The 72,089-nt window shown below is 36.2% G+C and overlaps 3 protein-coding genes and 1 non-coding gene across 5 annotated transcripts; 3 read left to right on the top strand and 1 right to left on the bottom strand.

Annotated features, from left to right (window-relative positions):
• The first annotated feature begins 6,103 nt into the window (after positions 1 to 6,103).
• Positions 6,104 to 9,667, top strand: LOC125650042 (uncharacterized). The gene is made up of 2 exons (XM_048877979.2): positions 6,104 to 6,238; positions 6,937 to 9,667. The coding sequence occupies exon 2, from the start codon at positions 7,029 to 7,031 to the stop codon at positions 7,725 to 7,727; it is 699 nt and encodes a 232-aa protein (XP_048733936.1). The 5' UTR covers positions 6,104 to 6,238; positions 6,937 to 7,028; the 3' UTR covers positions 7,728 to 9,667.
• A 7,852-nt stretch (positions 9,668 to 17,519) lies between these two features.
• LOC125650090 (phosphatidylinositol N-acetylglucosaminyltransferase subunit P-like) lies at positions 17,520 to 25,353 on the top strand. 2 transcript variants are annotated; one of them, XM_056153968.1, is made up of 4 exons: positions 17,520 to 17,680; positions 20,534 to 20,606; positions 22,250 to 22,368; positions 24,059 to 24,211. In XM_056153968.1, the coding sequence occupies exons 1-4, from the start codon at positions 17,587 to 17,589 to the stop codon at positions 24,169 to 24,171; spliced, it is 399 nt and encodes a 132-aa protein (XP_056009943.1). In that variant the 5' UTR covers positions 17,520 to 17,586; the 3' UTR covers positions 24,172 to 24,211. The 2 variants fall into 2 exon arrangements, with proteins under 2 accessions (XP_056009943.1, XP_048734011.1); XM_048878054.2 differs by lacking the exon at positions 24,059 to 24,211 and adding an exon at positions 24,903 to 25,353 and having other exon boundaries at positions 17,526 to 17,680.
• Positions 19,175 to 19,246, top strand: Trnal-aag (transfer RNA leucine (anticodon AAG)). Its single transcript has one exon. It is a non-coding gene; the product is annotated as a tRNA-Leu (tRNA).
• Positions 25,354 to 39,778: 14,425 nt separating the features above from the next.
• On the bottom strand, positions 39,779 to 41,397 carry LOC125645727 (proton-coupled folate transporter-like). Its single transcript, XM_048871556.2, has one exon. The coding sequence runs from the start codon at positions 41,395 to 41,397 to the stop codon at positions 39,907 to 39,909; it is 1,491 nt and encodes a 496-aa protein (XP_048727513.1). The 3' UTR covers positions 39,779 to 39,906.
• Between the last annotated feature and the right edge of the window lie 30,692 nt (positions 41,398 to 72,089).

Consider the following 72,089-nt stretch of genomic DNA (forward strand, 5'->3'; position numbering starts at 1 on the left):
AATGGCAAAACACAAACATTAATGTTTTCCTAAATCATCGAGGGCGATATGTCATAGGTAAAGTAGGAAGATCCTTTGAATTGAAATACAAATTCTCAACTGGATAGGTTTGAGTAATTAGTGTATAATATTTTTAGGCCACCTGAGTAAACCTATTGTAATTGATCTGCGTCCGTCGCCGTGCGTCGTCCTTTAACAACTTTTGCCCAGAAACTACTGGGCCAATCTTGACCAAATTTGGTATGTAGCATCTGTAGGTGAAGGAGACCGGAAATTGTAATTTTCATGACACCCCCCCCCCACACCCCCCTAAGGAGCCTTAAAGGGGCATGGACACGGTTGAACTGAAAATTTTATTTCCCATATTTATTGTTTACAGTGCTTAACTAACGTATTTTTAATGGTCAACCAAAACTTGAATATCAGTTGTTGAGTTACAAGTGAGATACAGCACTCTCAATTCTTTGTTATGTAAACAGCGCTCTTGTCCCGTTTTGTTTACATATAGATTGCTTGATTAAAAAATAACATGTTTAAAAGAAAATGAGATGTGCTAAACACTAGAAACTATCAAATTATGTTCAGAATTAACTTATAAATTGAAAAATCTGCTTTAAACGAACATGTACTGGTATATCTAGCTTATATGTAAACAAAACAGGACACGAGCCTTGTTTACATAACAAAGAATTGTGAGCTCTGTATCTACCATGTACCTCAACAACTGACATTTAAATTTTTGCTGACCATTAAGAATACCTTAGTTAAGCATTTTAAACATTTTCAGCTCAAATCGTGTCCATGTCCCTTTAATTTGGGGGTCAAACTGTAAAATTGATGTATTTCTTTAAAAATCTTCTGTACTCCTGAGCATCTAGCAGAGAAAGTGAGTATATAATAATGATGAACAAGAAAGCTTCTACCAAAACTGTAAATTTCATGATTCCCGGGGTATGGGGTTCTGACCCCAGGTGGGGGCCAACCTTGGTATATAGTGTTTATGTGTAAAACACTTAAATAACATCTTCTTTAATACTATTGAAACTAAATGGATATTTAGAAGAAACAGGTAGCCCTCCACAAAAATTGTAAATTTACTGATCCCAGGGGTAGGGGTTTTGGTATTAGGGTGGGGCCAAAATGGTCAGTTATTAAATGTGTGAACAATAGAAACTTTTAACGTCTTGATAACTATCATTGCAATTCTCTTCAAATTTGGTTTGAAGCATCTTTGGAACAAGGGGGACATAAAATTGTAAAATTTCAGGATTCCTGGGGCCCTAGGTGCGGGAGAAAAACTGCCCAAAATTGACCAATTCTCACAAATCTTCTTCTCTAGAACCTCACATCTTTCATTAAAAATAAATGCATAGTGATGTAGAGCAGGAAGTTGTAAATTTCATGATTCCCGGGGTAAGGGTTGAGACCCCTGGGCGAGGCCAAACTTACTACTAGTATATAGTGTTTATGTGTAAAACACTTAAATAACATCTTCTTAGCTTTAATACTATTGATACTAAATTGGAACTAAATGGATATTTAGGAAAAGCAGGTAGTCCTTCACTGAAATTGTATATTTGCTGATCCCAGGGGTAGGGGTTTTGGTATTAGGGTGGGGTTAAAATGGTTATTGAATGTGTGAATAACAGAATTTTTTAACTTCTTCCTGATAACTATCATTCCAATTCTTTTTAAATTTGGTATGAATCATCTTTAGAACAAGGGGGACATAAATTGTAAATTTCAGGATTTCTGCACCCCTAGGGGTGGGGGGGGGGGAACTTTTCAGTTATCTGGTGGCGTCCAATTTTCATTTGTGGAAGAGAGAATTCAGATACAATGTACCTGGGAAGAGACCACCGACCTTCCGAAAGTTCTCACTTTCGGAATTTGAACCCGCGCCAACCGGAGGTGAGAGGCCGTGTGATTTTGAGCGCGATACTCTAACCACTTGGCCACGGAGGCCCACACGTGTAAGAAAAATTACTAACCCCCCGCCCCCTGGGGGGGGGGCAAACTTACTATATAGTGTTTAGGTGTAAAACACTTAAGTAACATCTTCGGTGTTATAGATACTAAATTGAAAATAAATGGATATTTAGAAAGATCCCCGGGATAGGGGTTCTGACTCCAAGTGGGGTCAAACTTAGTATATTATATTTATGTGTAAGTTTGCTGCTATTGTATAAAATCTAAATGCATACTTAAGAATAGCAGAAAAGTTTGTACAAAAATGATGAATTTCACAACCCAGAGTTTGGACTCTAGAATGGGTCCAAATTAGTCATATCTTTAATTTAATGTTAATACACCTATTATATTATGTAAAGCCTTTCACCAGTGTATGTACTTTAGAGGGCACTGAAGTTTATTATTGCTGAACATTAGAATTTATCTTAGATATTCAGAACAGGAAATTTTTTCTAGATTTCATAGCCCTTGGGAGTAGTGATACTTTTTCACTTGTACTCAGGTGACCGATAAAGCCTGTGGGCCTCTTGTTAGACCAATGATTTTTTTTTTATAATGAACCATTTAAACGGCTATGGCATCCCGCGCGGTTGTGTTAAACAGCTGAGGAGCTAATTTCCTCAAACCACATTTTAGTTGGAAATATTCAGCCTCCTTCCGCGTTTTCATTTTCCGCCCTCGTCCAATTAAAATTTTATGGATTGAATGGAGACTTTATTAATAGGATATAACGAATGCTATAAGAGGGTGGCACATAATTTCTTTGGAATGTGGTTTGGTAGGATCAACTGAGGACTCGAGGTTTAGTTGAAGTCAATGCCTCTGCTGGTGCCTGGCAAGACAACATCTCTCTTCACAATGCGTAGTAAAACGTGCATTTTCTTTAACGTTGCTAATGTAAACAAGGTTACCGTATAGAGAAAGTACAATTTAAGCTAAAGATTTAGGAAGTGAAGGTGATCATATACACTATACAAATATCAAAGGATACCATAAACGACTATGTTCAGTTTCTTTAACAAAATTCAGTGAATAAGTAAATCATATGAATGTTGAATGAACAATGTACGCGTTACATCACGTTTGTATCCATTTGGAAATTTTGTTTTTAAGTTCCATTTGAGAATGTTTCACACATAGAGACGGCACCAGTTTTAGATCGATCTCTGCTTGTCTGTATGTAATGTTTCACACATAGAGACGGCACCAGTTTTAGATCGATCTCTGCTTGTCTGTATGTATTATAAAAAGGATCTCTATTGCCCCCCCCCCACACACACACACATCATAAACGTAACTCCCTATATAGCAAAACACAAACAAAAGTGTGAAACATAGGATTAAAATGTTTACTCACTGTCCAAAGTTGTACATATAGCTAAGTGCGTCTGAAATAACGCCGCTGTCCGAAGCCTGGATATTACTGTTTTTGGCTTGATTACATGTACATGCGGGATAATAATAACACCCCCCAAACAAATAATAAAAATAAAAATCCGCAAACTTATAAAAGATTGTTAAAAGAAGTGATCAATATGCAACATAAACTACATGTAATATTGAAACGCACACACATAGGTCAATAGATCTTATTCGTAAGTCAACGGTTGGATCCACCGTATTTTCGTGTACATTTTAAGACACACCCCCCCAAAAAAAAAATATCGGTATGTGCAATAAATGGTTATACAGTTAAAATATTGGGATTGGGTTTATCTTTATGTCATACTTAAATAACAAAGCTAAGTAAAGAGGTACTGAATTAATATTACTTTAAAACTGTTGAATGGTTTCATATATAAAAATTAAAAAATATAAAGAGAGGGAAGGAGACAAACAGAGAGAGGAGAAAGAGATGTACGAGTATACTATATAGGTGTGTGTTTTAATATAGAATTAACATAGACAGATTTAAATATTTACAATATCATAATTAAATTGCACTGAATAGTGTTTTTGTTTCACTTTTATACCTAGAGAACTTTCACGTAAAAGTACATGAAACGTTGTAAAATTGTGACGTTACGTTACAAAATTGCGACGTCAATAACAATCTGGCCAAAACAATGGGTACTTTGAAGGTAATAACTAAAAAAAATGAAAAGATATCGGAAAAAGGATAACATATTTGAAAAATAGATATTCTTGGTTTCTGTCCCCGAGAATAATATCATGTTCTGACTAAGGGTCATTTTTGGCTATTCATGGCTCTGGTTCTTTGTGAGACTTTCACATAGTAAAACATGCACATGTAAACCAGTATTTATGAAGATTAATAAGCCATGTATTTTAAAGACCTGTACCTAGTATAATTCCCCAAAATAAGATTTAAATAACATTTATAAGGAGATTATGTATTAGTGGCTTTTCGTTTTTATTTAGAATGAATGTGGATTTGGTAAATTTTATTGATAATTAGTTCAAATACCAAGTCATGCATGACATCCTTCAAACTTTACGCTGAAGTACAGTGACATGATATAAAAGAAAAATATGAAAACGCTACCATAAACTTTACTGACGATAATTTGACACTGTCGGAATATACCATTAGTGTATGGAGTCTGTTAAAATGAGGTTGATACCAAGGAACATTTGAGTAGCCTTTATTCTTCAGGTAATTCACATTTTTTGTAATATGTAATGGTGTATTAAAAGAACGGTCTAGGCATTGCTTACGGTTGTTGTTTTTTAACTTGCTATTGTACATGTCATATCTAAAGATACATGTTACTTGCTAATACCATATTAAAAAATTTTCCTTTGATATCTTTACCTTTTGTAATGATAGCCATTTCTTCATGACTGCATTGCAGTTATGAGCAATGTGTGTATGAACCTTGACTAATATGGTACGGCTGTGAAATTCCGACAGCAATAAAAGCAGAATGTATTTCATGATCCCACAGGTAAGAATTTTGGTTCCAGGGTGAGAACAAAATCATAGTGATTATTGTCTTTGTTATTTGAAAATTATGAATTTCGCAACCTCCGGTTCTGACTATAGGGCAGGTCCAAAATAGTCATATAATGTTAATATATTATTATATTATGTAAAGAACAATATGGGCACTTTCGGTGGCATTTGTGTTTTTAAAATAACACATCTTGTGTTATGCTGCTGTTGAATATTAGATTTAGCTTAGATATGCAGAACAGAAAAAATAACATGTATTTATTATCCCTTGGGGCTAGTGATACTCTAACTAATACTGATAAGGCCTGTGGGCCTCTTGTTTAAGGTATCGTCTAAGACATCCGCAACTTTCACTTTTAATTGTTTTGCGAAAGAGCAGTTACTATATATTTTTACGTGTTAGGTTGGGCACACCCAAGGCAAAAGCGGGGCTCGAATCCCCCGACCTCCCTGTGACGAAGCGAACGTTCTAACCACTGGACCATTGCGACCGGTTCCATGTTATATGACAAGTCTATAACTTCATGTTTCTTTCATTAACAGTAGATCTAATCGTAAACAAGATATGATTATAATCTACCGATTATAAAGTCTCCCAAACGAAGTACTAGCTGTATAAAAGTGGCCTTTTCTGAATACAGTAACTACTACTTTTCCCCCTTCACAAAATCCATGCCAATTTTAACATCATTTAAAAAATCTAGATCACGAAGACTTTGATTTTGAAATTTTTCAAAAAATCCCCTTTTTCCTTCAGTAAAACTGGTGTCACTTGACATACAATCTAGGACCAAGTGACACCAGTTTTACTGAAGGAAAAAGGGGGGTTTTTTGAAAGAAAAAAAAAGTTTTCATGATCTAGATTTTTAAATGAAGTTTATTTGATTTCTTTTTTAATTTGGCATGGGTTTTGTCAAGGGATGGAAATAGTAGTACTCAGAAAAAGCCACATTTATACAACCAGTACTTTGTGTGGAAGACTTTATCATCGGTAGATTATGATCATATCTTGTCTCATTATAACGACTTTCTGAAGTCGCAATTACGACTTTTTATCTCGTTATTACGACTTGTCTCGTAATTATGACTTTAAATGTTTTTTGTCACGCTCCTAATTTAACCTCACTCGGCTTTCGTACTTATATAAAGGATCCTCAATCGATTATCTTGGTATTTAAATATCTATTGTCAGAGTATTATGGTACCATACGATATTGTCAACAAAGAAGCGCATTGATAAGTATCCAGTGGGAACATGTTTGTCACTATCTGGGATCATATATACATTGTTTGCCCGAAAAGTGAATAGAGTCGTCAAAATAAAATCTAAGGATGATTCCGCCATGACAGGTAAAAGTAAATAGAATATGTAGTCTCATTGAAGTCAGAGGAAATTCTGTAAAGAGTAGACATTTGAATTTGTTTTTGACAGATGCCATACAGACGGACAGAAGGGACGACGAAAAATCTATCATCAAATCAGCTCTTCTTATCTTGGATCATTAGTCAATAAAATGTTACTTCTATAATTGTAATTTCAAATGTTAAATTAATGAAAATGGGAGGGTTCTAATTTCTCGGTTTCCCTACTGCAATAACCTGATCGGGTTATAGCGATCGCCTCGCAACCTTGTTAAGTTAATTGTTCTATGGTTTGATTTTTTGATCCGTGTCCAACCAAAAGCGATTATCATAGGCAGTGACTTCTCTTTTGCAAAGTGCCTGGCTTTAAAAATGCAAGTCTTTGGTCTTTCGGATATGACCTTAAAAATGGAGGTTTCGGGTGATGGCGTTGGCACGATAAAGAACTTCCACAGCCCATAACACCATGTATAGGTCTAAATTTGTGGTGCTTCTCCTACAGCTGGTGATCTTTCGATATAAGTGAAATAAATTCTCACTGGGACAACAAAAAACCCGCAAACAACAGCTATTACAATAACCATGCAACGAATGTTTTTGGGTTATTGTTGTTCTCCGGCGAGAATACCAGATATCAATATGAAGTTTTGGACGAAATGTGATTTATTTTCCTTTGTCTGTTTTAGGTACTTTGGTTAAGAAAATGGAGAAATGTGATTCTTTACTTCTTCCATAATGGAAAATTACCTGGATCTACCCCAAGAATGTTTTAATCATTATGCCGTTGACCATGGATAACTGCTGTAGAGTCCCCCCGCAATCTGTTGAATATTGTCATGAATGTAATACTGTATATCAAGACAAAGACCTAAATGGCAACATCCAAGATATGAAATCTGAAGAGATAGACTATGGGACGGGATTTTCTAGCCACTCCACCTCAGCAGATCCAATGAGTATGGATGACTCGGACGATCCCCACAGTGTAAATGAGGAGCTGAACTCGTCCTCATATCACTTGGATGTAAATGATGATCTGGTGCACATCAACAAAGATGAACTGATGCAGGATTCTTTTCATGACTGCGAGGCCTCACGTACATACACTGTGCCAACCCCTATTGATTTCAATCTAACGGAGGTTGTGGATCCCCTTCGGGAGTTTACTCAAGTTAGTATTATGGAAAAAAAATATTATGTTCTCCCTTCTATCACCAAAACGTCAGGTACACCATACTCCACTAGGAGTGAAAATTCTGTAGACAATGAACCTCTTGAAAAAAGTCTTCTACGAGAACTGACAAAAAATCAAATGGACTTTTCAAGGGAAAAAATGGAAAAAGAAGCAGATTTTTTTGCGGATCATCGAATTAACACAAGCACAGTAAAAGTTACTCCTAGAATCAATCCTCTTCCTCCTATTCAACCAACAAACAACCGTTCTCCTGATGAAAACAAACAACCGCTCTCCAGATGAAAACAAACAACCGCTCTCCACATGAAAACAAACAACCGTTCTCCTCATGAAAAAAACAACCGCTCTCCACATGAAAACAAACAACCGTTCTCCTCATGAAAACAAACAACCGTTCTCCAGATGAAAACAAACAACCGCTCTCCTGATGAAAACAAACAACCGCTCTCCACATGAAAACAAACAACCGTTCTCCTCATGAAAACAAACAACCGCTCTCCACATGAAAACAAACAACCGTTCTCCTCATGAAAACAAACAACCGCTCCCCACATGAAAACAAAAAACCGTTCTGCAGATGAGATGTGAACATTAAAGGAGAATTGTTTGTGCATCATTTAATAGTGTTATACGTGTATAATGAAAACCAGTCACATTAGATCCGTCGCATTTATTAAAAAACTGGCAAACGACAAATTACACTCTATCAGTGAACATCAAGCTGAACAACAAGGTCTGGAAATGGAGGTTAAAAAGTGAGGGGAAAAGAAACATTAAGTACTCGCAGAGGAAATACATCAATGCATTACTCCCAAACAAACACAAAGACACGGAACGAGTTTCATGTGACATTAGACTTGTAAATGTCGAACATTTCTAAATTCCATCTGTGTTATTTGAATTACTGTACTGAAACATTAACACTGTATTCAAAAAGTTTAAAATACATTATCAAAAATCAACAAAACTTTAGGATGTTACACACACACACACACACACACACACATTTTAGTATGGTTTAGAATTTAAAACGTCGCTGCCTACCCTAATGTTCTCTACTGTGAATTTATCATTATAATGATGCAAGTTGTACTTCAAAATACAAATGTTGAAATGCTTATATTTTACTACATACAGTAGACTGCAAGATTAAAAAAAATCTTTACGCAGATTGTAGTTTGCCAGTATATCAATCTTTTCGTGTATTTACACAGTTACAACAGCCCAAGACTGGTTCATTTACAATACACCTGTACATATTCACACGGACCTCTTGTCCATCTATTGCTCAACGTTGTTACTAAATGTATAAACATGTACTCCAATGGGTTTTTTATGACCCCGGAATCGAAGATTCGGGAACATTTAATTTTGGCCCGTCTGTCTTTCTGTTCGTCCGTCTGTCTGTCTATTGCAAAAAAAACTTTAACCTTGGTCATATCTTTTACATTATAAGGGGTAGACCTTTCATATTTAGTACGTGTATTTCTTGTGGCAAGACCTTTTCATTGACACCAAAATGTTTTAACTGGTGGTGACCTTTACATTGACCTTTGACCTACTTTTAAAACATTCTAATATAAGACATCTTTTAAATCATAAGAGGTACTGTTTTTATTTTAAGCATGTGCATTTTATTCGAGATATTTTCAACGATACCAAATTTGGTGACCTTGATATGGACCATTAACCTAGTTTTGGGAAATTTTTTCCCAAAAAAACCTTTAACCTTGGTCATATCTTTTACAACATAAGAGGCACAGCTTTTTAGAAATTTTTAAATAAGCCATATTGTTTTAACCGTAAGGCATTGCTTTCATATTTAGTATGTGCATTTCTTATGAGAAGACCTAACCATTGGTACCAAATTTGTTAATCTTGTGACCTTGAAATTGATTCTGACCTACATGTACTTTGAAAATTATTCATGAATTTGTTGTAATCCAGGGGCATCAGTGTTTCACAAACACATCTTGGTTTTTTTTAAAGAACCAATTCATTCATCAATTTAAATGCAACTGACAACAATTTATCTTGTTTGTTACATGTATGAAGAAACAACATAAATGTACAGTGTAATCATTAACATCAACATAACTCATATACATGTCAATGTAGTGCAAATTTTCTTTGTTAATCGATTTTCATTCATATCAATGTATTTAGTTTTCGAAGATGCAATTGTTATTTACATAAATATAATAGATTACTCTTAAATCTACATTATTTGTTTTTTATCTTTTTCTTCAGAATTCCATGGTTATAAAATGACTACTGTCAAATATACATTTTTTTATCAGATAAACTACAAAACAAATCATTCTTTTAATTTATATCCCTATGTGACTTCGATGACAAACTGTTGCAATATAGCTTCTTACATGTATCTGCAAATATGGTGGGTTTTCTATTTTTCGAGGTGACGTAAGTCAGCCTCGTATGTCAGACCCCAGCTTCAATGGCGCCCTGTTTTAATCACTACCATTTGCGAAATCACTTTGATTTTTAATATAAGAAATTTGTTGTCACATATGCTAATGCAACGTAAAAGCTGTCACAATTCACTTTGAGATTGATATAGGATCCATATGTTTACCCTCTACAATAAACGAGTTAAATAAGAATTTATGAAATCGCAATTTTTATCCCTTCGATATGAAACAAAGTCCACACATCAAAAGGAATCGCGAATTAGTGTTTAGGTTTGTAAACAAGATCAAAATTATTTGTCGTTTGCCAACATTTTATTCCACGATCTTAGAAAAACAGAATTGGACTGTAGGAAACGATTTGCATTGCTTCTGTATTCATTCGCATTTTCACATATAGACGGGGAAAACATGGTCTATTTTTCTCTAGGAATTCTGGGTAAACATTTTCTTATGTCTGAAAATTATGTTAATTAGCCGATTTATCGCCTATCAAAAAATAGTTCACATTGATACTATGTTCCATTTTTATTAAACTGTTATATATAAATTCTGTTTTATGTCAGATTGAAGAAGTCTTCCTTGTATGTGATCTGTTGTATTTATCAAGCAGAAATTGTGTGTAATTAGAATTTTAATATTAAGCTCTGCACTATTTCTCTGTATCCATACGCGCCACGCTATCCTGTTTATCAACAAGGAGAAAACGTCTTGCCTGAGAGAACTGATATATTCTTGCCAACGCATTAACTCAAGGTAATTATCTGAAACCCAATGTGTTAATTTCGTACAATTTTACCAAATATTTCTTTTGGACGCATTTTTTGAGATTTTAATACTAAATCTGGGTGTAAACATGTAATTTTCGATCGAAAGGGCCGAGCGCCATTTCCCGCGCTCTTTCATGGTCAAGTCAGATAACTGTAAACATTGATTAAGAAATATAAATGAACATGTTTTTGTGAATATATTTGTTATTCAAGAAAATAACTCCATTGGAAGTAATATATTGGAAATCAAGTTTACATTTCTTTGTCACGAAATATGATTTATCTCAAGAGTTGAATGAATTATCTCAAGAGTTGACACTAGTTTTCAAGAGTTGATATTTCAAGAGTGGAAATTTTCTTGGACTGGTTTAACTTTGACTCAAGAATTGAATGAGTTATTTCAAGAGTTGACAGTTGTTGTCGTCATCAGATATGAAGGATAGCAAAAAAAGAAAAAATCATGATTTTGATAGTCATCAAAGGGAGAGCCCAAAATCTGTCAAAAAAAGAAAAAGTCACAATGTAAGAAAAGATCCCATAATTTTGAAATGCGTGTCTGCCAACTTTCATCAAGGGTCAGAAACTTTCTCAGAATATAGCAGAGGTAAACAATGTGTAGCAAATTCACTTGTGTGCATTGCATTTAATGAAGTTAACCAAAAATTGTTTGGAGATTGGGATGCGAATGATATTCATTTTGTTCTCGAAAAAGGTGATGTTTTATACAAGCATGCAAGGCAGGCCTGTCCACATGAACATCTTAACCCAGAGGACTTGCCCAAAAATGTTTGCATTCAAAATCAGTTGCTTCATGTGTCTGCTTTACCAGTTTATGCAGGGGAAATACAATCCACTTTTAAAGATAACGGCCCTTTCCTCTCTCTTGCTACAGCACTGAATTTATGCTTTGCAAATACCAAAGATGGAGGTATATTTATATGCAATGGCAGTTATGTTGCTGTATTCTGCTCAGGCAATCTGTTCCATGTTTTCGATCCACATGCACGTGATGCAAACGCAAATGTTAAGGCAGACGGTTGCTCTGTTTTGTTGACAGTCAGTGGTTTTTCAAATTTACAAGCTCTTTTGAGAAAGCTCTTTAGGCGTGAAGAGGGTGCAGCTTTTGAATTGTATGTAGTTTCAATGGCAAATGTAGAAATGATGCCTCTTGTCCAAAGACATGTCCAAAGACAAGCTGAAGTCACTGCCAAACGTCACCTCGTTTCAGTACCTTCAGTACTTTGATTCTTTACTCGCAAGCAAAGAGGATGTCAAAATGTTTGAATTTGCTTGGTCTCGTTTCACTGGTCGTCCGTTATACAGACTGTATTACAGTCAAAAATTAAGATGTATATTTAAGAAATTAATTCACCAGTGTGTTTTGATGAAATATTTAGGAACACCCCGCCAAGAATGGGTGGTATTTCCATGTCGTGTCGGTGGGACAATAGATTCAAATTACGCACCTTGCTGTTCAAAATTTAGGCCTATGCTCGGCGCTTACGGCCTTTGAGCAGCGAGTGATCCTCATCGTGCCACATCTGCTGTGAAACGGGGCCTCGGTGTTTGGGATCTCATCCGAAGGACCGCCCCATTTAGTCGTCCCTTACGACAAGCAAGGGGTAGTGATAACCTATCATAACACGGATCCCCACGGGATTAGTACTTTCGATGATACCCAAGACTATTATATGGCAATTGAACCCAATGACGCTGGCCAATAAAAATTGATAGTTTTGTAAATGAAGTTGGGAATTGAAAAATAAATACATTAGATACAGAATCCATGAATTTTCAGGAAATATGTCTTTTTTATTTTCTTGTTTCCATCTCCAGTAAGGACGTCACCAGCTTTCGGTTAAGTGTCACAAATTTTGTTCAATGCATGGAACTTACACCGCTGCGGTGGTCTAGAGATAGAGCCTTCGCCCCGCATGCAGAAGGTCGGCCACGACAGACCTAAGACGTTAAAAACAGGTAGTGACAGTTCCATCGCCAAACGATCGACATCAGATGTGAATGCCTCGGGTCCTTGTAGATTACGTTAAAAGCGGATGTCCCGTGTCACAGTAGGTGAACCCTCACTGCTCAATGACCGTAAGCGCCGAGCATGGACCTAAATTTTAAGCCCTTCGCCGGTCACGATGGCGTCTCCATAAGAGTGAAAAATTCTCGAGAGGGACGTTAAACAAGATACAATAAATCAATCGTGGAACTTACGGTCGTATCGGTGAGGTTTCTCAAGGTACCAACACCTATCGTGAGATCGGACCTCCGTTTTTAAGGATACTTGATACAAAAAGAGATGGATGCATGGGTTTAGTTTGGTTGTGATAAGTACAAATATAAATTTCTCAGAAACAAGGGACTTGTAAATATTCTGATATTAAAACTTTGAAATGCATTAACCTCACTATATGAGGGAGCGGAAAGGGGGTGGGATAGGGGTAGGAGGGAGAGAAAGAGGTTTAGTGGGGAGGTTCTTATACTTCCTTTTTATAACTCTTTTCGTTTTAACTCACCTGAGCTGAAAGCTCAAGTTAGCTTTTCTGATCACCTGTTGTCCGTCGTCTGTCTGTAAACTTTTCCCATTTTCGACTTCTTTTCCAGAACCACTAGACCAATTTCAACCAAACTTGGCAAAAAGTATCCTTAGGTGAAGGACTTTTATGTTTGTTCAAATGATGAGACACGTCCCCTTCATAGGAGAGAAAATCAAAAAAAATGCAAAAATAGGGTGGGGTCATTTAAAAATCTTCTCAAGAACCACTGGGCCAGAAGAGCTGAAATTCATATGAAAGTTTCCTGACATAGTGCAGATTCAAATTTGTTAAAACCATGGCCTCCGGGGGTAGGATGGGTCACAATAGAGGATAAAAGATTTACATGTGAATGTATAGGGGAAATCTTTTAAAATCTTCTCAAGAACCACTGGGCCCGGAAAGTACAAATTTGCATGAAAGCCTCCTGACATAGTGCAGATTGAAGTTTGTTAAAACCATGCCCCCCATGGGTTCTATTTTTACCTCGGTTAATTTACTGTAATCCTTTGCATTAGAACACTTCATGAGATTTTGAAATTTTAAATACCAACAGATTATTATACATATTGTAGGTGTGCTTATCTTAACGTATTTAAAATTTGGCGCAGTCTGGTCTAATGCACTATTTAGCGTAATGATGGTTTTTAAAATAGCTTCTTTTAACACAGAATTTCAGCGCAATCATGAAATAGCGCTCTACTTCACCGCCAAATACGCTGAAATACGAATCCTGCAGAAATTGTAATCCATTTCAATCATCCAAAGTGTGGTTTACAGGAGTGGTCCATCTAGTCGTCATGCGATATTGGAAATAAGTTATTTATCCTGAAAGAGTCTACCAGTAATTACATGTATTATCAAAACTTGTATTTTCCAGACCTACGGCGTAGCACCATAACATTTTACACACCGTTTGCACATAAATGATCACTGACGTAAGATTTCTAACGCTTTCTATATATTTTTTACTTGAAAATATAAAATTCTTTCTACACGAGTGAAAAATTCTCGAAAGGGACGTAAAACAACAGAAAAAGATCAACTCTAACCTTAAGACAGAGAACAGAACAATGTAAGGAAGGACCACTGGAGTTTAACCTTAAGACAGAGAACAGAACAATGTAAGGAAGGACCACTGGAGTTTAACCTTAAGACAGAGAACAGAACAATGTAAGAAAGGACCACTGGAGTTTACGGCACCTTCACATTTGGAGACAAATTACAAGAAAACTTTTTTTGAGGCGTTTTCATCAATAAATCACCTTGTGCATGACTCCTACAGGGAATGTTATACATGTACTTTCTTATGTCAGGTTGTAAATTTTAAAAGAATTTTGTAATAATGTATTAACTCATGGTAATGCCGTCATTCCTGCCGTGGATTTTACCCATCATGCCATCGCCATTCACATGTAGTAAGTAGTAAGTATATCGCCTCTACCCATACCATACTGGTGTTATGGAGGGCCATGACACAATACTACTAATAGAGGTTGTAAACTCAAACGTAGACTAACTTTAATACTGGTGGGTTGGGTTTTTTTTGGGGGGGGGGGTGCGTTTTACTAAAAGTCGTAGCGTACGTTTACATGCAAAATTGAAAGATTAGTGCTTTGAGGCTGACGTAGATCCACGCGTAACATTTAAAACTGCCTACTTAATTGCAACGACAAAAATTGCTACCTATGTGTTACAATCTCATGGAGTAGAACTTGAAAACTCTTTTTTGTTATTAGGATAAGAAAAGTCTGTTCTATCAGAATTCTTGTGCTGTAGAGTCTCATTGTAGGGAACTTCTTTGGGGGATGATGAGTTCAGAAATTGTCATCAGAAATCGCCAGCATGGGTAACCAGAATCCCCCAATAGTTGTTCGTCATGCAGCCCTAAGAAGCAAAATGTTGATGACAAGTACATGTAAAATGTATATAATGAACCTAGTCTAATGGTTCTTGAGATGTCTCATATTCCTATGTTACATGACGTAATTTAATTTATGCAGTAGCCGGATTCCATCCGTTGCGCCATGATGAATTCCCGAAATAATCCAACGCTTTATATCATCTAGTAAATCCACCTTTGCTATGATATGATCAACGTCAATGGGACAGCAAAACACGGGAGTTAGCAGACAGATACACTAGTATGCGTTTGGAAAGCGGATCAGTCAGTCTGAAAACCAATCTACAGAACAGAAAGTTTATACTGTTACACGGGACGGAGACTTGGAGGTTGATTGAAACAAACCCCAAGAAACTATCTTCCTTCCTAATACCTGTATCCACAAACTCTGCAAGGTATTCTGGTCACAAAAAAATCGCCAATGAAGAGCAGTATACCAAGCCAAATAGCAAAAACTTGAGCTAGAAATAAAACAGAGAATATGAACTGGGCATGTGTTAAAGGAAGTGATAACATCGCAGAAGTAGCTCATACGGACATCAGATGGAAAAGGAACAAGAGGAGGGTCAATAGAAACCTAGCGAGTGAGATGAAAGAGATAGAGAAGACTTGGAGAGAACTGCAGAAGAGTGCTACTGACGGGTGCGAGTGGTGGAGAGAACTGCAGAAGAGTGCTACTGACGGGTGCGAGTGTGGTGGAGAGAACTGCAGAAGAGTGCTACTGACGGGTGCGAGTGTGGTGGGAACTGGTCAAGGACTGCGGTACGGAGAGGTTACATAAAGTAAGCATTTTATATTATGTATATTTCAGGAGGTCGTGAGTTCAACCCCGTGTAGGGGCGGAAGTGGGTGTCCATAGATGATACAGTGAATTTCTCTGTGCGATACATGTTTTACATGGGAATATATAGGGGAAATCATTAAAAATCTTCTTCTCAAGAACAAAAGGGCGATGATGAGTTATATTAATATGCAAGTATCCCCAGGTAGTGCAGAAATTGAGGCCCCTGGGGATAAGGTGGGACCACAATAGGGGATCAAAGTTTTATATGGGAATATATATGAAAAATCTTCCTAATAACAGTGCTCAGGGCCATGATTACTCATATTACTCTGCAAACATCGTCAGGTACATGTAGTTCACAAATTGTGGCCCCTGGGGGTAGGATGGGGTCACAATAGAGGATCAAAAATTTTACCAGGGAATTATCTTGAAAAATTTCTTATCGAGAACAGCTGTGTCATGAGTCATATGCTTATTAGTACTCATATTAATATGTAAGCATCTCCAGGTAGGGCAAATTCACGCCCTCCGGAGGTAGAGTGGGGCCACAATAGGGGGTCAAATTTTACTTAAGAATATATACATGTAGGAATACATCATTGAAAATCTTTTCAACAACAGCAGGACCATGATTAGTCATACAATCATCCACAGGTAGTTCAGATTCATGTTTCTTCAAATCATGAACCCTAGGGTAGAGTGGGGTCACAATAGGGGATCAAAGTTTTACATAAGAATATAAAGGGAAATATCATTTAAAATCTTTTTATCAACAGCAGGACCATGATTAGTCATACAAGCATCCACAGGTAGTTCATATTCAAGTTTGTTCAAATTGTGATCCCCCGAGGGTCGGATGGGTCACAATAGGGAATCAAAGTTTTATATGGGGGGTATTTTGGGAAACTTCTTCTCAAGAACAGCAGGGACATGGTTATTCGTATCGATATGCACTCAGATTCAAGTTTGTTCAAATTGTGGCCTCCGGGAGTAGGGTGGGGCCACAATAGGGGTTCAACGTTTTACATGGGATTATACATATAACAATGGCGGATGTACGTTTTACATGGGATTATACGTATAACAATGGCGGATGTAAGGGGTCACACTCACACACTCTAAAATTTTCAAATCAAAGGTAAATCATGGTCTCTCGTTTAGAAAAAACCGTAAAAGAAGAAATCATTTTTTCCGCTCTCAAAGAAAATATCACAAGATCTTTTGATTCATTGTTACTTTTATTGGGAGAACTTATATTTTATTCCAAACCAAACCAAAATTAAAAAATAAAATTTAAATTTAATGGATACCTCATTAAAAATAGTTTGCATAGAAGACCATATCAAGCCCTATAAAATCCACCGAGAAGCCTTCTCCCTCCCAACCATCCACAGGGGGTCTGAAGGCGGTCCTCAGTCCCCCTGCTTCATGAAGTTGGGCCCCTAACTTCAATTCCTGGATCCGCCCTTGTATAGGAAAAACATATAAACAAATATTCCATGGACCCAATCCATCTGACCGCCACATTGAGATAATTTTTTTAGCCCGTTGGCTTTCCATAGTATGGTGCCAGTGAGGCTGAGATCTAGTTGCATAACGCGCTCTCTGTTGAGAGCCCTCATTGAGATAAAAGAGTATGGGTACGAGTTGGTCAGGGTACGAGTTGACCGTGAACCCCTTGAACCTCAACGAGAAGAGAAAACATCACACATTGCATGATTGCAATGACATCCAGATCAACACCTTCTCCAGTCCCAGACAGAGCAACATATGGATTCGTCTCGTATTTGTTATGCTACATTTTATTTGGTTAGTTTACCCTTTTTAATTTTGATAGATTGACATAGAGGCCAGGTACGAACGAAAAACCGAAATCGCCCCTATGTATCTTCAAGTTCAAATGTAGATGGTTTAATTCATTTATACCTATCTTTGATTTGGATAACTCATCTAGAGATAGATAGATCTATCCTGCACCATTGATTTGAAGATAGGTGTGCAACAGGAAGGGAGAAAATGCAACGGACCAGACCGGGGTCGGCGGTAAATCTAGTACTGCCGACTCCCGACGGTCCCGGATTGCGATGTTTTATAGATAATATTAAAACCGGTGAACAGAATTACTTCATACTTCTCGGGAACAATCTTTATGTCCAAATTGACATTTTCACCTGTTAGGGGCTGGTCTACGGCACCAAATGTAACAGGAAGGGTGAAAATGCAACGGCCCAGACCGGGATTCGAACCCGGGCCCCCTGAAGCTCTACCAACTGAGCTATCTGGCCACCGGCGATCAATCCCGGCTGACCGCTACAGGTGTAATAGAAATTGAAGATGAGTACAAATACCAGGAATTAAAGTTTTAAAGATAGATAGGCCTAATATTGAATCTTTATAATTATAAGAATGCAGACAATAACAACTTGAGTCAACTTCTTGAGCTAGGCTTACTCCTAATTTCTGTGGAAACGAGGGGGCTATTTATGTTCGGTCTTTCCTATCCCCCAATAGGAAAGACCGAATATAAATAACCCCCTTGTTTCCACAGAAATTAGGCTTACTCCCAACCAGGCATGGGGTAGTCGTAATCGAGTAATCGTAATCGATTGTAATCATTACTTTTTTTCAAGTAATCAACAGTAATCTGTAATCAAAGCTATTTTCAATTACTCGTAATCGTAATTTAATCGATTACAGCTAAATTTTGTGGTGTAATTAATTATAATTACTTTTTCAATTACTCTACACTGAAATCTTGTCATTTTGTTAAGTTGGAAATACAGTTTAACTTCTTGGCAAAGCTGTTTAAATTAGTGAATCAATCTTGATGACTGTTCATCACAAATAATAGCCCTAAAGATATACACAGGTTCACTTGAGTGTACAAATAGTTTAATTCTGTTAACCAACCTTAAAGTAATCGATTATTAATCGATTACACCTCCTAGAATCGATTGCAATTGATTACAGAAGAAAAATGACTAATTGATTAATAATCAATTACACAAAACCCCTCCAAGTAATCAATTATTAATCTGTAGCGGTCAGCCGGGTTCGATCGCTGGTGGCCAGATAGCTCAGTTGGTAGAGCACCTGACTAGAGATTCAGGGGGCCCGGGTTCGAATCCCGGTCTGATCCATTGCATTTTCTCCTTTCCTGTTACATTTGGTGCCATAGACCAGCCCCTGGAACTGACAGGTGAAAATGCCTGCCAGGGGATAAAGATCCTGAGTTGATGTCTTCAGGTGTGAAGACATTTAAGGAGGGAGGAATGTAGCGGTCAGCCGGGTTCGATCGCCGGTGGCCAGATAGCTCAGTTGGTAGAGCACCTGACTAAGATTCAAGGGGCCCGGGTTCAAATCCCGGTCTGGTCCGTTGCATTTTCTCCCTTCCTGTTACAAATCAATTACAATTTTGAGTAATCGTGCCCATCCCTGCTCCCAACAAAACTTTTTATCTATTGTCCATCACAACTGTCATGAAAGTCTGGTTCATTGGCCATGAATTACAATGTATATCAAGACTGAAGTCCTCACAAGCTCACACACAAACAAGTTTTATTTTCTTCTCAAACTATGATATACCCCTGTCTTCAAATCTGACAAAAAAGTTTATGTTGTCTGTGATAACAAATTTGGCACATTCAAGCCATGAAAGTTTATGTTCAGTGTTTTTTTCCCCTTATATAACTGGTACCATTCCCAATGCCAAAACCGTTGATTTTTCACAATCTCCAGACTAAAAATTCCCAATTCAGTTGCTGAAAAATAGACAGCTGACATCGTAATTTACCTAGTTAACTAAAATGTTCTCTTCTGGCATTAAATTGAAAGTGCAAATCATGGCAGTGCGCGTGTTGTAGAGTTACGATTATTCTAAAATGAGCCTACGATGATCCTTATGTCTCACAACAGCAAATATTACCGTATAAAGTTTGTAAAGAGATGAATACATCTTGTTTTGTTCTTTTTCCCCCCTTTCTTTTAGTTTAAATCATTTGCCGATACATTGGTAGAGAATTCCCAATTTGTTCATTTTTGATACTATTTTTCCCAATCGAATTGGTACCAGTACCAGTGGGTAGAAGAACACCGCTGATGTTGTCTGTGGTAACTAATCTGGCACATTCAAGCCACAAATGTTCATGCTGTCTGTGATAACAAAATGGATATGTGGTCAAGCAATTATATTAAAGAAACCTAGCTTACTAGATATTTTTGAAGTGGCATGACAAAACGCAGAATAAACCCCATGTATTTAACAAATAGGAAACTCGGCTGTTGAAAGTAGTCATAGAAATGGCAATTCATTGGGGCAGTGATAAGGTCGGAAACTCTATGAAATTATGATCCAGTCACATGGCTGGGTTTACTCAAAAGTTGTCAGCCCTGTTCAGAATCTACCAGTCCTGATCTTCAGTTTTGTGATGTTTATTATTTTATATGAATAAATTTACTAATAAAACTTATTTGTGACCTTTGTTATTGTACATTGGCTGTTAAAACTAGCCTTACCATCAAGCTATTGTATGAATTTTCATCCTTGCCCGCCTAAAAATAGGCCATCTTAGGAGGTTGGGCAGGCTGTAATTTCCAACCCTGGCAGTAATGATTATTATATAAGTCAATCTTCTATACATGATGCCTTGAATTTATTTTCAGGTATATTTCTGATTTGGACCTATATTCCTCGCACATACTTGGAAGGGATTGGTCTTACATACTGGCCAAGCAAGTGAGTGTAAAGATACTCAACAGATAAAGTTATAAGCAAAACATGTTATGGGATTATAAAATGGTTTGGGGTGGCTTACCATTCATAAACCACAAAGTGGTTTATAGTGTATTAATCACCCCAATCATTTTATATCCACCATGGCATGCTATTAATCTTATTCCAGATAATTTTTAGGTATATTGCTATAGATGCCTTTCTGTTGTTAACTTTTGAATGGGGTTTACATTCTCTTAAGAACTGCATGGCTAATTTTCACCAAATTGCTGTGGAACATCTTTTTAGGTCAACTGAGTCACTCAGGTGACCTATTTGCCATAGGTCTGCATCCTTCGTTCTTTAACAAGTTCTTCCCAGAATTGGTATGTAGCATCTGTAGGTGACGGAGACCGGAAATTGTAAATTTCATTACCATCCACCCTAAGGGGCCTTAAAAAACTGTAAAATTTATGGGTTTTTTTTAAAAATATCTTCTTTACTCCTGGGCATCTAGCAGAAAAATTAGTATTTAGTAATGATGAGCAAGGAAGCTTTTATCAAAATTGTAAATTTCATGATCCCCAGGGTAGGGGTTCTGACCCCAGGGTGGGGCCAAACTTAATATATAGTGTTTATGTGTAAAACACTTATATAACATCTACTTTAGTGCTATTGATACTAAATTGACACTAAATGGGTATTTAGAAAGAGCAGGTAGTCCTTTACTAAAATTGTAAATTTGATGATACCAGGGGTAGGAGTTGTGGTATCAGGGAGGGGCCAAATGATCAGTTATTAAAAGTGTGAAGAAAAGAAATTTTTAACTCCTTCTTGATAAGTATCATTCCAATTCTTTTCAAATTTGGTATGAAGCATCTTTGGAACAAGGGGGACATAAATTGTAAATTTCAGGATTCCTGCACACCTAGGCCCTAGGGGTGGGGCAAAAACTGCCCAAAATTGACCAATTTTCAAAAATCATCTTCTCTACAACTGCACATGTTTAAGAAAAACTAAATGCATAGTGATGTAGAGCAGAAAGGCCTCTACCAAAATTATAAATTTCATGATCCCCGGGGTAGGGGTTCTGACCTCAGGGCAGGGCCAAGCTTACTATATAGTGTTTATATGTAAAACACTTAGATAGCATCTTCTTTAGTGTTATTGATACTAAATTGAAACTAAATGGATATTTAGAAAGAGCAGGTAGTCCTTTACCAAAATTGTAAATTTGATGATCCAAGGGATCAGGGTGGGGCCAAACTTAATATATAGCATTTATGTGTAAGTTTGCTGATACTGTATAAAATCTAAAAGCATATTTAGTAATAGTAGAAAAGGATACATGTGAATGGTGAATTTCACAAACCCAGGGTTTTGACTCCAGGATGGGTCCAAATTAGTCTGTTAATACACCTGTTATAATATGTAGAGTATTTCATCAGTGTATGCACTTATGAGGGCATTGAAGTTTTAAGAACACATCTTGTTTTATACTGTTGCTGAACATTAGAATTTAGCTTAGATATTCAGAACAGGATATATATTTTTTTAGATTTCATAGTCCTTGGGAGTAGTGATAATTTTTCACTAGTACTCAGGTAACTAATAAGGCCTTTGGGCCTCTTTTTGTAAAATTAATAACACTTTACTTTTGTTTGGAGGTTTACGGCAGTTTCCATCCCGCCTTTCCTCTGTGTATTATTCTTAGTCTATAATATACTCTATGAGGGGCTAATTTTCATCAACACAGCACCATTTCAGTCTCTCGATACTATTTCAGGTAAGGAATATTAATAGCAATGTTGAACACAATTATGCATCTGAGTGACAATTTAAACTTGTATTAGTTCACCTAAGCTGAAGACTTGCACTTATGTATATGTGAATTTATCTGATCAAAGTTTGTCCATCATCTGTCCTTTGTTAACTTCTCACATTTTCAACTTCTTCTCCAGATTTTCAACCAAACAAGTCGCAAGTATTCTTTAGTGAGGGGAATTTAACAACAATTGCTGCAAACTTTTTTCGAAAATGATAACTAAATTTATATTTTCATGAATAAATGTATACAATTTGCTATATGTTTATTTATTCCCAGGATTTCTCAATGAAGTCTGAAACAGTGGGGAAATTTTGTTATATAGGGAGGGGTGATATATTTCAACTTTTGTACATCATAGAAATTTACAAGTCCTTTATTTAGTCCCATACCAACGAAGTCGAAGGGGACTTTAGGTTTGCGCTCCGTCCATTTGTCTGTCCGTCAGTCCTGCAAATCAGTATTACAGACTTTTTAGCTCACCTGAGCTTTTCTGATCAAAATTTGTCTGTTGGCGTTGTCGGCGTCGTAAACTTTTCACATTCTCATCTTCTCAAAAACCACTAGGCCAATTATAACCAAAATTGGCCAAAAGCATCCTTGGGTAAAGGGCTTTCAAGTTTGTTCAAATAAAGGGCCATGCACCCTTCAATGGGGAGATAATCACAAAAATGCAAAAATAGGGTGGGGTCATTTAAAAATCTTCTTCTCAAGAATCAATGAGCCAGAAGAGCTGAAATTTACATGAAAGCTTCCTGACATAGTGCAGATTTAAGTTTGTTCAAATCATGGCCCCCGGGGGTAGGTTGGGGCCATAATAGGGGATCAAAGTTTTACATAGAAATATATATGGAAAATCTTCTTCTCAAGAACCAATGAGTCAGAAGAGCTGAAATTTATATGAAAACTTCCTGACATAGTGCAGATTCAAGTTTGTTCAAATCATGGCCCCCGGGGGTAGATTATGGCCACAATAGGGGATCAAAGTTTTACTTGAGAATAAATAGAGAAAATATTTAAAATTCTTCTTCTCAAGAACCAATGAGCCAGAAGAGCTGAGATTTACATGGAAGCTTCCTGACATAGTGCAAATTCAAGTTTGTAAAAATCATGGTCTCCAAGGGTAGGTTGGGGCCACAATACGGACTAAGGTTTTACATGCAAATATATATGGAAAGTCTTCAAATATGGGCCAAAGTAACTCAGGTGAGCAATGTGGCCCTTGGGCCTCTTGTTTTTAAATGTGCTTGCAGATATTCATTTGATATTTAGTACATCACTTTGCCATAACAAGTTACAGATCAAGTTCGAATTTTGTCTTGGTCCGTTGATTGTTACTAAGTTATGGCCCTTGGACTTAGTCATGTAGTTTAATGTTATACATATATTATATGATGTAAAGCCTTTCATCGGTATGGGCACTTTTGAGGGCATTGAAGTTTTAAGAATACATTTTGTTTTATACTGTTGCTGAATATTAGAAATTAGCTTAGATATTCAGAACATGAATTTTTTCTATAGTTCATAGCCCAGTTGGGACTAGCAATACTTTTAACTAGTACTCAGGTGGGCCCCTTGTATATTTTGTATATAGATTTATTATGGCAAGACTTTTAATTTAATTATCTATGTGACCTTGACTTTCTCCTAGGACAGCAAGGGCATGTGAATCATATTGGTCTTGAGACATCCCCTCATCATGTGAATTCATGTTCCGTTATTATGTTGGGATCCTTTGAAATTTTTCATGAGAAGAAAGATTGAAAAACAAAATCTTAAAAATCACAACAGCTGGGTCAAACTGACTCAGGTGAGCAATGTGGCCCATATACCTCTTGTAACTAATACCCAGGTGACCAATAAAGCCTGTGGGCCTCTAGTTTAAAAATCTCTGTTCATCATTTCATTTGTGAAAACCTTCAAATACCAATGACATAATGATCTACATCAATATTGATAAGATATTTTGGATTTACTACAATCCCGTGGGGATCCGGGTTAGAATAGGTCCTCTTGCTTGTCGTAAGAGGCGACTAAATGGGCGGCCCTTCGGATGAGACCGCAAAAACTGAGGTCCCGTGTCACAGCAGGTGTGGCACAATAAAGATCCCTCCCTGCTCAAAGGCCATAAGCTCCGAGCATAGGCCTAAATTTTGCAGCCCTTCACCGGCAATGGTGACGTCTCCATACGAGTGAAATATTCTCGAGAGGGACGTTAAACAACATTCAATCAATCAATGGATTTACTACCTTAAAATATGTTGGAAATCAAGTTAAATTCATAGAAGAGATACACTGTCTGTCCTTGGTGCCTTTAATTCATGTAATGACACCCGGTTTGACTAACTTACTTTTATTTGAAAGAATTTAGTGTTGCTATGAGTAATATTACATTGTTAAATCACAGAAAGATGAAATTATGTACTATTTTGTATATTTAAAGATTATCAGTCTGAACGTGAAAAAATCCATTTGTATACTGTACTTTTTTTCAGATTCAGAGAAAGAGAAATTTGACTATTTGCCAAGGGATGCCATTAATCCAATTGAAGATATATCAATAATTAATGTGAACATGACATTGTATAGAAGTTACTGAATCACTATACTCATCATTCAATGACCTTTTTGTGTTGCTAATGTCATTACTTTACATGCATGTTTGGAAAGGCAGCAAATTCAATATGTTAAGGAAGTACTCCATTCGCAGCATAAAGAAACGTTCCAGATTCATTTGGGCCCCACCTATAGGTAGAAGATTTATAGTGATCAGCCTGTGCACGTGTCTGAGTGTCTGTGTATCCGTGCATTGACAGTTTTCCGGATTTGTTTTGGCAATCCCTGCAGCTATTGAATTAAAAAATTCATGAACATATATTTGTACAATTCCAATGATTTTGCTTTTATATCTGTACAAATTGTAGTAATAAACATTTCATCATGAATGTGTTGCAGTTGTGCACAATGTGCAGCATATAAATATTATTAAATACATGTAGTATTCGAACAGAAATGAAAGTAATATGTAGATATAAAAAAAACTAATTTAATTTTAGAAAATACAAATTGCAACACTTCATGCTGGTGTAACATTGGACCCCGGGGGTCATTTCTTAGCATTAAAAATTGACCCTGATCAAATTAAATTTTGATCAGTAATAGGGTAATTTTTAACGGCTACGTAGATGTTACATGCATAATGCAAATGTTTAAAATGGATTGTCAAAGAGAGAGATGGGGGAGGGGAACTGAAGGAATAATTTTCCCAGGCAAACAAAACTAACAACTCAACTTTATGACAATCAGGATGATTTCAGCTTCTCCATCGTCAACTTCCCCTATTTATGTAGCAATATTCCATTATCACCTGCATATGGAGTTTATATCCCTCAACTGATTTGATACGAAAGAGCTTGTTCCGTGTATGGTCATCTTTTAAATCGAGGCAAGCTACTGACAAACTAGTTGTTGGTACAGGGGTTTCAACAGTCATTTAAAATCAGAATTTCGCAAATTCTATTGTTGTAACGATCTATTTTGCCAATACAACCTATCATTGGGTCAAATGCTGTCTGACGTGTTTCATACCGATTGTTAGACCGTTCGTGGCACACTGATTTTGACTACGGATAACTCCGTTTACCTAATCAAGATATAGGGCTCACGGCGAGTGTGACCGGTCGACAGGGGATGCTTACTCCTCCTAGACACTTGATCCTACTTCTGGTGTGTTCGCCCAACTATCTATTTTGTATTACTTGTGGGATTTATGAGATTGATCACTGTTTGTTATCTTCACCCTTCATAAGATTACACTGAAAAAATAATGACCGATAAACATGTTGAAATTCCTCATTTTGGAGAAAAACAACGGATTTTTACACCAAAAATCACAGATTTCTGGAAACTATGAATATCCTGTATCCCCTCTTCCAATAGTAGGGCAAACACGGACCCCTTGATATCCCAGAGGTGGAATCAGGCGCCTAGGAGTAAGCATCTCCTGTCGACTGGTCACACCCGCCATGAGCCCCTACATGTACACAGTAAAATCATAATACAGATTATATAATCATTCGAAGGGGTATCGATCTCCATCAACTTGAAAGGGATGTCATATTCAAATCTTAATTACTAATATTGATCCCCTGAAATTCTTTGTACGTTGGGCAAATTATATACCTGTCGTTATGATTTGTTGACGTTGGTTGGTTGTACACGAAATTCTTTAAAATGTTTCGCCCGAGAATCAGTTTTTGTGGTCTCATCAGAAGGACCGCCCCATTTAGTCGCCTGTTTGGGCAATTCTTTATGTTTGAATATATACATTTCATTGTATATTGCATGCTGTAGACCGCAAACTGTTTTACGTTCATGCTTGAAACCAAGACAATGACAATTTGTATCACTAAGGTTCTTCCTTTGATGACAACAATATTATTTCTGATACACTACAGAAAGTATGTTCCATCTCAAGTTAAAATTATTATTAGGATGATGCAATCTTCCGACCTCTCCCATCCGTTGATAAAAAAAAAGTAATGTTAATTTCAAATCTATGCGCTTCAAACGAGAGAGAGAAAAAGAATATTAAAACAAAAACTGATGGAAGTAAATGCTATACATAATACATAAGTAAACCCCATCCGAATCCAAAAATGTGAACGCCGGGGAAATCCACTTTGATACATTCTTTGCATAAATATACCAAACAAATTTTCCTAACTTCTTGATTTTCTTGTCCTCTAATCATAGAATGCATCGGTATGCAAAGGTTATAGAGCAAAGGCTTGACACCCAAGTAACCAATATGTGCGATGGTTTCACTGCACATGTAGATTGTTGTTGATATTTTTAAAAGGTTTGCACGACTGACCTGCTAAACAACACTTTATTGCAGGCGAAAAACGCACTTTTCCCAGAATTCCAATTTCACACAAGCGCACATGAAGTTCAACCAACCAACTTGTCAGCGCGGGCTGTTATAATAACCAGTAATGGTATTTTTTTTTTAAAGGGATTATTTTGGACTTTATGGGTATGCAAGACGTTGTTGACATGCATTAGAAATATTTTCAAGAAAAAAATAATTAAATCAACTCATATAGCTTATCCGGAGGGGGGGGGGGGGGGGTCCTGAACGCAAGCACCTGTGGATGATCTTAGAATCTCATCAAAACCGGAACAGACGGTATGACGTCAAAATTATTGATTTTTCTGGTCTTGAATACAAAAGAGTTACACATCATGGCAGCCTCTATAGATCGCGGGAATTTCAATTTTTGACCTTTTCAAATTAGTCCTGAAGCTTATCTACGCCATATATCAACAGAATTGTATGACAAATCTTTATCATATGATTAAGCCTATCATTTATCATTTAAAAATATTTTGGGTTGTCTTTCCCTTTAATTCAAAATACTTGATCTTCGCAACCTCTCTTAAATCCTTTGGGGGATATTAATGAATTTTGGTATAAAGAAAGATCACAATGTGGAGGTGTGCATACTGCAAGGGGAATGATGTCCAATGTTTTTAAAAGAGTTATGGCTCTTAAGACTTAGGTTTTGTAGGTCACCTGAGTAAAATCGGGTGACCTATTGCAAATGGTTGTCGTCCGTCGTCGTACGTTAACAATTGAACATTTTTAACTTCTTAATAACTACCAGTCCAATTCTTTTCAAATTTGGTATGAAGCATCATTGGGACAAGGGAGCATAAATTGTAAATTCCAGGACTCCAGCACCCTTGGAGCCCAAGGGGCGGGACAAAAACTGTCCAAAATTGACCAATTTTCAAAAATCTTCTCAAGAACCACACACATGTAAGAAAAACTAAATGCATAGTGATGTAGAGAAAGAAGGTATCTACCAAAATTATAAATTTCATGATCCCCGGGGTGGGGGTTCTGACCCAAAGGCAAAGCCAAACTTGGTATATAGTGCTAAATGGATAGATCAGGTAGTCTTTTACCAAAATTGTAAATTTGATTTTCCCTAAAGTAGGGGTTCCGACCCAGGGTTTGGCCAAACTTAGTACATTGTATATAGTATTTATGTTTAAGTTTGCTGATACTGTATAAAATCTAAATGCATACTTAGGAATAGCAGAAAAGGATGTATAAAAAATGGTGAATTTCATAACCCAGGGTTACGACTTTAGGATGAGCCTAAATTAGTCATATCTTTTGATGTTTAATGTTAATACACCTATTATTTAAAGCCTTTCATCAGTGTATGCACTTTTGAGGGCAGTGAAGTTTTAAGAACATATCTTGTATTATACTGTTGCTGAACATTAGAATTTAGCTTAGATATTCAGAACAGGAAATTTTTTCTAGGTTTAATAGCCCATGGAAGTAGTGATACTTTTTCACTAGTATTCGGGTGACCGATAAGGCCTGTGGGCCTCTTGTTTCTATTCAAAATACTTTTGTCTTCACAACTCCTCCTAACCCTTTGGGGGATTTTGATGAAACTTGGTACAAAGAAAGATCACGATGTGGATATTACCAGGGGAATGCTGCACCACTATTTTTGAAGGAGTTAGGGCCCTTGGACTTAGATTTATTTCATGCAAGTACCTTGTCTTCGCAAGTCCTCTTAAACCTTTTGGGGGGTTTCAGTTAAACTATCTGTAGATGTGCATAAGACAAGGAGAATGCTGTCCCACTATTTTTTAAGGAGTCACAGCCCTTGGACTTAGATTTATTTAATGCAAAATACATTGTTATTGCAACTCCGACGAAATCCTTTTGTGGATAATCCTTTCGTGGATTTTTATTTAACGGTTAGCGGTGTCCGAAATTTTAGTCCTTTTAAAGATTGAATTAGAAGGAGACAGTTGTTAACCCAGTCTTGAAGGTAATCTCAATTACCTCCAGTTGTGATAATAACTTGCATGGCACTGCGGACGTATTATGTACCGGTTTAGTGGTGCCCTAGTTTTAGACGTTGACAGAGACATTAGAGGAGCGAAGCGGGAACGATAACTCTGGGAAGAGATTGACAAATAATGCGCTTTTTAGCTCATCAAGTGAGCTTTTCTGAACAACGTCGTCGGCGTTGTAAGATTTTCACATTTTCATCTTCTTCTCCAGAACCACTGGGTCAATTTCAATCAAACTTGGCAATAAGCATCCTTGGGTGAAGGGTTTTCAAAAATGTTCAATTGAAGGGCCATGCCCCCTTCAAGGGGAGATAATCACAAAAATAGGGTTGGGTCATTTAAAAATCTTCTCAAGAACCACTGGACCAGAGGAGCTTAAATTTACAAGAAAGCTTTCTGACATAGTACAGATTCGGTTTTATTCAAATCATGGCCCCAGGGGGTAGGATGGGGCCACAATAAGGGATCAATGTTTTACATGAGAATAAATAGGGTTAAATCTTCTCAAGAACCACTGGGCCAGAAGAGCTGAGATTTACATGAAAGCTTCCTGAGATAGTGTAGATTCAAGTTTCTTAAAATCATGGCCCCCAGAGGGTTAGAATGGGACCACAATATGGAATCAAAGTATTGCATGCAAATATATAGGGGAAACCTTCTCAAGAACCACTGGACTAGGAAAGTGCACATTTACATGGAAGCTTTCTGACATGGTGCAGATTTAAGTTTGTTAAAATCATATTCCCCGAGGTTAGGATGGGGCCACAATAGGGAATCAAAGTTTTACATATAAATATATAGGGAAAATCATTAAAAATCTTTTTCTGAAGAATCATTGGGCCAGTAAAGTTTACATTTACATGAAAGCTCCCTGACATAGTGCAGATTCAAATTTGTTCAAATCATGGCCCCCAGGGGTAGGATGGGGTCACAATAGGGGATTAAAATTTTACATACTCATATATAGAGAAAATATTTAAAATTCTTCTCAAGAACCATTGGGCCAATGAAGTTTACATTTACATGAAAGCTTCCTGACATAGTACAGATTCAAGTTTGTAAAAATCATGGTCCCCGGGGGTAGGATGGGGCCACGATAGGGACCACATTTTTACATGCAAATATATATGGAAAATCTTTAGATATGGGCCAAAGTGACTCTGGTGAGTGATGTGGCCCATGGGCCTCTTGTTTCGTACTAAACAACTCATTCGGGTGGATATCACGCATCCTAGGGCAACTCAATCTACTGGGTGGACGTGTTGTTCACTCTTTGTTGGTCACGAAGTCAATAAAGATGTTGTCTGATGTAATGTATAAGCATACAGGGAAATTTTGCATTGTAACAGATCTCATTTATTTTATAGATATTTTAAAAAGTAGAATGTTATGCATGTCTAAATGATTGGTAGAGATCGATTATTGTAATTGGTCTTTGTGTTAAGCATCCGTAGTGAGTCTTATCTATGTTCACGCTATTAAGCATAGCCATTAAAATTCATATCACAAAATATTTGATACTAAAAGCCTTACTTATCGGTGCATGGTTCATTTCGAAGGGTATCAGATATTCTCCAAAATCTTTATTATTATAGTGATATGAGGAAACTGCCGTCACACTTGACACGCATCTTGAAGTTTAGTACTAGTATGCCAAAGTAACCTCTGTGATGTGGCGTCTTTGAGGGTTTAATCTTTTTAGGTCACATGAGTAAACAGTAGTGAGGTCTCACCATATAAAGATTTTTCTTTGGTTTTGTACAGAATACAGTATTGAGAGGTGTATATCTATTTACAATTCCAATCAATTATTTTTTTAAAAAACAATGGAATTTGTGGAACAATATATTTTAACCCACTGAATAATATATTTTTTACTGCATGTTTTGTATAAATTTATGTATATATATATTTATAATTTCAGCTATTTTTGAAATGTATGAGTGGAGTATGAATGGTTAGTATGAGTGATTATATATCCATTGTACATCTTACCTTTAAAAGTATATATTATGATGCACCAAAAAAAAAAAAGAAGATTTTTCTTTGGATATCCTATGGTTATTTACGTTTGTGACAGGTTGGAATTTGGAAAAGCGCGTTCAACGACGGTACAGTCCGGAAGTCAGCCCGGTCTCGCCAGGAGTCAGCCCGATCTCACCAAGGTGAAGGTCAAGGTGACCCCAGACGGTGTCCTATGGGTGTGGTCCGGATGACGTCACTGGCATGACGTCAGACCGTAGACCATCCCCTCATTACTGTAAACTCGGGTGACTTATTGAGTTATCGTTCCTAGTGTAGCGGCGCTATGTGTCACGGTCCAAGTGATAACTTCCGCATCATTGTAAACACTCGTGAAATAATGTATTACAGGCTTTAGCTGAACTTTGAGTTAATTACAGGTCACAAAACAATGCCAAGTAAAAGATCTGACACAAATCAAATCCCGGATTTTAAAAAATACGTTATACCCACCAATACGTGCCAATATTCGGATCGCAGGATTGCTTACAATTCTTCTTGCAGTGTAATTAAGGTGTGAATGTCACGGGTCCTCGGAGATGACCTTAAAAACGGATGTCCCATGTCACAGTAGGTGTGGCACGCTATTAAGAAACCTCGCTGCTCCATAGCCGTAAGCGCCAAGCAAAGGCCTAAATTTGAAGCCCTTCATCGATCTTGGTGATGTCTCCATATGAGTGAAAAATTCTCGAGAGAGACGTTTTAAAAACAAGATACAACCAATCAATATACCATACAATATACTCGAGAGAGACGTTAAACAAGATACAACCAATCAATACAAAGGATTCATTAAAGGTGAACCACAAGTGCAGGGGCGTAGATCGCTTTTGATAACAAGCGAGGCACAGCCATATCTACAAGGGTTATGGGGCCCGCCATAGGCCCCAGCGAGTCAAGGGCAGCGCCCTGGGGAGAGGGGGGAAACGGAGTTTCAGATTATTGAATGCCAAAATCATACATTTTCTGTACACAATTTTGTCACCTTCTCTAAAATTTCAACTGTCCAATTCGGCGATGCTCGGAATCAGCAAATATCGACAATATTTGAAATTGATTTGAATAAACAGCAGAGCAAGACCGACCAGTCTATCATCGATCATAGTAGACCTGCAAAAGACGTCTCATTGTAGGAATTGATCCGGCTTCACAAAGCAACAGGGAAAAAACAAATGGCATAGGCCTAGTAATGTAGATTTAATTGATATAATAATTCCTATTCTATTTTGTAAAATTATTAAAATGTTTGTCACTATTTAAAGACTTCTCTTCTATTTTACTTTTCTTAAAAGAATATGACTATTTTGTTTATTTATTGGAGCTTCTAGAGCTTGATCTCTTTAAAGTTCAATTAATCACGAACTTAATTGAAACATTAATTGACTTATACAACTGCTATACACATGTACTTTGACACTGATTGAAATCAATTTCTGTGCAGATTGCATGATGGTAGAGAAAAATTGTTCAGTGTTCGTCATTTTATAACATCATTGAGCGGTTGCGTTACATACAGCATTTATTGTGATATGGGGGGGGGGGGGGTCGTTGTACTAAGCTTGCTATTACGGAACACAGCTTTAAAATGATAAAAACAGGCACTTGGAAATAATATTGGTTCTTTAGGAAGATATTTTAAAAAAGAAATCGAATTTAAATATTTTTGTTTCACATATAAAAAATACGTTATTGTACATGTACAAATGTATTAGGTAGTTGAGCAATAGTTGTTGAGAAAAACAATTGTTCAGTTTATGCATGGTGTGTATATTTGTATCTTTTCTATGAAATTGTACAGCGTTTCAATCTGAGACAAAATGTATTTAAGCGAGAGAGCCTAATAATTCAATATCGCATTTCTTATTAATAAATAAAAATTATTAAAGAATGCTGGGGATAATTTTTACAAGGATTAATATTTGACTGGGGCAGTGACAATTTGGGGTATGAAATCAACAGCAAAATGTTCTATGCTGTTCACAAATTCATATTGAACTCAAGCAGATTCTCATGATAGTAATATATTTTACGCTATTTGTACATGTATAATTATGGTATTTATTTGGTCTATACAGGTACATATGCTTTGTGACAATTGTTATCAATTTTCTAAATGAGAACCTCGGGAGTTTTCAGAACTTGTGTTTAAACCTATTTATATTATACATGCAATGAAACATGTTCAAATCAATATTTGAGAGGTGAATACAGGTATTGATGATCAGATACGAGTGAATTCAAGAAATGAAATGTCACATCATTTAAAAGAAGTGAAAAATTCAAGAGCTGAAACATCAATATGATTTGTAAGGATTGAACAATTCAAAGGATGATACTTTAATCAAAATGATTTGCAGAATTAAATTAATTATGATAATGATAATAATAATAAAATTTATATAGCGCCTTGTATAAAACAAATTACTATAAGGCGCTTTACCAGGGTAAGAAGAGGAATGCAACAATAAAACACAATTCGATCAAATCAAATGACAGTATGACATAAGATCTGTAAAATCATCACAGCACTAGGATTAAGATCGATAACTCTCAACTAATTTATAATCAAAATACTGATAGACAATGGCGTGGGTTAGGAAGGGGTTAGCTACGGTGATTATAACTGAATGAGCAATCATTGATGGTGATTCATTTTGTAATAATAATTCAGTAATGGTAAAACAAGATTAACGACTCGAGTTCATAGATACAGCTGTAGTTCATTAGATCCATAAGAAACATATACATATGGTTTTAAAATGTAGTTTCCAAAATTGAATTAAGATCATGTCTTGTAAATGAGCAGTAACAGGAACATGAAACTCGTCTACCTTGTATCTCTGCTGGTGGACAGTCTGTCCCCGAGGATACTTGTTGCTCGATATATGTTCTTTTATGAATATAAACAATAACGACAGAATACTGGCTGATACGTCGCCCAGTATAAAAAGGTGTCACTCTGTGGAGTTTATAAGGGACACGAGCTCTAACAGATTGGTTGGTGTCCCTCGGATTATCTTTCGAGATATCAAAGATTTGTCATATGTCAAATAATCAGCTTTGGTATAGAAATGAAAATTCTTATAGATCTACCCAAATTAAAGATTCTCATGTTCCTTTAAGAGATATTTTGATAGTTCCTTTTCAGATCCCATGTGCTCGATCTCAAAATGTTCTGTAAAAGTTGTGATATACTGATCACCAGAAATTCATTTAGTAGTAATCTCACCGGACGTAGTTTCTGTACCAAAACTTTTGATCATTTGACTTGTAAATCTTCGAACGTTGTCTACGCTATTGAGTGTAACCTATGTGGCTTAATTTATGTGGGAGAAACTAAGGGTTTACTTAATAAAAGAATATCGGGGTACAGATTTCAAATAAATAATGGTGGTAACCAACTTTTCTATAAACACTTTAACTCCCCGGACCACTTCATCTTATCCATGAGGGTCAGGATTCTAGAAAAAAATTACCATCATACAAACAATCCAACATTAAGTACCCCTTTTCGTACACAACGAGAAGATCATTGGATCAGAACGCTAGGTACTGCATTTCCATATGGATGCAATGAATGGTCTCGGGATTATTCGCGGACCAATCACACGACACGTTATAAATTCGTACTCTGTGACCTCCTTTTTGGCTGCCAGTGAAAGAGATGAAGCCCTGTCCGATCAATGCACGCAAGATTGTGTCAAATAAAAGAGATGAGATGGGTTTTGAGTTGAAGGGACTTGTAGTATGACATCTCCCTGACCTGCCGCTCGCCAAAATTCCTTCGGTAACACTGCAATTACTTGGAAAATGTGCCCCGAAACGGGGACCCCCTGTTTGTTTACAAATTTTTGTTTCATACCGAAGGCCAATCTCTAAAGCTTACAAAAAGCGTGAAACGATTACATGAATCGAAAGAGGGATGAGATAGACCGGGAATTCACACATTTCAGAGAAATCATTGCCACCCCAAAACAAATTATCAAAGGGGGGGGGGGGGGTAGTAACTTCAGGTGCCTGTGCTAAATACAGAGAACCTCGGTCTTTCAATTGGAGACAGAACTTCGTCTCTATTATGAATTCTGTCGAGGATTATGCCAGACGATGGGCTTAAAAAAGGAAAAAGAACTTGATACATTGTCAGAATGGATTAAAAGTATAAGAGGGATGTTAAAATCCCGCATTAGACACATCAAAACAAAAGTAAGTACCATCTATCCTTCTGTAAACCAGATATGATAAAAGAATTAAATAGGTTAGATTAGGAATATGTTTTGGTTCCAGCTGACAAAGCTTGTAACAACATTGTCTTTGTTTGTAAGGCTCATTTTTAACGAACTTGGCATTAATTCCACCTTTGGTAATCGTACTTTTACTCCACCTACCCTTTCAAAAGATGAAATTCTTCAAAACCGTGCTTCAGTTTAGACACATTTATTATCCCAGTCAATGGGTCGAATGAATATGAGTTACCGTACCTATACTGGATTCCTAAACTTCATAAAACCCCTTACAGACACAGATACATTGCTGGATCCAGTAAATGTTCTTACAAGCCTAGCATTACTTCATACGAAAATATTAACAGCTGTGAAGGAGAAACCTCAAACGTACTGTGCCACTACATATGTCAGTAGTGGTGTAAATCAAATGTGGATTCTAAAAACTTCTAAAAAACTTTTAGTAAAGAGGGTGTTGCACAGAAGCGGTAATATTCCCGAGTCGAAGCTTTGTGTCTGGCATTTTTAAAAACACCAGTGACGTAGAACTTACCTACATTCCTATTTAAACTCTTATTACGTATTTGCCATTTACATACCTGTGGGATTTCCCAGTACTAAGGGCAAGCCTAAAATATTTTATGTGTCCGTACATAGTCTAAACATAATTTTTTGAAATCGTGAAAATTAAATTGTTTTAATTTTTCTGAGTATTAGACACAGCGTATAGGGTTACGAGTGTATCAAATATTTAATATTCTATAATACTACAGTCTAAAAGCTCTTACACTCGTATGCATTATTTTCTACAACCATCTGTACATACCTCTGAACACAAAACAAAATATGGGAAGTTTAATACGCATTAATAAAGTTCAACAAAATTCCAAGTACATGCACCTGAAAACATTGATTACCATAGCAATTTTCTCCAGGAATACATATTGTCTTATCCATTCAAACTGTTTAACAGTTATTTACCTTTTTTGACATATTTCTTACAAAGCCTTAAAACCTAAGAATTTTCGTTAACAGCCTTGACTTTTAAAACACAGGTATCACATGCTGTGTTCGGCGTGTTTGATGCGACTCCCATTCACAAACTAAACAGTGTCGAGGTTGGAATTTTATTTCAAACTCGGCATATTGTAAGTGTGTTTCAATTATAAGGAAAAACCTAGCTGGAAAACGTAATATTGAAAAAAAAATCCGAGAGGGATTCCAACCCGGTCGTTAAAAAAGATGACTTCTTTACACTTAAAATTCGACGACCTTATCCACTGAACCAAGCAGTAGAACTAAAGTAACAATGGAAAATTAGCGTACAGGTGAAGTTGAAAATGATATTAGTATATAACAATATAATATCAGTGAAATCGTTTCGATTTTTTTAAATTTACGAAAAAATGCCCTCGTGAAACAAAATTTCAAAGCGACAGTTTTTTTTAGTGGAAAACTCGAAGAACATTTTCATGCTAAATTCATTTTGTTTCACGGAGGCAGTTTTTCTGAAATTCGGCTATACCCCTCTAATTTAATGCTAAAAATCATATAAATCGCTTATTGCTTGATTTAAACTCAAATTATTTTGGCTAATTCTTGTTAATACACGTCTTTTAAACTTATTTTCAAAAATGTTTGAATCAAGACATAAGTTCCAATTGATTTTATCATATATTTGAATATCCTTATTTTATCGATATCTCACGCAACACCTTTAGGGAAATTAACATATGACGTGCAACACCTTTGAAATCGCAAATTTCAACTTTTCTCAAATCAATAATATCAAAACGTATGACTTTTCAACACTCTACACGACCATTCCTCACGATAAATTGAAGACTAGATTTTTTGACAATTGATTCTTTAACAAAAATTAAAAACAGAAATATTCATATCTAGTGATCAGTCATTTAAAAAAATTACTTTGTTAAACACCACTGATTCCACACAAAAGTACTTTGAAGTTGAAATAAAAACTATGCTGGAGTTCCTTGTTGACAATATCTTCGTAGTCTTTGGTGATCACGTCTTCCAACGGCCTGTTGGAATTCCCATGGACACGAATTGTGCTCCTTTGTTAGCTGACTTGTATTTATATTCTTATAAAGCAGAATTTATTCAAAAGTTTTTACGTGAGAAGAAAAAATCTCTTGCTGTGGCCTTCAATTTAAAATTTAGATATATTGACGACGTTTTATCGATTAACAATATCATTTTCCACTTCTGCTTCATATTTAGATTGTTTTATTGAAAATAGATATAACCGGCAAACTAACAACTCAACTTTATGACTAACGGGATGATGAAAGGCGAAGATAACGAACAGTGATCAATCTCATAACCCCTATATGCAATACAAAATAGAGTGTTGGGCAAACACGGACCCCTAGATATACCAGAGGTGGGATCAGGTGCCTAGGAGGAGTAATCATCCCCTGTCAACCGGTCACACCCGCCGTGAGCCCTGTATCTTAATCAGGTAAACGGAATTATCCGTAGTCAAAATCAGTGTGCCAAGAACGGCCTAACAATCGGTATGAAACACGTCAGACAGCATTTGACCAATTATAGGTTGTATTGGCAAACTGGATCGTTATAACGATCATAGAATTTGCTTCAACTTCCCATATTTATGTAGCAATATTCCATTATCACCTACATATGGTGTTTAGATATCTTGACTGATGCGATATACAAAAGCTTGTTCTGCGTATAATCAGTTTTTAAATCGAGACAGGCTACTGACAAACAAGTTGATGGTGCAGGGGTTTCAACAGTCTCGTTTAAAGTCAGCATTTCGCAAATTCTATGGTCGTTATAACGATCTAGTTCGTCAATACAACCTATCATTGAGTCAAATGTTGCCTGACGTGTTTCATACCGATTGTTAGGCCGTTCTTGGTACACTGATTTTGACTACGAATAACTCTATTTACCTGATCAAGATATAGGCCTCACGGCAGGTGTGACCGGTTGACAGGGGATGCTTATTCCTCCTAGGCACCTGATCCCACCTCTGGTATATCCAGGGGTCCGTGTTTGCCCAACTCTCTATTTTGTATTGCTTATAGGAGTTATGAGATTGATCACTGTTCGTTATCTTCGCCTTTCATCATCCCGCTTGTCATAAAGTTGAGTTGTTAGTTTGCCGATTTTCCGGATCACCACACTGTGGTTTTCTAATTCCGTGTCAGTATCCTCTGAAACTGATAACGTCGCAATGCATCAACGCAATGTTTTGTGTGGAAAATATTGACCGCGTCACAAACAATACTGCGCACACAAAATATAATTTCACTGTATGTCTATGTTTTTGATCATATGTATTACATTTATTACCTTATAAATGTGGATTTAAAAAAAAATAAGGGGGTATATAATAAATTTATCATTACTACAGTACTTGGCGTCTCGTGTGATCTGATGATCCGCGCCTGTCAACTCGACGTGATCCGACTCTTCGGATCAAATTATTGTAGTAATAATATATATTCATCATTACGTGACTGTCTAAACCAATCAGATTACTCGTTGCATAGAATTCTCATACTGAGGTATAATAAATTCATTTATACAGTGGATTTCTCTCTCTCTCTCTCTCTCTCTCTCTCTCTCTCTCTCGTCAAATTCAAGAAATTGTAGACCAATATACAGCTTTTGTCTAAACGGGGCTTCTGATTTCACCAAAAAAAAATTTTTTCTTGAATTCAGAGAGAGATAGATAGAAAGAGAGCAACATCAGCGGGGTCATGGATTGCCAGTTAGATAAAGTAGTTAAAACGTTATCATTGAAAAACGACTACAATTGATCCTACACCAGTAAATGATTGTAGAACCGCTCTATCTTGAATCATAAACACAATCAATAAAGCAATTAGCTAGACTGCCGATCAAATTTGACGAGAGATATTCAATACACAATTTTCAAAATGCTTCGGAGATAAATTAATCTATTTCCTTTTGAACTCTCGAACTCAGCAAGACTGATACAAAGTTAATTTATTTCATTTCTACACGGGGTGGTGCATATGTGTAAATAAATATGTAACAAATATATTATTCCTTTTTTTTTAAAAAAATCTATTTTATGGCGTTGAGAAATCCATACATGCGCCATAGCTTTGATTTCGTGACATCTTCCAGGTTTACTTTCAACAGAAGTCTGACTTTGTTTGAGACATATCCTGCACGTAATTTAGAAAGACGTGAACTTCATGATGGAATATAAATATACCTGTTTATTTCTACACTGACTATTCGCTATTATTCGAATACATATGGAATGTTAAACGGTTATGATATGATTTAGTTTGCGTAATTGTTGCTGAGAGTTCTCATGACAAGAGTCACACCAAATGTCCTCTCATTCCACATCATTATACAAGACAACTGTATCATTACAGTTAATGCGATTCAGTTCTAGATTTGGTTCTTCTTGTGGCATTCCAGAGTTATCATTATCCGATTCTCTTGAATAAAAGTTGACTGCAAGTATGATGCCCATCATTATCAAGTATAAAACAGCTGCCAAAATGAATGGGAATCCAGGGAAAATATCAAGAGTATAGCCATACAGATACGTAAAAAATGCCGCACAGAATTTGGCAATAGTCTCTCCACTTCCAAGCAAAGAAAACATTTTACCAACTTCATCTTCGTGGACCATTTTGCTCAGTAGAGACCGAACAGGCGAGTTTATGACTCCACCAATACTTCCAATAATCACCGACAACCAGACCATCCATGTCTTCTTGCTCCAGGTCATAATCACAAACCTCGCACACGCACAGGATAACCCAATCATGCTTATTGTGGCATCGTTCAATTTCACAACACTAGACAAAAGCGGGAGAAGTACCAACAAAATAATTCCCATGGCGGCGTTGTCAGCTGCTGAAAGGTACCCAAACCAAGATGTCGGCCAACTAAGAGGGGACTTCTCGGTGTACAACAGAGTTACGTCTGTTAGGCCAGTTCTGCATGTTTGATGTAGCAAAATGATAAGAAATAAACTAAATATACATGTTCGTAGTTTTCCGTCTCTATTTTTTGTTAAGACCTTAAATGATTCTTGTACATTTTTGCAACGGAAAAAGGATTTGTACGGAGATAAATTTTCTTCGTTATCTACCTTTATAGTTTCTCGGAGGAATAACAATGTCATTGTGACTACGATAGAGCTTATTGCTGAAACAATGCAATAGGACGTTAACACTGATGTTAAATCTACCAACAGACCTCCAATCAGAGATCCCACAAACATACCCAAAAATTGCATAGCTGCCAAGATTCCGAGCTTTTTTGTACGTTTATCTGTTGTTGTAACATCAACAATATAGCTGTTAACAGCCATATTTATCATTGCAGTCTTCCCAAAACAGCCATGAACAAAAGATCCACATAAGAAAAAGTCAATAGATCCTTTAGATGTCATGTTTGCAGCCATGTATAGCAATACAGCAAAGGTGGTTCCAAAACTAGGCAATGCCATTGGAAGCCTACGGCCATATTTATCACTCCACGCTCCACAGAACAATCCTAACACCAGTGCTGGTGTATTTGTCAGAACTTTGTGTAAGATAAGATAAGTTGTGGACTCTCTTTGGACCAGACTTTGTATTTCAGGATGTAAATTCATCTGTTTACAACTTTGAATCTGCTCCTGATATATGGAAAAACATACTATTTGTGGTACATTAGGTCTCAGGATTGCGTCGAGAAGCGAGTCCGCAACGCTATACAGTAGAAAGACAAGATCTACGTCACAATCGTAAAAACAACCCAACGAAGCGACAGAAAATACCTGGGAAACGTAACTTAAAACGATCTGCATATTGTCCTTTAAGGCTGGCATACTGAAGCTCTTATGTTGCGATGATCAGTAACGATTCATTGACAGCATCATCTAGACACGATGTATGATGGATTTCAGAACCTGTAATGTAACAAATTGCAGAAATTAATATATTATAAGCTGGCATCAAATATTATTTGTTTGAAGTAGAAAGTGTTGATAAATATTTGAATTTCGAAATCATATATGATATCCCGTATTCTTTCATGTGTGAATGAAGCTTATTTTGGAGTAACCCCCACCCCACCCCCCCCCCCCCCCCAACAAATAAGTTACATGTCAACATAAATAAATTCATGTCGACATGATTAAGTTGCATGTCAATATGGTGAAGTGGCATGTTAACATGAGTTGCATGTCGACATTATTTAATTGCATGTCGACAAGATTAAGATGATGTCAACAAGAATAAATTCATGTCAACATAATTTGAAGTTGAATGTCAACGTAGATGTGAGAAGTCAGACGTTGGCGATATTTGATATCTAAAAATATCTTATTACATTTTTCTTGCATGTCAACAATCAAGTTGTTTGTTGACATATTTATGTTACATAACTATCTTGCATGTCAACATAATTTTATAGAAAAATAACTTGTTATTAGGTAGAAGTATGCCACCGTTATTCTATTATATGTTTCTTTAAAAGAAATATGTTCCTCCACTGCACCAATCCTTCTAATGTAGGGCACGTCATGTTTCAAAACAATATTAGAAATCAATCTACTGGATAAAAATGAATAGAAAAGATCTCAAAATTTGCGTAACCAATCTTAAAACTTTAAAAACAATTTCCTTTGTATTTAAACGATTACAAAAACAAGCTATGTACACGTTCTTAAACGTACGAGACCAAATATAAGGGAAAATGAAATTATGTCAACGAGTAATGTTGAAAACCTGAAAAAAAAACCTGTACATGTTTATTTCAGAAATATTTGAATTAGTTTGTTTTCCTTAACACAGAATTTCAAATTTTTGTACATATTTATGTATATATTTTAATATGTTTATTTGCATACCTATATACATTCTTCTAACGTAACTGGTATTAATTCTGTATTGTACCTCATTTACCACTTTCATTGTGGTTTGAGCGAATAAAATTAATGAATGAATAAAATGATAGAGCTTTAATAATTATAGTGAGCGAGCTCGTTTCCATGATTACACATAAGTCACGCGATATGTTCTTCGTTAACTGATTTCAATTTCTTTTAGCTCATGTATATAGAGGATATCTATACATGTATTGTGTGTTTTGATATTTGGTTTACCCAACGAGTTGATATGGTGTATTTAAGTACACCATATCAACGAGTTGGATAAACCAAAATATCAAAATACGCAATTATAGATGTTCTATTCATCTCATACGTCTTCTTTTCGCTCAATTTTGATCCCCAGTATGGTAGAAACAGCTGATTGAATTTGTTTTGTATCAGTCTTCTGTACGCGGAAAAAAAAAATAATGCGCTTACAATCCATTCATATACAGTACAAAAGGGCATTTTGTACAAGAAACCATGATGAAAATTGTTTTAGAAGGGATTATAGTTTGTAATTAATAATGGTTTTGCCATTCCAACAAAGTAACAACTATTGACCGAGTATTTATTTTTTGACGTAGGCCTGGCCTTCTGATGAAAGTTTGATGTCGTCGTCTTTTTGAAATAAACACGTGTAACAACGATCAATGTAAGTAATATTTCAATGCAACGTTATTAACAGTTCAACAGTTTACAATGAAAAGTAGAAGTGTTTGTGCATTTGGATTCTAATCACGTGGTTTCTTTGGATCTGAGGACGAGAGGAAATCCTGAGGCACTTTAGGCCTAGTAAGTAAAGCTGTTGAGATTTATTAGGCCTACATTCAATATGGCTCCGGAGAAAAGAGACTGTGCTTCTGAATATTTGGTACCGCAGCATGTCGAGGTACTTTCGATTATGCTTGTCCAGTAGGCGCTTGATTCCTTGTCGATGATAATAGTGTGGACATATTTTTGTTTTCTGATCGTAATTTTTGAGTAGTTGCTGATCGAGTTGGCATTTTTATGGCCGGTAACTTTCATTATATGTCAGTGGGGGCAACATCATTTTAATTTTGCTATAAAAGAAATTCTAAATAAATACAGAATAACAAGTTATACGCTTTATTTCATGCGTCGATATGCATCAACACAGAAAATATGTCATCCAAGCGGGGACAGCGTCAAAAGTAGTTCGGACCGGAAGTGCTTTATCAAACGGAAGTGTGAATACACCACACGTATGAGATAAATTGTAAGCTCAAGTAAGCCCTATCTCATCAAATCTTATTTGGAGTGTACTGCTTTGTTACATGTATTGTAATGTATTTCTTTTTCGTAAACATTTTTGTTTTCAATGTGTGAAGTACTTCCATAAGTTATATATATATTTTTCTTATAAGAGAACATGACGCGCGAAGAACATAAAAATGTGCTTGCATGGAATCGGAAAGGTGAGACACAAGAAATAGAGTCTGCAAGAAAGTTCTTATCAAGAAGTTCAGGGAGCCTTTAAGATATGACTTAAGAAAACCAATAAGAATATGTACACTGTTCAAAACCTTTGCATAGATTGGTTACTGATTCTTGAGATTAGGGTGCATTTCGGTCGGTGCAAACTATAATCATATAGCTATCAACGGGAAGCACAGGACTGAACACACAGTGAGAAGTGCTCATTATGTCGGGTTGTAGATGCAATTATTGTCGCAATGTTCAGAACACGTCGAAATGTAGCATTATTTTATTGAATATCATAAAAATTTGTCAAGATATTAACCTTGAAAATGAAAGGGGCGAGCATGAATTTCGATAAAGTGCGTTTAATATGTTTTGCAAGTAAATCACAGTGGATTTTCCCTGTGTTCACAAATTAGGATGAGGTTTACTAGTATATTGTTTAGTCTTTGCTTTCATCAGTTTTTTTTCTTCTTTATCATCACGTTTAACTCTCTCTCTCTCTTTCTCTCTCTCTTTTGAGGTAAGGAGAAGGTGGAATTGCATCATCTTAATTGACAGAACACGTTGTTATACATGTAACAAGAGGGCTACAGGCCTTATCAGTCTATTCCTGAAAATTACAAGTTTGGCAAAGGACAACATACTCATTCTAAATATCTATTTCGTTTCAATCTAATATCAATAGCAATAAAGAAGATATCATCTAAATGTTTTACACATATACACCATATATACAATCAAGTTTGGCACCATCCTGGAGTCAGAACCTCTACCCCAGGGATCATGAAATGACAATTTTGGTAGAGGCCTCCCTGCTTTACACAATTATGCATTTAGTTTTTCTTACAAATGTGAAGTTTTAGAGAATAGTTTTGTATTCTGTCTTGGTCAATGTTTGGCAGTTTTAACCCAACCCTTAAATCCCTGGGGGTGCAGAAGCCCTAAAATTTACAACTTACGTCACCTTGTCCCAAAGATGCTTCATACCATGAAAAAAATGGAATGGTAGTTATAAAGAAGTTAAAAATGTTCAATTGTTAACACAATTAATCACTGACCACTTTGGCCCTGTCCTGATACCAGAACCCCTAGATCATCAAATTTACAATTTTGGTAAAGGACTGATGTCACTATACACAATACTCCTGATATCAACTATACACAAAACTCTGATATCAATTGTACACAATACTCTGATATCAACTATACATAATACTCTGGTATCAACTATACACAATACTATGATATCAACTATATACAATACTCTGATATCAACTATACACAAAACTCTAATACCAACTGTACACAATACTGCTATCGAATATACATAAATCTTTGATATCAACTATACATAATACACTGATATCAACTATACACAATACTCTGATATCAACTATACATAAAACTCTGATATCAACTATACATAAAACTCTGATATCAACTATATACAATACTCTGATATCAACTGAACACAATACTCTAATATGAACTATACACAGTACTCTGATATCAACTATACACAATACTCTGATATTAACTGCACACAAAACTCTGATATCAACTATACATAATACTCTGATATCAACTATACACAAAACTCTGATATCAACTATACATAATACACTGATATTAACTATACACAAAACTCTGATATCAACTATACATAATACTCTGATATCAACTATACATAAAACTCTGATATCAACTATAAACAAAACTCTGATATCAACTATACATAATACTCTGATATCAACTATATTTAAAATCCGATATCAACTATACACAATACTCTGATATCAACTATACATAATACACTGATATTAACTATACATAATACACTGATATCAACTGTACATAATACACTGATATCAACTATACACAATACTCTGATATCAACTATACATAATACACTAATGTCAACTATACATAATACACTGATATCAACTATACACAATACTCTGATATCAACTATACATAATACACTGATGTCAACTATACATAATACACTGATATCAACTATACACAAAACTCTGATATCAGCTATACATAATACACTGATATTAACTATACACAAAACTCTGATATCAACTATACATAATACTCTGATATCAACTATACATAAAACTCTGATATCAACTATAAACAAAACTCTGATATCAACTATACATAATACTCTGATATCAACTATATTTAAAATCCGATATCAACTATACACAATACTCTGATATCAACTATACATAATACACTGATATTAACTATACATAATACACTGATATCAACTGTACATAATACACTGATATCAACTATACACAATACTCTGATATCAACTATACATAATACACTAATGTCAACTAAACATAATACACTGATATCAACTATACACAATACTCTGATATCAACTATACATAATACACTGATGTCAACTATACATAATACACTGATATCAACTATACACAATACTCTGATGTCAACTATACACAATACTCTGATATCAACTATACATAATACACTGATGTCAACTATACATAATACACTGATATCAACTATACACAATACTCTGATGTCAACTATACACAATACTCTGTAAACTATACATAATACACTGATATCAACTGTACACAAAACTCTGATATCAACTATACACAAAACTCTGATATCAACTGTACACAATACTCTGATATCAACTGTACACAATACTCTGATATCAACTATACATAATACTCTGATATCAACTATACATAAAACTCTGATATGAACTATACACAATACTCTGATATCAACTGTACACAATACTCTGATATCAACTATACATAATACACTGATATCAACTATACATAATACACTGATGTCAACTGTACACAATACTCTAATATCAACTATACAGAATACTCTAATATCAACTCGTCGAATAGGTACAACTTTAAGTATTCTTCATCTAATCGGGCTTTTTTTTAAAAATATCATAAATATGATAAAATGATAATGTGTTGGTGGTGCTATCGTTTGAGCGAGTGTAAATACATAGATATGGGTGGATCCATAATTTTTCTAAAGTATTTTTTAAGGATTTCTATTATCCTATTGTGCGATTTTCATTACACTAAACATTTAAACCCGTTTTTTAAAAAAACATATATATAGGTATCTTAAAAAGACTGGTTCACATTTTTTGAAAACATTTTTTTCTAGTTTTGATGGTAAAAATTAAAAATATAACTCATTATATGTTGACAGCCAAAATTTTGACCTTCTGAATTTAATAATACAAGCAATATTTTAGCCTTAAATCGGTGTTATGTAAACAAAGATTCGAGTCTTTATATGTTTACAACCAGTGAAATGTTAATTTTGCTCAGTCAAAAAATTAACTTTTAGATGACACATTTTACCTAAAGAATACTTGAAATGTGATATATATAATAGATTTAGATCGATATCTATTTCTTTTGAAAACTTTGTAAACAATAACATACCGCAATCTTTGTTTGCAAAACAGATAATAAACCCTCTAGAATGAGCTTCTCTGATGATGTATAACCCTTGATTTTTATTTTGTGAAACCTTTAAAAACACATTAAACAGTAGATTTTGATAATTAAAAGTGAAAAACAAAATTTGGGGGGGAAATCGTGAATCTTAATGGTAGATGGTTCCACACCGGTTTTTAAGTTTCCATACCATGGGGGGGGGGGTGTTCCAATCGAAGCTAAGGACTAACATTTAGTGTTTTACACGTTCAACAGAAGTGCGTAAAATTGGGCAAATATATTTATTTTCTATAAAACTCCGGGGTATTCCCCTTCCCACATGCGCGCCTGACAGTACGTCTATATTCGATATTGAATATAAAAGAAAAGAAGGAGAAATAAGTAGTGTAATGAAAATCGTACAACAGGATAATAAGAACCTTTAAAATTATTCTATTTAACAGAAAGGCGGTGATTATTCTGAAATTGATAGTGTAATCCTCATGTAGCAATGCCATATTTTTAAAACAAAGAACAATATAATATTTTACAGAATCCTAATCTTTATTACAATGATTAAATATTTCAGCATTCGCATGTAAGAAATAAATGTAGATCAAAATTTGCTACATGTTTGACATGGGGGTGGGGACACACACACACACACACACACACTTTTTGTTGCTGTTGTAAGGATACTTTGAGATCCATTCACAAGCCTAGAATTAATCAAGTTAATCACAATCATATGATGTCAAGCTTACAGTTACATATCTTCATAGTCATAAGTGCAATAATGAATTTCTCTTTCATAGTAAGTGGCATAATGTGTGTGCATGCTTAATTAACCGGGCCTAAACCAATGATGGGTGGAGGTAGAGGGGAGGTAACCGTGTTTTACATCATTGGGCATGCCAAGGAGCTGAGCATTAACGGTAACGGTTTCTATTTTCAGATGCGGAGAAAATTATGATTTACAAAACGTATTTACCCAAACAAACTGCCCCCAACAAAAATCGTCCATTTAACGGAAAAGTCAAATGGTCAGCGTCATTAGTCAATACCAGCATCGGACATCTCTATTACGATGTGTAAAACTTCAGAGCAAAATGTAATTGGGAATTAAAAACATAGATACAATAGACAAACACAACAGACATAGAATCCACGAATTTCTGGACACATTTTTGTTGGTTTAGCACATTTTAAATGTATGGGGGGGGGGGGGGGGGGCTAGATCAAAGGGAGTGTGAGTGCCAACGTCAGGTGCCCGTGATAATCAACAACATCGCAAGTGTAATGTAATGGCATAGAATTGTCTTTCTTTGTACTTATCAGTCATGTCATTTATTTCGACTATCTATATCACGTGACAGTTTCATCAAACGCCTGGTGCTATTCTGCTTTTTTAGCCCCGCATAGAGTAAGTTTTTTTAATGTTAATTTTCTCTGAATATGTATGCATTTGTAGAACTTGAATTATCATGCATCTAAATATACAATGTAATTTCATGCATTTTAGCGGAGCACATGACAATGAGATTATTTTCCCCCAATCTCTACCCAGAGTTATCGTTCCCGCTACGCTCCACTAATACCTCTGTCAACGTCTAAAAAGTTATATCAAAATGTACAAAAACTAACTTAGCATATCGAACTGTAATGATAATATCTGAGCAAATCAAACACTTCTCTGAATTTTTTAAAATCAGAAGACAGAAGATGGTAAATATGAGACATCTGATCGAATTAGAAGGTTTATATAAATATTCATTCATTCAATAATACTAGTATATAATCATGGAATTCGTTGTTTTTGTGAACCTACTTTAAGATTTAAAGCATAAAACTTAAACTTATAAAATTATTATCCATGATGCTATAGGTATAGGTAAGTTTTGCCAAGAATCTTGACATTTAGACGTTGACAGAGGTGTTGTAGCGCAGCGTAATACGCCCTCTGGTGAGAGATTGATTTTCCCCCTGTATGTAGATATGATAAACAGTTGTCGTTGGTTGGGTGGACAATTTTTCTGTCAGACATAATTTGACAATATATATATTACATGTATGTATACTCTTACGAAGAGTATACGGCGCGGATCTAAGAAGTCTGATTTTAATTAGATTGTGTGGATTATTGTATGCAATAAAGAGCACAGGAGGCAGCGTTCTGCGCATGTTTGCTAAATGTGAATTTGTAGTTTAATATTGTTGATCTGAGAGCGCGGTTGCGCAGGAAAATTTTGTACTCTGATTTAAATTTAGTTACAGTGGAGGAGTGTCAAGGTTATCACAATGTCATGCTTGTCGCATGTGCATCTAAACTTGTTAATATCATACACTCGTCTTTAGATTATGGTGCAGTGCTGTCTGTACGTCGTATACCAAGTTGAACTTTGTTGTGTAGCTTCTTTGGGAGTCACTCTAGATTATGTGCAATTTTGATCAATTTCGACCTCTCTTGCAGGAGTTTTGCTTCTTTATTTGAAATTCAAATTATAAGGAGGGTCCGCTTCACTCTTCTCAGTTTTCAAGCGATGACCTCTTATTCTACAGTGTTTGTATGGATATTGAAGATGTTCATGTACAGTGTAGCATGGATTTTGATTTTCTTAAATTTTTTTGCAGAATGGCGAATAAATTTATAGTATTTCCGAAATTTTCAAAATGGCGCAACCTTTCAAAATGGTCATCAAAACGCATCAAATTTTCAAGGCTGTCCGATCTCAAGAAAATTCTTCAAAAATGAGGATTGCAAAAAAGGTGAACTTGCCAATATATACTTCAAATTTTCAGCGTTTTCCGATCTCAACGAAATTTAGTATGATGGGGAAGTTGAGGATGCCGAATAAAATAGTCAACTTGAAATTATCAAAATGGCCAAAATTTTCAACATGACCGCCGAAAGCGCGTCAAATTTTCAATGTCCGAGCTCAACAAAATTCGATATATAGAAGTAATTGAGGATGGCGAATAAATGGTATCCTGGAAATTTTCAAAATGGCTGCCGAAAACGCATCAATTAAAACAAATATTGTCCGATCTCAACAAAATTTGGTAAGTAGGGGAAGTTAAGGATGGCGAATAAAAGTTAACTCGCCATTTTCAAAATGGTTAACTAGATTTTTTCAAAATGGTCACCAAAAACGTGTCAAATTTCTGAAAAATAGGGGAACCCCTGCCCAAATTTTTTCCAGGAGGTTCTGAATATGTTTTTAAAAGCATTACTACCGGTAGCATTTCACATGCTGTTGAAGATATAATAAACTTAGCTTTAAAGATGAACCGTTGCACAATGCGTTAATTTTTCAATGTCCATTCCCAACAATCTGGTATGTTGGGACAGTTGAGAATGGGTAATAAAATGGTGAATTTGAAATTCTAAAAATTGCTGCCAAATTTAAATAAGCGTGCAATTTTTTTTTACGTTGTTCATACTCAACGAAAATGGTAAACTCAAAATTACCAATTTTGCCAAAATTTTCAAAATGGCCGTTAAAATTTTCTATGTTGTCCGATTTCAACAAAAAATTTTATAGCGGTAGTTGAGGATGACGAATAAAATGGTAAGTTCGAAATTTTGAAAATGGTCGCTATAAACTCGTCAAATTTCTGAATGAAACTTTAATGTAGGAAATCCCTGCCCATTTTTTTCAGCGGTTTCTGAAAATGCTTTTAAAATAATCCCTAGGTTTTAAATGTCCTACTCCTAAGGATTAGGGAATGCAATCGAAATTATTTAAAATATCTATATAGGGAAAAGTATCATATTCTAAACCTTTAAAAGAGGTGCATAACTTCATCTCTGCAATTTTTGCTTCCCTTTTTCATAGGCGTTTTGATTTTACAAAATGCTGACATCCTCATAATATTATTGCATACAATGAGATCAAGGGGAAAAGGTCAAGGTGACATGTGTTTAGTTTAAGTAAGATATTAGTTTTAATTGATTGTACCGTGTCTTTAGTTTAAGTAAGATATTAGTTTTAATTGATTGTACCGTGTCTTTAGTTTAAGTAAGATATTAGTTTTAATTGATTGTACCGTGTCTTTAGTTTAAGTAAGATATTAGTTTTAATTGATTGTACCGTGTCTTTAGTTTAAGTAAGATATTAGTTTTAATTGATTGTACCGTGTCTTTAGTTTAAGTAAGATATTAGTTTTAATTGATTGTACCGTGTCTTTAGTTTAAGTAAGATATTAGTTTTAATTGATTGTACCATGTCTTTAGTTTAAGTAAGATATTAGTTTTAATTGATTGTACCGTGTCTTTTTAAGCTAAAACAATTTTCAGTCAAATATTTATTATCAAAAGGTAGTGCCGCCCAACGAACCAGTCGACTCTTTACTAGATACAAAAATTGACATTAATAAATAACTATCATCAAGTTATTTCTGCTAGAGTTTACAATGAACAACAATGTAGTATCCACACTGACAGGAAAGGAATCACAGTTATCCAACCAGTATCGGCAAGTAAACATCACGAAAAGCAACAAAGAATTCTAGAAAATTCAGAGCACTGTTGGTAGACTCGTGATATTTCATAATGCAACGTTTATCACGGTTATCTATTAAGCGAAATATTTTCTTGTTGCCATGGAGCGACAAATGTTCTTGAACAACCATTGATAAAGGTGACTACAATGCATGCAGTGCTGTTCACATCTCTACGTCTCATTATGTATTAAAGGTGTCTCGGGTTAGTAAAATGCAAGACCCTTGTGTTGTGGTTCAAAATATGAAAAGAAATTGAAAATAGGGAAAATTCTTAGTAATACTGCCTGAAGTCCCAGATAAAATTCAAGTTTCATAAAGACAGAAGACATTGAAAATGATAATAGAAAATTAAATGGGGCATCAAAAATTCCCTTGATAATAGCCTTTGAATAACACGCGCACCATTTTCTTTAATCCTTCGTATCAGTGGCCGATTACAGTAATGGCAATATTGAATGCAGACCGAAGTTAAGCATTGGCTGAGTGAAGAATCTATCATAATAATTTGCTGCTAAATCAAGTTTTGACTCTTCTTATCATTCAACATGAGCGATTTTAATTTCGATAAACTGCTCGGTTATGAAAATCCAGGAATATGATACAGTATTTGACAGCAAATTAACAGTTTGACACTTACATCACAGCTCGCCGCTTTCTGGAGTAGATTTTTCCAATTTCATTCCATTAGCTATTGATGGAATTGTATATGACATTGATTCTGTTCACTTAGCCATACAATAACCTGCTTGGAAACAATTTTCTGTTGTCCGTCATGTAGATTATTAAGGTACTGAATACAAAAAACTTATTACTTGTACATTAATTTGTTTCATCATTACAGAACGCCTGAATCTAGAATGAACCCGGTTATTTTGAAGACATGGTTTTATCAGGGTTCAAATTCCACAGGGGTCTATACTAAGACCTCTCCTATTTATATTTCACATTAATGATCTTCCACCATGCATTAAAAAATCTAACATCGATTTAATTGCTGATGATGCGACTGTACATGACTCTGCCTATTGAAAATTCACTATCAACTGATATTGGTTGAATAGAAATAATGTGATCTCAGAATCAAATGGTTCTAAATACTACAAAAACAAAATGCTTGTTAGTCGGTACGCATCAGGAGAGATCAAATTTTTCACGCCATGATTTTCAACTATGCATATCGAACAAAACATTAGACATCGTAACACATGAAAGAATCTTTGGGGTATATTTAGATAACTCCCTGCAATACAATATTCATATTGATCACGTGTGTAAATCACAGTCTCGTAAAATTTCGGTCCTCCGTAGAAATAAAGAGTATCTTTCTATTCAACCTCGGAAGCTTTTCTACAATTAATACATTATAGCAACCATTGATTACTGTCTCTCATTTTGGGGAAATACATCTTATTCAAATCTTGCCAGGGTTCATAATCAACAAGAGGCCATGATTTTTACAAACTTGAATCGGAAGCTTTTAAGTAAATGTAAACTTCTTTGTCCCAATGGTTCTTGAGAAGAATATTTCTAAAGATTCTTTTCTATATACTAGTATGTAAAACTTTGTTCCCCTATTGTGGCCCCATTCTACCCTGGGGTTATGATTTTAACATAACTGAATCTGCATTACATCAGGAAGCTTTCATGTAAATTTGTACTTTCCTACTCCAGTGGTTCTTGAGAAGATTTTTAAAGATTTTCTCCCTATACATTAATATGTAAACTTTGATCCCCTATTGTGGCCCCATCCTACCCCGGGGTCATGGATTTAACAAACTTCTGCTATCATTGCCCACTATCTGGTGTGTATCTATGAACTGTAAGGTTGGATATATTCCTGATATCTATGTCCTTTCATCACACGTTGTTGTCATTACAACTCCTCTGACATTTTAAGAAGTAGCAAAAGAATATTTTTGCAAATTACCAAATACAATCAATCAATACAACATGGGCGGTTGAATGGCGTCCGCACCCGCCAATTGCTTCACTCTAACTAATAGCACGAGATTTAAATGTTGACATACAATGGAAACATCTACACTGTTTTAAACTGTGAAGAGATAAAGTACAACTATGATAAGTTGGTTATGTATATTGTATAATGTCTCGCTTGAGAATTTTCCACTCATAAGGAGACGATGAAGGCTGCAAAATTTAGACCTATACTCCGCGCTTACGGTTTGTTTGTTTTGTTTGGGGTTTTTTTTTTTTAGCAGAGAGAGATCTTTATCGTGTAACACCTGGTGTGACAAGGGGCCTCGGTTTTTGCAGTCTCATTCGAAGGATTGCCCCCATTTAGTCGCCTCTTACAATAAGCAAGAGGTACTGAGGACCTATTCTAACCAGGATCCCCACGAGAAAGGAGTTCCAACAGCAAAAATTCATAGGGATTTGACCCTTCTCAATTGAAATTCCAAAACGTCATTGCACATCTATAAGACATTCCCAATCATGAAAGGTGAAGATAACGAACAGTGATCAATCTCACAACTCCTATAAGCAATACAAAATAGAGAGTTGGGCAAACACGGACCCATGGACACACCAGAGGTAAGATCAGGTGCCTTAGAGGAGTAAGACTCCCCTGTCGACCGCTCAAACCCGCTGTGAGCCCTATATCTTGATCAGGTAAATGGAGTAATCCATAGTCAAAATCAGTATGTAAAGAACGGCCTAACAATTGATATGAAACACGTCAGGCAGCATTTGACTTAGTGATAGCTTGTATTGGCAAATTAGATCATTTTAACGACAATATAATTTGCGAAATGCTGACTTTATACGAGACTGTTGAAACCCATGTAACATCAAAGTATTCGTCGTTAGCTTGCCTCGATTTAAAAAATTGATCATACGTAGAACATTCTCTCGTGTATCGAATCAGTTGAGAAACATAAACACCATATGAAGGTGATAATGGAATATTTCTACTCAAGTATGAGAAGTTGACAAAGGAGAAGCTGAAGTCATCTCGTTTGTCATAAAGTTGTGTTTCGAAATGGGCCACTGATGTTGAAATCATCTATCAGACTATTAGAGAGTATGGAGACAGGTCGAGGCAATATTGCCGTTAGAGCAAGTCTAATCAGATTGCCGATGCAAACAATTCTTGTACAGTCAGGTTAAATTAAAGTAGTAATGTACTTGCAGTTCGAGGTAGATATGAAGTATCTGTTGATTTAATTGTACATCTTAGTATACTGACAATGTGTCAAATAAGTTTAAATGACTTAATAGCTGCTGGTAGTCTTCGAAGAATTACGTGGATATGCTGACAGCAGAAGGAAAGACCAGTGGCAAGACAGATTAAGAATGAGGAAAGCGAATGAAAGTTCGAGATAAAACGGATGATTCAGCAACTGAAATGAATGAAGCACGGACAGTCTTGAGCTGAGTATAAAAGAGACTGAAAAACAGGAAACGGTAAGTAGTCTGGTATGCCGAACATAGGTGGATAGGTTTCTACAGCAATTTGAGAGGTACACAGTGACTTTGAATTGGACAAATCTATTTTGGCAGTTCATCTAAGATCTTTGAGGTAAGGTAGAACTTTAGATGTTCTTGTTCTAATACCAGTCCACCATGCACGTTATCATGATCTTCACAGAGCAGCATTGCTACGGAAGTATGACGTGATAGAATGGTTTCAAACTTCAACAGTTATTGTTACAAATCTGTGCACGAAGGTAATCTCGAAATCCCGTGAAGCAGGTAAGCGGAAGGCACCCGCTAAGTCTAAGAAAGTACATAAACAGAAAGCTAAGTGCAATAGGTACTTTTCACAGTGAGAAAATGTTAAATATGTTACCAAAAAAGGTCACATTGTGTCATAGTTTCCTAAATCTGGCAATAGAGTTGAAATGTCAAATGCTTAGCTTTCAGAGACCCACAACGCAGCTGTATGTACGCCAGAATACGGTACCACACTACTTGTCAGTCGATGTTCAGGTAAGTGACAAGGCCACTCATCGTCGGAAACCCATGGTCGACTGTACTTCTTTTACCTCCCATAGGATACAACGCCGATATTTTCGCATAACTCATTAAAATGCATAAGCTTACGTGACCTATTGAGAATCAATGGGAATCGCCGTTAAGTATTCCCGAAACTGTGCATCAACAGTGATGGCGGCGCTCATGAAAGTATGCGTGTTTTGTTGTGCCATTATCAAAGATCGGGGTTACAAGGCTCTGTAGTGAAAAACTTCACTTGAAAGCACATCTATTCTCTAGAGTGTCTCGACTCTCGCCAAACAGACGCATCATTTGCGTGCAGTCTTTTTTTTTTCGGGCACGAATACATTAATCGGGTATGCAAACCCAATGAGTCAATGGTCACGAAAATGGACCAGGTGAAGGAGGAAAGAGATAAATTATTACTAAAGTACAAAAAAATCCCATGATCCAGCTGGTAAACATTTCCGGTTACTGTAAAATCTGAACCATGTGGTCGGACCTTTAATTTCCGATTTTTTTTTCGATCTCTCGAAGTTTTATCAAGGTCCCTTGAACTTCGAGTTAACTGCAACAGTCACCTGTATGTTTATATTTAGAATAAAATTAATTTCAAAACAGATAAAGAAGTTGTAAAGCATCTTGCTGAAAGCTTTGTAACTTGTCAAAATCTTCCCTTCGAAAGAAACTGCCGCACTGGTCTAGAGGTAGAGCGTTCGCCCTGCATGCGGAAGGTCGGAATTCGAATCCCGACCGCGACAGACCTAAGTCGCTTAAAGAGGTAGTGCCAAACGCTCGGCATGAGGTGTGAATGTCATGGGTCCTCGGAGATGACTTTCAAAACGAATGTCCCGTGTCACAGCAGGTGTAGCACGCTAAAGAACCCTCGCAGCTCAATGGCCGTAAGCGCCGAGCATAGGCCTAAATTTGAAGCCCTTTACCGGTATTCGTGACGTCTCCATATGACTGAAAAATTCTCGAGAGGGACATTAAACAATATCCAATCAATCAATCGCTTCAAAAGCCATGTTTTTCTATGCTCCCGGTCCCGTGGGAATCCGGGTTAGAATAGGTCCTCAGTACCCCTTGCTTGTAGTAGAAGACGACTAAATGGGGTGGTCCTTCGAATGAGACTGCAAAAACCGAGGTCCCGTGTCACAGCAAGTGTGGCACGATAAAGATCCCTCCCTGCTCAAAGGCCACATTAAGCGCCGAGCATATACCTAAATTTTGCAGCCCTTCACCGGCAGTGGTGACGTATTCATATATGATTGATTGAATATTGTTTAATTTAATTTAATTTAGCGGGACGCTCGAGAATATTTCACTCATATGGAGATGTTACCATTGCCGGTGAAGGGCTGCAAAATTTAGGCCTATGCTCGGAGCTTATGGCCTTTGAGTAGGGAGGGATCTTTATCGGGCCACACCTGCTGTGACATGGGACCTCGATTTTTACGGTCTCATCCGAAGGACCGCCCCCATTTAGTCGCCTCTTACGACAAGCAAGGGGGTACTGAGGACCTATTCTAACCCGGATCCGTATCCATATATGAGTGAAATATTCTTGAGAGGGACGTTAAACAACAATCAATAGCTAGTTGTATTCGGCGTGCCCGCGCGTCAATCGTGGTCAATGTTTTCCAGTAGAATTTGCCGTAGTAGTAAACACTCAAATGAGCTTAATTTTCTTTACTTTTTAGTGTTATCGCTTGTGGGTTTTTTTTTTGTTTTTTTTGGTTTTTTTTTTTTTACGGAAATAGCTTACACAAATATCGAGCCCAATCAAAGTTTTTTTCAAAGACAACAAACTATTGATACCGTGGCTTAGTGTCTTTTAGCTATCGATATATGTTTTGCCCTAAATTGTTTATATTTATGAGAATTAACAAATTTAGGTCCTAGGATACAACACACATTGGTTTCCAATTTTATGACAAATGATTTACTAAATAAATAAATAAGAGTCCCTCCCCAGTGTCTAAATATTAATCAGCCGTCAGACTTTTATCAATTGTTATGCACATAATTCCTACTCAAATTGTTAATATAATATTTTTCAATACATTTACCTCGCCGGTACATACTGAAGGTTTTCTATTCGCCGGTACATACTGGGTTTTCTATTCCCCGGTACATACTGGGTTTTCTATTCCCCGGTACATACTGAAGGTTTTCTATTCGCCGGTTTATATGCAAGATATTTATACCCCCCGCAACAAGTTGTGTGTGTGTGGGGGGGGGGATACTGGAATCGGGTTGTCCGTCTGTCCGTCCGTCCGTCTGTAGACGCAATGGTTTCCGGGCTCTAAAGCATTATCCTTTCCACCTACAGTCACCATATCATATATATGGACTACCCATGGGATGAAGATGTTCCCTATCGATTTTGGGGTCAAAAGGTCAAAGGTCAAGCGCACTGGACATCGAAGTAGCAATATGGTTTCCGGGCTCTAAAGCGTTATCCCTTCCGCCTACAGTCACCATATCATACATATGGACTACCCATGGGATGAAGATGTTCCCTATCGATTTTGGGGTCCAAAGGTCAAGCGCACTGGACATCGAAGTAGCAATATGGTTTCCGGGCTCTAAAGCGTTATCCTTTCCACCTACAGTCACCATATCATACATATGGACTACCCATGGGATGAAGATGTTCCCTATGGATTTTGGGGTCCAAAGGTCACGTGCACTGGACATCGAAGTAGCAATATGGTTTCCATTTAAATTCTTTAACGGCTTTTTTCATCGCATGGAACACCCTTTGGGAGATTGGGGTAAGCGGGGGTATTCTCAGTGAGCATTGCTCACAGTACCTCTTGTTTGGCCTGAAAAAATCTCAAATGAGAATTTACATGCAAGAACAAAATCCTCAGACATGCGCACCATACTTAAGAAATACCGCTGGAGATGGATTGGGCATGTCTTAAGGAAACCCATTAATGACATCACTAGGGTCTCACTTCGATGGACTCCAGAAGAGAAAAGAAAGCAAGGTCGTCCAAAGACCACCTGGAGGAGGACCGTTGAAGCAGAAATGAGAGAGGATGACATGACCTGGGGTGAAATTGAAAAGGCTGCAAAAGACAGAGAGGAATGGAAGAAACTAGTCCTTGCCCTATGTGCCCACGAGCGCAACAAGGACTAGGTAGGTAGGTAGGTATATGCTGAAGGTTTTCTATTCACCGGTATATATTGAAGGTTTTCTATTCGCCTATATATACTGAAGGTTTTCTATTCGCCGGTACATACTGAAGGTTTCCTATTCGCCGGTGTATACTGAAGGTTTTCTATTCGCCGGTATATTCTGAAGGTTTTCTATTTGCCGGTATATTCTGAAGGTTTTCTATTCGCTGGTATATTCTGACGGTTTTCAATTTGCCGGTAGATACTGAAGGTTTTCTATTCGCATTATATATTGAGAGTTTTCAATTCGCCGGTATATATGCAAGATATTTTGGCCTGAAAAAATCTCAAATGAGAATTTACATGCAAGAACAAAATCCTCAGACATGCGCACCATACTTAAGAAATACCGCTGGAGATGGATTGGGCATGTCTTAAGGAAACCCATTAATGACATCACTAGGGTCTCACTTCGATGGACTCCAGAAGGGAAAAGAAAGTAAGGCCGTCCAAAGACCACCTGGAGGAGGACCGTTGAAGCAGAAATGAGAGAGGATGGCATGACCAGGGGTGAAATTGAAAAGGCTGCAAAAGACAAGAGAGGAATGGAAGAAACTAGTCCTTGCCCTATGTGCCCACGGGCGCAACAAGTACTAGGTAGGTAGTTAGGTACATACTGAAGGTTTTCCATTCGCCGGTACATACTGAAGGTTTTCTATTCGCCGGTATATTCTAATGGTTTTCTATTCGCCGGTATACACTGAAGGTTTTCTATGCGTCGGTATATTCTGAAGGTCTACTATTCGCCAGTACATACTGAGGGTTTTCTATTCGCCGGTACACACTGAAGGTTTTCTATTCGCCGGTATATACTGAAGATTTTCTATTCTCCGGTACACACTGAAGGTTTTCTATTCGCCGGTATATACTGAAGATTTTCTATTCGCCGGTACACACTGAAGGTTTTCTATTCGGCGGTATATACTGAAGGTTTTCTATGGTATCTTGAAGAAAATGATGCTTGGTTGTTGTTGTTTTTTGTTGTTTTTTTTTTGTTTTTTTGTTGTTGTTTTTTTTGTGGTTTGCACTAGTTTGTTGGTGTTTAGAATATTTTTATCCGGTTGCAAATTGCAGTCAAAGATATATTTCATATTGTGTTAACGCTGGAAATATGGGGTTCAGAAATGGCAAGTAAGAAAAATATTCTTTTACATAGCAGTAGTTCACTTTATCTACAAGCAAGCCAATAAGCACAAACTTTTCAATGTCCCATTCTTCATCTAGTAATTAGTATGTTTATTTCATCATGTTCTTTTCCGAGCTAAGCATATTCCTGGTGAACTTTATATAATAGTCGAAATGTTTGCAATTTCTGGAAGCAATAGAAAAGGCTTTATTCCTCGATCAGAATACAAATTTTATCCGTCCATTACTGCAGATTTGAATCCATCCATATTGTTTGATTCGGCGATATCACCATCTGTGCGTTCTGCGTATAGGCAATCTTTGCATTTACTTCTACCTATAATTCTCTTCCACTGACACTCAAAAGTGTCGGTAATTTTGAGGATAGGGCAGACATGGACCACTAGGAACACTAGAGGTGGGACCAGGTGCTTCGATAGAGTAAGCACCTCTAGAACTTGCAAAATCTTGACTTTAACCGAAACTGCTAAAACATCTGCAAGATCAACTTATTTGTCAGTAGCCTTACTCGGTCTAGAAATACGCAGCACATACTGTCACATTTTGCATCACTTGGGAGACATAAACAAGGTGATAATGAAATACTGCTACATAAAGATAGAATAGAGGAAGACATACCGTTTGTCATAGAATTTAGTTGTTAGTCTGTCATTAAAGTCTTATGTTCAGTAAAACATCCAAATATGAAATAGCTGTGGAACATTAACCATATGAATCAAAATGTCAAAATGAATATTGTTGATAGATAAAATATCGATGTATCTAAATGTCGAGCTGAAGGCAACAGAAGTGTTTTACATGTAGATTAAAAGATTGATTGTTTTGCTGTTTTCCGCCGCACTCAACAATTTTTCAGTTATCTGGTGGCGCCCAGGGGTTTTTTTTTGGGGGGGGGGGTGTGGAAGAGAGAACCCAGATACAATGTACCTGGGAAGAGACCACCGACCTTCCGAAAGTAAACTGGGAAACTTTCTCACTTACCGGCGCGAGCGGGATTCGAACCCGCGCCGAATCCTGCTCAGATTAAAAGAAAAGTAATAATGAATTCTGTTCCACAAGAACACAAAACAAGTCGACTAATATTAATTGAAACAAATCATTAATAATTGAATGTTTTTGCAGAAACCTGCTTGGTTTTCATAATTTTGAAAGTTATCTGAAAAAACATTTAGTCTTTCGTTCAATATTGATATAAATATTTTAAAAACACACAAAATTTTAGTAAATCAATAGTGTTATTACTTTCATCGTTTTTATCCTTTTATGAAGGTGTAATATCTTCATATAACCAACATTTTTGGATCTTTCCAGATGAAACGAACAGTGATCAATCTCAAACTCCTTTCAGGAATACAAAATAGAGAGTTGGGCAAACACGGACCGCTAGAAATACCAGAGGTGGGATCAGGTGCCTAGGAGGAATAAGCATCCCCTGTCGACCGGTCACACCTGCTGTGAGCCCTATAACCTGATCAGGTCAATGGGGTTATCCGTAGTCAAAATCGGCCTAACAATTGGTATGAAACACGTCAGACAGCATTTGACCCAATGATAGGTTGTATTAACAAACTAGATCATTATATCGACAATAGAATTTGCGAAATGCTGACTTTAAACGTGACTGTTGAAACTCCTCTAACATCAACGTGTTTGTCAATAGCCTGTTCCAATTTTAAAACTGATCATACGCAGAACAAGCTCTTGAGTATCGAATCAGTTGAGAGATATAAACACCATATGTATGTGATAACAGAATGTTGCTACATCAATATGGAAAGTTGACAATTGAGTAGCTGAAATCATCCCGTTTGCCAAAAAGCTGAGTTGTTAGTCTGCCATTAATGTGAATATTACATTTTTAACAAAGTTCATGAAATGATAGCAATGCAGTTTTAGTGAATGTAATATAGTCATTTTGCTTTTATCACTACAAATGACATATTTTATTAATTTCCTAATGCATTTCGATATCTAATCTTATCATATCTTCTTTTGCCCGTCGCTCCAGGTGGAACACAGACCCTCAACAATACCCCTCGCCATCGCACTCTGTTCTGGACTAGTCAGTCCAGTCCAGTTGGTATCTCTGCCTCAATTTCTCGCTTCCAGCTGTTGAGAGGCCTACCTCTCTTTCCCTTTCCTTGCGGATTCCATGCCAGGGCTTTGTGTATGGTGCTAGATGCTGATTCCCTGAGGGTCTGCCAGAAGCAGCTCCACTTCCACAGTAATATAGGATTGGTCACTGATTCCTGTCCGGCTCTCTTCCAGAGATTCTTCATTTAGAATCCTCTCTTGCCATCTTGTAGATGGTGTTGAAGAATATCTGAATCTTTAGCTGTCCGTCATGTCTCGCGGATCGCATCCTTAGAGCAGAATTACTTCAAATTGAAGGTGTGGAATTTGGTTTCCCTTCTGATTCCTCTAGAGTTTTTTGAGCAAGACAAAAGCTGCTCTTGTCTTAGCGATTCTGACTGTGAGGTATCGGCCCGTGCCTCCCTGTTGGTTATCACTCTTTACAAATAGACATAAGGCTCCATTTCCATAGTGGTATCCACCGTCTGTGACGGGTGCGTTGGCAGTGGTGTTGATTTTCATCAACTCTTTCTTCTTGTTGATCTAAAGCCCTGTCCCAGCTGCTGATGTCTCCGTGTGAGTGATCTTGTCCTGTATCTTGTGTGACAGAAGCCCCAGGTTGTCGGAGAAGGTTAGGCCGTCCAGAGTGTCAACCTTTTTTCCTGTCTGTTGTAATGGTCTTAATGATTCATTTGATGACTAGGAGAAGAATAGCGACAGCGTGCACCCCTGCCGAATTCCGGTTTTCACCTCGAAGGGTTCAGACAACTACCCAGCGTATTTAATTAATTCTGCAGCTCATGTTCTGATAGGGCTATTTTATGCCCAATCCACAAGACAGTGGTGCTATTTACGCTTAACTGGGCGCAAGGATTACCACATGTACCACACACCAATGTGCCATGCCTTGTGATATGTGCTTATTTATTTATATATTCAGTATTTAGTACATTGATTTCATTGCCGAGAATTATTTGCAATTGTTTTGTTCAAAATCTTCTAGTATTCTTTAGGATTTTTATTCCTAATTTCTTTGGTTTGAACATATTTTATTGCATATACAATATACAACAGATTTGAACACAAGTTCTTACAACTTACGAGGTTCTCATCTTAGATCAATTGATAACAATTGTCATAAAACATATGTATAGATAAAATAAATACATGTACTTATAGCATAAAGTGAATTACTATCATGAGTATCTGCCTAAATTAAGTATAAATTTGTGAACAGCATTGACAATTTGCTGTTAGTTTCATACCCCAAATTGTCAATGCCCCAAAGTAAAATCCGTGTATCAATAATTATATTTACCATTCTTTTGCAAAGAAGAAAATGTTTTGGCACTATTGAAATATTGATATTATTAGGAATGATTCGGCGGAACTGACAGATAGAGGTTGTTTTCTTTGCTTCGTTTGCTAAAGAGTTCCATTTGCGAATGACATCTGGAAAAAATGATTTATTATATATTTCTTGCTTAGTTCTAGGAGGTATATAGTCATATTCGTAACGAGTATTGTAGCGCGATGTATCCTTTCGAAAATTGTCAATGATATCGCCTAGATATTGTGGTGCAAGATTGAATTCAATTTTATACATTGTCATTGATTTTGCGATTTCCCGTTTTTTACATAGTGGTTCCCAACCCGTTTCTAAATATAATGATTCTTTGGATGCAAGAATTGGCATTACCGTTACAATTCTAGCTGCATGGAGCTGTACTTTTTCTAACTTTTCAATTTCTGCAGAAGAACATCCATCCCATACGACTGAAGCATATTCTAGTATAGGCCTAACAAAAGTCATATACAATTTAGATAATTTGTTTCTACATAAAGTGAATTAGAGGTTCCTTAGAAGTCCTAGTTTTTTATATGCATTGTTTACAATATCATTGTTTACAATATCATTGTTTACAATCGCATTGATATACACATACCATTTTAAATCATTGGAAAAAGTGAGACCAAGATGTTTGCGGGAAGAAATGATTTCTAATTGACAATTTTGAAAAAGCAGTCTTGGAATTTCATTATGCTTTGCCTTGGTAAAAAATAAAACTTTAGTTTTATTAGGATTAAATTTCAAAAGACAGTTATTTGACCATTCTTCAAGAATTTTGAGATCATGATTCATAACATTTTCTATATTACATATATTCTTATCTGCATATTGAATTGATTTATCATCTGCGTACAATCTACAAAACGATTACATATTTTGTGCTACATCATTAATATAGATTAAAACCAAAAGCGGTCCCAGTACAGATCCTTGAGGCACTCCAGCATTGATAGTTAAACTGGATGATAACAAATCCTCATACATCACTTTCTGATGTTTATTACACAAATAACTTTTAAACCATTGAAAAAGATTTCCACATATTTTAAATTTTTGTAATTTAAAAAGAAGTCCCTTATGCCAAACCCTGTCAAAAGCTTTAGAAAGATCACAAAAAACTATACAACATGATCTACCTTCATCAATATTCTTCACTATACTGTGATATGTTTCAATAAGTTGGTAAACTGTAGAGTGACCAGGCAAAAAACCAGCTTGGTACTTATAAAACAGGTTGTTACTATGAAAATAATTATAGACATGTTTAAAAATGATTCTTTCCATTATCTTACTCACACAGCTTAATAGAGAAATGAGTCTGTAATTAGATGAAAGTGAGGGGTCCTCTTTCTTGAAAGAGGTAGCACATGGGCTATTTTCCAACAACTGGGAAATGTATTTTCAGACAGTGATTTGTTAAAAAGCAAATACAAAGGCTTACTTATTGTATATATTGTTGAGTTTAACATTTTATGACTGATACGATCGGGTCCAATGGCCTTGTTGACTGGCAAAACGGAAATTGTATCAATAACTTCCTATTCTTCGATCTCAATAGAATTTATAGTTTCGTGACATTGCATATACATTTCAGGCAAACTATTACATGTATCTATACTTGTAATATTTGAAATAGAGGGAAAATATTTATTTAAAATATCTATTTTCTCAGAATCTGAGAAAGCTATTTTGTCAAAGAAAGCTATTTTGTCTTCTGTCTAATTTCTTTAAGATTGTCTCCAAGTTTGTTTCTATATTTTCGATTGTTTATCTGATATTTTTTATACTTTCTTACTTTTTGTTCACTACCTTAATTGATATGTATTTATGTGCAATATAGCAGGGTGGTTTATTATGTCTTCATTGTTTTGTTATATATATATATATATATATATATATATATATATATATATATATATATATATTGTTTTTGTGTTATTTTCCCTGTTAGCTGTTATAATGTAGGTTTTAGTAAATTACAGCAATGTACAGATTTAAAGGTAACATACAATTTCGTGAATATATGTTCATGTTTTCGCTACAACATATTTTATCTAATTTGTACGATAAATGTTAATTCTATTTTGATCTGCAGGTTGAATAAGTTTGTTTCCTTTGTCTACATCCCACAGTTCGATAACATACTGTGGGGATTTACTTTTTCGTGAGGATGAATATTTGTGCAGATACCATTTTTAATGTTATATTCCATACCTTCACGTCAATTAGATAACTGACAATTATTATATCAATAATTCAGTTGGCAAAAGAAAACAGCAACAAAAACAGAGCTGCAGTGAGCTTCTCTAGCGTGACGAGACATGAAATATTTAATGCTGCAGTGAACTTGTCTAACGTGAAGAGACATGAAATATTTAGCGAAGTGGCTTTACTTGCCCTCTAAGTTTAATTCATGGATCAATACACGCGATGCATAAAATCTTGAATATTTTACTTAACACACATGACCTTATTTGAACTTGTTTAATATTTCATTTTCTTTGTAACTGTTCACTGAATGGATAAATAAAACCCAGTGAATTAACTTGATTCTATTTAAAACTGTGGAGGTCAGACGGGTTCGATCACAGGTGGCCTGATAGCTTTTTTGGTAGAGCACCTGTCTTAAGATTCAGATGACCTGGGTTCGAATCCCAGTCTGCTCCGTTGCATTCTCTCCCTTCCTGTTACAGAACCAAATACTAACAACAACTTATTTTCCGTTTATTACGTCCATCAAAATATACTTAAATCCCTAAATAGAAGTGCGCACTAATGAATTAGTCGGACAACTATTCTTCGCTAATTCAATAACATCACGTGATTTTGAGTTCACAGTCAGACACAGGTCACTATTGCTAACGTTTATTAATTATTTAATTAAATTACAGCAAGTGGATACTTTGATAATTTCATGTGGACAGATGTAAGGGATAATCAATGGTATCATTCATTTTCATTGAAGGAATTCAATATAAGTCAATATTTGTATTTTAAAAATTGAATTACTGTGCATATTTAATGGTACTTGATACAAATATTTGTCTACTGAGCTTTGATAAAATATATGTCGAATAGTCTTGCTTTCTGTCATGTTCCAAATGAATTATAAATGAGGAAAATATTTCAGATTTTTAAAAATCATTTTTTAAATTTTATTGATGTTAAATATGTATTGTTTGTTGTTTTGCAAAAAATTCATTAAAATCTAATACATTTAAATGATGTGATTTCAAATAAAGCAAAATATTAGATTAAAGATGAGTAAAGTACTGACAATCCTTAATCATTTAACATTTTACTTATAATATTTTTAAGATTGAAAATGATCAAATGAATAACAACCATAACATTGAGTCGTATGTTCGACATGAACGGCGTTCACTGCTGGACTACTGCTTCTATTTACAAACGACGAGTGACGTCACATGAACGGCGTTCACTGCTGGACTACTGCTTCTATTTACAAACGACGAGTGACGTCACATGAACGGCGTTCACTGCTGAACTACTGCTTCTATTTACAAACGACGAGTGACGTCACATGAACGGCGTTCACTGCTGGACTACTGCTTCTATTTACAAACGACGAGTGACGTCACATGAACGGCGTTCACTGCTGGACTACTGCTTCTATTTACAAACGACGAGTGACGTCACATGAACGGCGTTCACTGCTGGACTTACTGCTTCTATTTACAAACGACGAGTGACGTCACACAGTTTTGAGAGACTTTAGTTTGGACAGTTAAGTCTTAATCTAATATATAACATAATTGTAGTGTTTTTAAGGGTTATAAATAAAATAACATTGAACAGAATCTATGTCGGTGTACACAGTACGCACATTAATGATGCCGACATGGGGTTCACAGACTGGAAGGCGGTGCTTTAAGGAGGAAAATGCTTATTTCGCGAAAGGTCTTTAGGTCTCTAACTTTTTAAACAAGATAAATATTTTTCATGTAGATTTTCACTGTACGGTGTGTAAATATCAATTTTGTTCACAACATTGGAGGTATTTAAGATTATTACAAAAGATGTCAAATTTACTTTTGAAGGCATTTTTCTGTAACCAACCAAAACACTCTAAAGCACGAATATTTTTTTAACTCAAAAGAAAATAAGATATTAAATATTGTGATGCTGAAGTAAATGAACTCATATATAAGTTTCATCAAATTTTATTAAGTATTAAAATTTAGTTACGAAGGGGGCTCAAAAGCAAGCTTATCATATAGTGTCCTTTCGATAAGATTTGAAAAATTTCTTCGTAAGTAATCGATTTTTTATAATGAAAGGTGGAGATAACGAACAGTGATCAATCTCATAACCCCCTATAAGCAATACAAAATAGAGAGTTGGGCAAACACGGACCCCTGGATATACCAGAGGTGGGATCAAGTGCCTAGGAGGAGTAAGCATCCCCTGTCGACCGGTCACACCCGCCGTGAGCGGGTAAACGGAGTTATCCGTAGTCAAAATCAGTGTGCCAAGAACGGCCTAACAATCGGCATGATGAATCAAATATATAATTGAATTAAAAATCGATTGTTATATATTTCTCTGGATTTCCATGTCCTGAATTTTTTGGTGTTAAAACTTTGTGAGTACATGGTGTTTCGATCCAAGTAATCCTGGGTAATGATTGGTACTATCACATGCACAGGATACCAAACGGTAACACACAGACATGGCCTGGTGACGTAGTGTTTTCACCGGTGTACGTAGACCACTGTCTAAAGTCTCCACCCTTATACCTCATTAAATATACATGTACCCGGAATTAATACTCTATATTCATATTGTATACATGGCGGGAATTTATCTCACCCACACCCAGAAAATCACACTTCTTCTAGCACTTGGGGAGTTCCTCCTATCCTAATTAAAACCAATTTGGCGGAATATTTTTTCACCTATGCTATGACTACTATAACCTACTAGATGATGTCTGTTAAATATATTTATTCAAATTTTGTATAACTATTGGAGATACATTTTAAGAGAAAGATCAATTTCCTGATGGCCAACATTAAAAGGTATATTTAGTACATCTCTCCCTCTCATGAAACAACCGATAATGTTAGTACATCTCTCCCTCTCATGAAACTACCGATAATGTTAGTACATCTCTCCCTCTCATGAAACTACCGATAATGTTAGTACATCTCTCCCTCTCATGAAACTACCAATAATGTTAGTACATCTCTCCCTCTCATGAAACTACCAATAATGTTAGTACATCTCTCCCTCTCATAAAACTACCAATAATGTTAGTACATCTCTCCCTCTCATGAAACTACCAATAATGTTAGTACATCTCTCCCTCTCATGAAACTACCAATAATGTTAGTACATCTCTCCCTCTCATAAAACTACCAATAATGTTAGTACATCTCTCCCTCTCATAAAACTACCAATAATGTTAGTACATCTCTCCCTCTCATGAAACTACCAATAATGTTAGTACATCTCTCCCTCTCATGAAACTATCGATAATGTTAGTACATCTCTCCCTCTCATGAAACTACCAATAATGTTAGTACCTCTCTCCCTCTCATGAAACTACCGATAATGTTAGTACATCTCTCCCTCTCATGAAACTACCAATAATGTTAGTACATCTCTCCCTCTCATGAAACTACCGATAATGCTGTAGTTTTTCCACCTTATTTTGTCTCTTCTTGTGGTACTCTTTCGATGCACTATAATTATTATCAATGGTGTTGATGAAGAAGATCAATAATCATTACAATGGAAACTAAGCTTGTTGAAACCTATAATTACAGGCAGATCCGTGTTATTTGTCTATGGTTTGTCTCTTTCCCATAATGAAATTCTCATTAGCTTAAAATGGTTTCAAAAATAAAGGGATACTTAATTTGACCTACGGATTGATTTTTGTAATAATTCAGACAAATTAGATGATGTGCATCATATCAACTTGTATTCAGTTATAAAACATGTGGGTCACGGAGCTGCATTATTCTCCCATAATCACCAATGTGAGACTGACATTCGAAATGTGACATCTGTGTTACGCTGCTACGACGCCATTGAATATGACTTCTTATATTTTTATGCCCCCTTCAAAGAAGAGGGGCATATTGGTTTGCACCTGTAGGTCGGTCGGTAGACCACATGTTGTCCGCTCAATATCTTGAAAACCATTCATTTGATGATAATATGTGGGTTGGTTATGAGTAGAAGAGGACCCCTATTGTTTTCCAGGTCAAAGGTCAATCTACTCTGGACATAGGAATATAATGTCCGCTCAATATCTTGAGAACCCTTTTGCTTGACAGACATCAAACTTAATACACTGGTACATCTTCAGGAGAAGATGACCCATATTGATTTTGAGGTCAAAGGTCAATAGTTGAATTGGACATAGTAATATATTGTCTCCTATATTTTAAAGTTGTATGACCCGATGTTCATGTATTATTTTTGTACATAATTACTTTAAAGCAGATTAATTACTTTACAAAGTTATGAACTTTCCCTTAATTACATGCTTGAAAACATCTGCGTATAAAAGAAAACAATGAGAATATTATTTAGAAAGTAAATATAGTGTGGTACATATATAAATCATCCGGAAAACCTCGGGCCTTTCACCCAAAGCACGGTGTATTCGGTGAAAGGCCCGAGGTGTTGCAGATAACGTATAAATTATACCTCTATAATTAGCCCCACGCGCGTCAGGAGAATCCCAACATGATGTATTGACTCAGACGGACGCAACTGTCTAGTTTTAAGGCTGAAAGAGCGTAAAACAACGAATTACTAAGAGGTATTTGATATTTTTATTTCTATTAAACTTATGGCACCGTACTGTTGTACATAACAAAATACACAGCTTTACACAGAGATCTGAAAGTTTGAACTGGTCACGTGACTGTCACTTGAAATGGCAGAGTGACGCGGTTATTTGTAAACACCGATTTAGAATTAAATAATTTTGGTTAAAACAGGTGAAATAATGTATGACATGTCATACAGCCTCATAACTACATACGTGCGATGATTTAATAACGTTTTTACGAGATGGAAAAAAATGTAATTCGGACCATACAGCTTTAAGAATTATTTGCTTGATTGACACCAAATTTGGTACACTGGTATGGCATAAGGAGTAGATTACCCCTATTGATTTTTAGGTCACATGGTCAATCCACTCTTGACATAGGAAGATATTGTCTGCTCAATATTTTGAATTGATGGTACTACTATCAATTAAATGATGTGTGTGTATAACCCTTTTCAATTTTGCACCATGGGGGGCATATGTGTTTTACAAACATCTCTTGTCTATGATATAAATACTTGGTACATACAAAAAATTGCATCATTCTCACATTTCGATTGATGTGGCTTTCTTTGGGGAAATGTTTTCGGATATGTTCTCTTTAACTGTCGAGTATTTTTTTTTTTTTTTTTTTTTTTTTTGCATTTATGTTCAAGTGAGGATTGTGATCATATTGAATTTTCTTAATTAATGCACTAATTGTGGATAAAATGTGAGAAAAATAATTAATCATTGTAAACTCGTCTGAGATAATGAAATTCCAACGGGGCCAAGATTCATGGTCTAAAACTCGCCGTGTCTTCTCCTAGACTGTGAATCGTGTCCTCTCGGTAAAATTTTGCTTTCTAACACTCGTGATAATGAATACTTTTATTGCTCTTTCTGACTTACAATTGATATATTCAACACAATTATGGGGCCCAGAGAACTTTGATCATAGGGGGTGAATCAAAGGCGTTGTAAAATGAGAAGGTGAAGGTAACGAATAGTGATCAATCTCATAAATCCTATATAAAGAATACAAAATTGAGAGTAGAGCAAACACGGACCCCCTGGATATACTATAGTACTTGGGAGGTATAAACATCCAGTTGAGCTGTTACATCCGCCATAAGCTTCACAGCTTGGTCAGGTAAACGGAGTAATTCATAGTCAAAATCAGTATCATGAAAGGTGAAGATAATGAACAGTGATCAATCTCATAACCCCTATAAGCAATACAAAATAGAGAGTTGGGTAAACACGGACTCCTAGACACACCAGAGATGGGATCAGGTGCCTAGGAGGAGTAATCATCCCCTGTCGACCGGTCACACCCGTCGTGAGCCCCTATATCCAGATTAGGTAAACGGAGTTATCCGTAGTCAAAATCAGTGTGCCAAGAACGGTCTAACAACCGGTATGAAACACGTCGGACAGCAATAGGTTGTATTGGCAAACTAGATCGTTATAACGACCATGAAATTAATTTGCGAAATGCTGACTTTAAATGAGACTGTTGAACCCCTACACCGTCGACTTGTTTTTAAGTAGCCTGCCTCGATTTAAAGACTGACCATACGCAGAACAAGCTCTTGCGTATCGAATCAGTTGAGATATATAAACACCATATGCAGGTGATAATGGAATATTGCTACATAAATATGGGAAGTTGACGATGGAGAAGCTGAAATCATCCCGTTTGTCATACAGATGAGTTGTC

Source organism: Ostrea edulis, chromosome 1 (genome assembly GCF_947568905.1).
Source record: "Ostrea edulis chromosome 1, xbOstEdul1.1, whole genome shotgun sequence".
Taxonomy (NCBI): domain Eukaryota; kingdom Metazoa; phylum Mollusca; class Bivalvia; order Ostreida; family Ostreidae; genus Ostrea; species Ostrea edulis.

Coding starts and splice junctions, on each gene's coding strand:
- LOC125650090 (XM_056153968.1), top strand. CDS start 17,587: ATGATTGCAATGACATCCAGATCAACACCTTCTCCAGTCCCAGACAGA. Junction 17,681..20,533: donor GTTATGCTACATTTTATTTG/GTTAGTTTACCC, acceptor ATTTATTTTCAG/GTATATTTCTGATTTGGACC. Junction 20,607..22,249: donor CTTACATACTGGCCAAGCAA/GTGAGTGTAAAG, acceptor TTTTGTTTGGAG/GTTTACGGCAGTTTCCATCC.
- LOC125645727 (XM_048871556.2), bottom strand. CDS start 41,397: ATGCCAGCCTTAAAGGACAATATGCAGATCGTTTTAAGTTACGTTTCC.
- LOC125650042 (XM_048877979.2), top strand. CDS start 7,029: ATGCCGTTGACCATGGATAACTGCTGTAGAGTCCCCCCGCAATCTGTT.